Source organism: Coenobita brevimanus, chromosome 110 (genome assembly GCF_032717465.1).
Source record: "Coenobita brevimanus isolate Jiangsu-jjx chromosome 110, ASM3271746v2, whole genome shotgun sequence".
Classification (NCBI taxonomy): Eukaryota; Metazoa; Arthropoda; class Malacostraca; order Decapoda; family Coenobitidae; genus Coenobita; species Coenobita brevimanus.
This window is the reverse complement of record NC_137063.1, coordinates 51,360,512-51,432,600: the sequence shown is the minus strand read 5'-3', so window position 1 is coordinate 51,432,600 and position 72,089 is coordinate 51,360,512. Positions and strand designations below refer to the sequence as shown.

The window sequence follows — 72,089 nt, the reverse complement described above, 5'->3', positions numbered from 1 at the left end:
GATAGGGAGAGCTGGAGCTCCCCCTTGACATTTTACAGTGTCACTAACATAGAGGGTAGGCCAGCATACCCTGCCAAACAGTTTTATAACTACCTGCTCTTCACAACTATACATGCTCTTTATGCATCATACCCCATACCCTACAATGACACAGGTTGGTGCCAGTAAGGGCATGTGGCTGGAAAAGGACATCTAGGGGTTAGAACGCCCAGTCAGAATGACATCCATGCATGGCTTTGTCCCCGAGAAGCAATTGGATTTTTTTTTTTTTTAAACACCACCAAGGGATGTAGACAGGTCATCTACCCTTACATGTATTGGACTAGGTTAGCCTAGCCACAGGATCCTACACCGTGAAAGAAGTATGATGAGACTGTATTTTTTATGATAATGATAATAGATATGTAAACTATTGTATCCATCTAAGAAGAACAGTAGTAGTAGGTGTACAGTACAACCTTTCAGATCCAAAATGCCTAGGTCCAAAGGCTTTATGCAAAATGGAACATTTTGGAAAGTGGAATCATAATGGCAGCTGTGAGAAATGACTTGTGAAACAAATAATGTAGTCAAGGCAATTGAGAACAATAAGTAAACTGAAGCACTTGCATTAGTAACTTATCATCTGCTCTTAAACATGTCCACAAAAGAACTCAGTCTTCAGTTATGCCTTGAATGTGTGAGGACATGATATCAACACCCCTCTATATCATGAAAAAATATTTTGGAAATTGGATGTTCGGATTTGGCAGGTTGTACTGAACCAGCAGTAGTAACCGTAGGCTTATCTGAATGTGAATTTGGTGGACTGCTGGCGCCAAAACTGGTCTGGGGGAAAAAGAGGGTGGTGAGGGACATAATTTTGTATTACCTTGTACTGTAGTTAAGCCACATGATTATATCAGTCCCACCACACGAAGGAGTCCCTCTTAGCATCATGTGTACAGTACGAAAGACTCCTTAGGCAGACTTGTGTTAAAGCGAACAAGTAATGATCAGAATACACTTGCAGAGTTACTAAACAGTGGACACCAAACATAGCCCAAAGTCCTTTCATCCATCCATCTATCATCCAATCCTACATTGCCCAATAAGGAGCATAGGAGCCCGGGGCTAGGCAGTTGGTCCCGACATTTAAGATGAGAGTGACCAGCCTCACTCATCCCTGAGTGGCATTACATGAGCAATCAACCCCAACCACCCCTAGGATATAAACCTTAACTGGCTCAATCCGACTGGAGCACAATAATTACCCACTAAACCACCAGGCACCTGGTCCTTTCATATCATATATTAAGGCTACAACATGCTTGCATGCATTGTCCTTGGCCAATTAATGGTGGCTCTCCACACTTCTCAATGTCTGGAAGCCTCCCTATTCAGTCTCTTATCCCTGGAAGGATCACATTACTGGTATAAAATATCAATGCTGCAATTTATGATGTTAGAATATGTTATGATGAATATTTGTATGTGTAAATAAGCAGTTAGGCTGTTTGCACCATGTTCTTCAACTAACTAATTCAGTGCACTGGGGGACACTAGTGCATACGAGATTTCTTGGCACCTCTTCCTTACTCATTTACTTTACATATTGCTAGCAGCCATGGCTCAGTGCGTTAGAACGCTCCGCACTGACCGAAGGGTCGGAGGATCGAATCCACCCAAGGGTCATTGGTAGACATCAGGAAGGGCATCCGGTCATAAAATGCTACACGCTCCAGTCCAAAAGTCCTCTACCCAGGGGCAACGCCTTAGCCCTTCAGGGAATACCTGGCGTTAAACCAAATTATTATATTATTTTTTTTTATTATACCACAGTCTCTCTATCTGTCTATTGCCAGACACCATAATCCCTTAAGGGGTGGCCATTTGACTTTGAGTTATTTGTTTTAAGGGGAGGGGCACTAACCCTCCACCAACCCACTTGTTCACACGTAGGGAGCACGTATGGTTTGGTTATATGGTTACCACCCCATGTTGTAAATGGTTTCTTGGCTTACAAGAAACCATTAGGCTTGTCACTCAATATAAAGCCACCTGAAAAGGAAAGAAAAGCAATAAGAAGTGACAGAAAAGATAGGAGAAATAGGAAGAGAGGAGGGAGGCACAGAAAAAGAATGATAAAGGCTAAGGAAGAAGTAGGCAGCACTACATCAAGTGAGTGGTTGATGGTACAGTACATATAAACATTCTTATGTATATTTTATATTATTTTTTTTTCCACATAAAATTTATCAACTAATTTAAGAGGGTGTTAAGGTGTATAGAATAAATTGCTAAAGAAGAGGTGTTAGGAAATCTCCACAACCTTTATACTGTACTTGAAAGGTATATTCATTTGTAAAATTTACTATTTTATTTTTTTCTTACTGCTTCCAAACTATTTAATTCATCTTAGAAGAATAGCCTGATGGTGAAGGGGTTAGGTTGAGTTATAGGTTTTTGCATTGTATGGTGAAGTTAGGAGTTTGGATGCTTGAATGATTGTCCCATTGTACTGGGCATGATGTTGATAGTTAATAAGTGTTGTTCAGTTAGGTCTTAGTTATAGGTTTTTGTACTGTAAGGTGAAGCTAAGATTTTGAATGCTTGAATAATAGTTCCGTTCCACTAGACATCCACTTGGTAGTTCGTTAGGTGGTAGATGGTTGGGAACATTATCCCTGGTAGGTGCTACCATGTGAGTGGTGTGGGAACAGAATCCTGGTACCTGGCCTTGCACAACAATCCCAGATGGAGACCTCAGCCACAGTTACACAGTTGTCAGAGTACTTGATAAGACTGCTATACATGTATATCTCTTGTACAAAACTAAAATCTGTTCATTAGGGATAGGCTGGATTTGTTAATTGAACACGACACTCAGGCAGGAAACTCAACCAAATGTACGCAGTTGTCGTAGTTTAGGCAGAGACAACAGTTAGGCATCAACTGAGCTGAAAAGGTTGAGAGATCTTTGTTAGGCTAAACACACTATAGGAACTCAGCCAAATTTATGCAGTTGTCATAGTTTGGGGAGAGAGAACATTCAAGCATCAACTGAGCTGAAAAGGTTGAGAGATCTTTGTTAGGCTAGAGTCAACACACTATAGGAACTCAACCACATTTATGCAGTTGTCATAGTTTGGGGAGAGACAACATTCAAGCCTCAACTTAGCTGAAAAGGTTTAGGGATCTTTGTTAGGTTAAACACATTACAGTACATGTATACTGTAGATGCCATCAACAGGTTATTAAAGGCTTGCATGTGGAGGCATAGCCAAGGCCCTCAAAATGATAAAAGCAAATGTAATACTGTTGATAGTTCTAGTTTTGTACTTTTGTTATTATTTTTATTATTAATGCAGCCCACCTTATCTATTAGGTGGAAATTATAGTGAGGATGAATATGATGATGATGATGATGATGACAACAGCTTACATACTTGTGTGATAGTTTCAATTTCCTTGGTTCTGGATCCTACCTTGCTGCTGTGTGGGAATTAGGGTTGGGATGATGATCATAAATATTTTGTGCTGGTCTTTGGCCAAATCTTTTTTAATGCCATAGGGAAAATGGCCTAAGGTTCACATTAATCATCAGGAGTTAACTAGAAAGCATTATTCACTAATTGTTAACCCTATGTACATCTTCTACACAGATGTCAGATATTTACTGGGAACCATATATGCTGTGAGGGGTTGGGGGGTCAGGAAGAGTGAGCCTAGATGTGGTTTTATTAATATTTTACACCACATGACATATGTACTAATGTTTAAGTAATAACAAAGCAATGTTCATGCAGTCAGAGCCATATTATTAAAACTGAAAGTACAGAAGCATCAGAAAACCCAAAATTTGTATGAGTGATGGGGTATCTGCTGGAGAAAGGGCAGCCTGATGGCAGAGGACAGGGTGACATGAAGGCAGTTCATTTGTGGCCCCCCCTTCTGGGATTAAGGTATCTGGCCATAAATAGACATGTACAGTATAGAACACCTGTACTTGTTAGATTATTCAACTTGCAGCCCACATTACAGAGTGTAGTCAGCATTAGTACAGAAGGATCGGATATGTTATGTCACCAGGACATGGCTTGGAAATTATCATTTGATGATCCTTATCCATAACATTGCACTCTTAGTTGTAATAATATGGCCATAAATCCTCTTTATAAGTCTGGGATGCATGCAGGCAAATTTCTGCTTTAAGTGAAGTACCTTAGAGATGTGTTAGAGTCATGAGGAGGGCTAAAAAGCCAAAGGCAAATCTAAAACAACAGAACAAAGCAACTTTATGAAGAATGACAAGCAATGTTAACAGGAAAAAAGGTGTTATTTATCAGCAGTGTATTTTGAAAGTTTTCAAGGAAACAAAATTGATACATCAGTCTGTTTCATGACAGTAAAAAAAAAAAAAACTTATGCAGTCCTTTAGTACCCCTTGAGAAGCGTAGGAGTACGAGGCTAGTGTTTTCGGTCCATACATTTAATGGCAGAGTGACCATTGGTTCATGTATATCTGATCTGATCTTGTTTCTCCTGATTTACAGTATGAGTTGAATGGAAAAGTTTGTAATATTTTCAAACATTGCTGCCTGATATGGGAAAAGTTCTGATAATTTAGCGTGATCCCTGACTTATGAGAGGACTGGCTAAATGTATGATACAGTATAAAAAAATTGTACAGTATATACTTTCAGATGGATTTATGATCAGTTTTCTGCCATAGCTGTGATTTCTTTTTTTCAAGTTGGATGAGGAGAAGAGAGAACTGAATTTAACCCATGTCTCTTAGTTATGAGATGAAATTGGTCCTAAGTCTGTTGTGAATCCCTCATAAGATTAATAGCCCTTAACCCCATGTACCCCATAAGAATTAAAGTAAGTTGGAATTGGTTACTCTGTGGTAATATTGAGCTGGTTAAATTAAATGTTATATGTAGTAAGTTAAGTCTAGTAGGTTAAACTAAGTACAGTAAGTTGAGTGTTGTAGGTTAAAGCAATAGAATGAGTATATTAATTCTATTATGTTAAATCAAGTAGAGTTCATTAAGTCACTGTGATTCAGAAGATCAGATCTGCCAGGCATTGGCTTTGAGACTTGACCCATCAGAATGAGTGTCCCATCATACTGAAGGAGTTAAATAAATCTTGTACCCCGTTCCCTGTGGCCACAAGAGAATTTTCTCATAAGCCCTTCAGAATTACTGTATTATGTAGCTATATCAATTTTCAGAAGTTTTGACATTTCTGAGGCAATCATTCTACCTCCTGACTGTATTTCACTTACTGTTCAATTTTAAGGTCTTTTAGTAATGTCTTTTGTGTAACATTTCTTCATGCTGCTGTTTCCCTTTTATTGCCATTCTTGATTCCATTTCATTATATAATTCAGTGTCATGGCCTGTATTACTTGGCCATTGGAGTTTGTTATGTAGTTCATTTTTTTTGGGCCATGGCGTAATTTGATAATGGTAGATTAAATATAATATTGGCCATCATTTTCCTGAAAATCTTGCACCTCAAAATTTGCCAATGAACCTCTGCATAAAACTTCCAGCATTTAATCAGATAATCATAGTACTGTATGAGTTACTAATATTCATGAAATTCACCCTGTTTTACCTCAAAGCGTATGTGTGGTTGATATGACCCTTCTGGCTCAATAGTCGATATGGAGAGGAGAAGAGTTTTATTGTAGGAGGCGATTTGTTTGTGGCCACCCCAAACGGGATTGAGGCGTCTGGCAATAGATAGATAGATAGAATATAGCCAGCTCTATTGCCTGGTGATATTGGTGCCACCATGTCAAAGCATCCCTCTACAGTATCAACCAGAACCTAATTCTCAATGTAAAGAAGGTTGAGGTATGATTCAGCAACAGGTAAGAAAAAATAAATAGGTGAGTTGGGGGGAGGGGAGTCAAATGGTGGGTGACAGAGTGACTTGGAGGCGTTTTGTCTGCGGCCACCCTTTGCTGGATTAGGGCGTCGGGCTATAGATAGATAGATAGATAGAAAATTTATAAAGAACTATCAACAGTACATCATGGTTAGTGAAATAACCCACACATATACATTCAGACGGTTGTAATGACATAACTTGTTTTAATATGAGGGACCTGGGTCACTCATACAATTCAAATACCAGTTTGTGGTTGCTTAGAATGAGTCCTAGTTGTAAGGAAGGAATAAGTCTCCTGGGTTACCATTCATACTGAGTCCCAGTCTAACAACAATTGGCCATCAGCTCAATTACAAGAGATTAGGAATTTATGTTAGGATAGAATTAATGCTCTGTAGGCAATTTTGATCACCTTAGGAGTTCCCTTCACACAGTCTCTCTTCATATGACATCTCCTTGGTTACTAGTCTTATCATCTGTGCAGTCTTGCCACACTTGCCATCAACTAATCTGAAAGGGTTGGAGATCTCTCAGGCTAGAAAAAATAACTTGTAGACAGTTTTAATAATCTTCAGAGACCTCATTAGCCATTGTTTCCTCTGGTAGAACTAGGCCAGTAAGCAAGTTTAATCTCCTTTGGAAGAGTCTCCAAGTAATAAAGAAGTTGATCAAGGCTTTAGCCACTCCAGTTCATGTACTCTTTCCTAAGCTGAATGATATTACTTAGAATTAACAGGATTAAAATACAATACCAGATGCAAAGACCCATGGATTAAGTATTTTATTTCAGTTTTTTCCCCTTCGTTCTTTCCTCGTCTTTCTGCCTACGGGTGACTTTACACTCCCAATTCTGTCTTGCATTCCTTCATTCTTTCCTCTTCCTTCTGCCTGTGGGTGACTTTACACTGAGTGACTTTACACTGAGTGAAATAGATAGATGGTCTGGTGTTAGAAATAGATAGTAAAATGAGAATATAACTACATCTTTTGGATTACAGGGCACAAACTGCTCCAATGATTAGCCTTTATTCTTGCTAATTTAAGACTGTTATTCAGCTTGGGTAAGACTTTTCAAACTGGAAGGGTCACATTACAACCTTCAGGAACCTGTTCAGTAGGAAAGTAATTAAAGGTTGATAGAGCTTTTGGACTGAAGGTGTTAGGGACAGACTTCATTAAGCCATTCTTGTTACCTTTAAACTATGTTAATCAGCATAGGAGAGACTTTTCAAACGTCCCATATGACATTCTTTAACATGTGTAGGAGAGACACTGGATAAAGCCTGATTGGAGACATAGTATATTGAACTGGAAGGACTGCATACCTTACATCCTTCATTAACCATTGCTGCTACCTTTAAATAAGAATTATCATACTGAAGGTAATTACTAGCAGCCTTCATTAACATATTACTGTACTGTAATTAGGAGAGAGGTTTCATAAGTTGATTGGAAGTCAGGAGACAGCAGGAATATACCATTACTGTTGAGGGGGATGAATTTGTGTGTAGGCTATGATATAGGAAGCATATCTCAGAATATGGATGTACAAGGTTAATCATATCTTGTATAGTACTTACACTTTCAGATTTGATAGCTTTTCCTTTTGTAATCTTTACTGAATGATGCAATCAGTTCATGATTACACATTATATAATCTCAGACTTCCTCTGTGTCATTGTAGTTGGCTCACCTTGACAAATTTTAGTCCTTCTGCTGCTTAGTTCCTGTATCTAAGTGGCAGAATAAGACAGTATTATGGTTTTGCATCCTCCCCATAGATCTTCATTGTGATCTGCATGATAATCTAGTCTTTAGAAACAGCTCAGCATTCAAGGTGGAGAGATGCCAGGTTTTTGTCAGTTTAGGGTGGACATGTAGTCTATATAGTTTGTCTTTATTGTTTTATGTATTCATTATTATTATTATTTTTTACTGTGGATCAAATTTAGCGATTCATCTCTTCCGTTTATAAATCGGTACAACAGATAGGCTTTCATTCTCTGAGTTCGCACGGAAGTTTGACCAATGAGTACTGTACTGTCTTCCTGTGCAGTGTATATTTTGTCATTTGTACTCTCATTATAAGTTTCATTAAAGAATTTGTATCATATGTTTAGTTTCTGTGTCACTCAGTGTGTTAAGTTTATGTAATATATGGTTAATCGTTTAAGTCCTGCCGTTCGTAGCAGACTAAGTTGCAGTTTTTACTTTCTCCCTTTATATAAGTAGCAACTGCTCTATATTCTTTCCATTGCACTTGTTCATGATTAGCATTAAACTGCAGGCTTAGGTATTCCAAGTAGCTCAGGAAATTTCGAGATATCTCCTCCTAGAGCGACATTAATAGGTACATGAAAATTTAGTTAAGTCTATGCATGTTGTCCAATTTCCCATTTTTTGTAACATGTAAAGAAATAAAATACAGTAGAAGTTTTAGCCGCTATCCCTGTGGGGCCGCGGTAGCAGGGTCAGCATGGTGCTGGCTTGCTAATCAGGAAGACCCGGGTTCAAGTCCCGGTGTAATAGGGGTTTCTTTAAAATGTGGCTGAGGGAAGTTTGCGTAGCAGGCTTTCCTTAAAACCACAAGGCCCCATACAGTTCAGCTCGCATACACCAAGACACTTACACACACTACTACATACATACACACATCAAGACTACATACATACACACTACTACATACATACACACATCAAGACTACATACATACACACATCAAGACGCACACACACACTACTACATACATACACACATCGACACACACACACAAGACACGTACACAGCCACCTTCACACAGTAGACACACACACACAAGACACGTACACAGCCACCTTCACACAGTAGACACGTACACAGCCACCTTCACACAGGAGATACACCACACACACACACCATGGGCAGACAGAGAAGGGTATATACAAAACACAGGGAGTGAGAGAGGAGGGGGTTTTATTAAAAAGTCCAATTTTGGTATACCTCCTGTGGCAAAATTGATATAGCCCCCCCTTTAATATTTTTTGGATATTTTCATCTAGTGCCCCCCAGGCCCCAGACCCACTCGGCTGAAGCCAATTGTCTGGCGTCAGCTGGAACATGATGCTCTTAGAGTTATGTCGGTCGTGAGGGGGTTAATGGTGACATTGACACTGTCAGGCTCCTATGACTCACTCAGTCGAATAAAATCGTCTGAGTCCGCTGAAATGGGGTACTAGAGTTGTCCCAAGCACCAGAGGGGGGTTCTTAACCCCCCTCTGGTGCTTCCTCTGGTGCTTGGGACAACTCTAGTACCCCATTTCAGCGGACTCAGACGATTTTATTCGACTGAGTGAGTCATAGGAGCCTGACAGTGTCAATACTGTCACCATTAACCCCCTCACGACCGACATAACTCTAGCATCATGTTCCAGCTGACGCCAGACAATTTGGTTCAACCAAATTGTCTGGCATCAGCTGGAACATGATATACCAGAGTTATGCCGGTCATGCGGGGGTTATTGGTGAGTGTAGTAACTGTCAGGCTCCTATGACTCACTCAGCCGAAAAAAAACGTCTGTCAGCTGGAATGGAATACTAGAGTTGTCCCAAGCACTAGAGGGTTAGGATTTTAACCCCCTGAGTGATGCTCGGGACAACTCTAGTACCCCATTTCAGCTGACTCAGACGATTTTATTCAACTCAGTGAGTCATAGGAGCCTGACAGTGTCAATACCGTCACCATTAACCCCCTCACGACCGACATAACCCTAGCATCATGTTCCAGCTGACGCCATACAATTTGGTTCAGCCGAGACAGGATCCTAGGATCCTGAGAGACACTATAACAGCGGTTCCCAACCTGGGAGCCATGGGCCTTATTGGTAATATAAGATATTATAAGTTATTTGGTCTGGGTAAAACCTGACAAATCAAGTATGAAATATACCTTACTGTGCTAGTTTGCTTCTCATAATTTTCTCGGGGGGCCACAGGACCAAAAAGGTTGGGAACCACTGCACTATAACATCACAAACAAAATACAAAATGCCTTCCCTCCATCCTGAACGTACTATAATTCATTTACATTAAGTAAGCTCGTATTTTCGTATTTTTGCAGCTTATTTCATGTATCTTAGTTAAAAGAAAAAATACTACGAGCCGGTGAATAAAACCAACACATGTAGACGAAGAATATAATTACCAAACAGTTTCGGTGGACACTGCCACCATCTTCAGTGGTCAAGATAGTGAGAGGGAGTGACATACTGACCATACAAGGGTTCCTTTTTATGCCTGTGTGTGTGTGGAAGGGTGGGGTAAAGGTGAGGTGGGGTGGGGTAGATTGTAAGCGGGGATTAACCCAAAGGGGATTTTGGGGGGGACATTACCGGACAGGTCAGGTGTAATTCCTATCTGACCTTATCTGTGTCGTAGCAGGAAGGGTGGGGTAAAGGTGAGGTGGGGTGGGGTAGATTGTAAGCGGGGATTAACCCAAAGGGGATTTTGGGGGGGACATTACCGGACAGGTCAGGTGTAATTCCTATCTGACCTTATCTGTGTCCTAGCAGGAAGGGTGGGGTAAAGGTGAGGTGGGGTGGGGTAGATTGTAAGCGGGGATTAACCCAAGGGGGATTTTGGGGGGGACATTACCGGACAGGTCAGGTGTAATTCCTATCTGACCTTACCTGTGTCGTAGCAGGATGGGTGGGGTAAAGGTGAGGTGGGGTGGGGTAGATTGTAAGCGGGGATTAACCCAAAGGGGATTTTGGGGGGGACATTACCGGACAGGTCAGGTGTAATTCCTATCTGACCTTATCTGTGTCGTAGCAGGAAGGGACATGTCTCTTCCTGCTACGACACAGGTAAGGTCAGATAGGAATTACACCTGACCTGTCCGGTAATGTCTCCCCCAAAATCCCCCTTGGGTTAATCCCCTCTTACAATCTACCCCACCCCACCTCACCTTTACCCCACCCTTCCTGCTACGACACAGGTAAGGTCAGATAGGAATTACACCTGACCTGTCCGGTAATGTTCCCCCCCAAAATCCCCCTTGGGTTAATCCCCGCTTACAATCTACCCCATCCCACCTCACCTTTACCCCACCCTTCCTGCTACGACACAGGTAAGGTCAGATAAGAATTACACCTGACCTGTCCGGTAATGTCCCCCCCAAAATCCCCCTTGGGTTAATCCCCGCTTACAATCTACCCCACCCCACCTCACCTTTACCCCACCCTTCCTGCTACGACACAGGTAAGGTCAGATAGGAATTACACCTGACCTGTCCGGTAATGTCCCCCCCAAAATCCCCCTTGGATTAATCCCCGCTTACAATCTACCCCACCCCACCTCACCTTCACCCCACCCTTTCACACACACACAGGCATAAAAAGGAACCCTTGTATGGTCAGTATGTCACTCCCTCTCACTATCTTGACCACTGAAGATGGTGGCAGTGTCCACCGAAACTGTTTGGTAATTATATTCTTCGTCTACAAGTGTGGGTTTTATTCACCGTCTTTGATTATCACGCAAGAGTGATTCATCCAGCCAATACTACGAGCTCTGTATCTTTTCATAGCCCTTCTTCGTGACTAGCATCGTATTCTAGTTATCTATAGTTACAACTGAGCATTCAAGTTGGAGGGATCACAACTTTAAGCAATTACAGTAAACAAACAAACAAAAAGCAAGTGTCGTCCTCTTGACCTCTCGTCTTCGCAGGAATGCAGCGGTGGCGCCATCTTGTGCGTGGAATGCGTGAAGTGCAGGCTCTTGAGTGGAAGGAGCACGGAGCCACGGGAGACTTAATAATATTCGCTAGTCAGCCGGTCTAGAAGCCTGGGACATTTGCCTGAAATAATAATAATAATAATAATAATAGTAATAACAACAAAACCACTCATATACATAATTCAATATCTTAGTCACTCGATCTGTCCATTCCGCCTCTTCTGTACGAGACGCATTTCTGTAAGCTATTTTTTCTAACATGGGAGGTTCGATACGTTTGATTAAGCCTATCCATAAGACTCCTAAAGCTGAGTAAATGCCTCTGAAAGTTACAAAATATAAAATATAAAACGTCTATATGATATAAAAACCTTTGTTCACCTCCGGGATTCGATCTGTGGCGCCTAGACCAAGTGCTGACGTCATGTTTAGGCTACACTTTGCTACCTTTAGACGATTTCCTGGAGCTTAAAGAAACCCTCTCGGGATGATGGGACAGACACAATAACCCCTTCAGACAGAGAATGACTTAGTTACTTTGTTCTAGGTAACCGGACGATTTTATTCAGCTTAGGAGATCCCCTCGTAGTGAAGGGGTTGATGGTGACACTATCTAACCCCTCCAGTACGAAATTTCTCTCCAGAGTTGAAGAAAATCGTCTGGAGGAAGAAAGATGAAAATCGAAAAAAGTGTTAATGTGGCGCGGTGTTGCTCCCGTAGTAGGGAAAAGCTACACGTACGATAGCAGGGGCTCTTTTCCCTGGTACGTACTCTGGCCGTAGCCGGGAGCTGATCTTTCCGACCAGAAGCAACTGAAGGGCGTACAAGGCCGCTCCTTCCTCGCCACATATAGAGACTGTCGGCGCGGTGTTGCTCCTGTAGGGGAGAACAGCAGGAGAGGGATGCACTGGGGCAACTCTCTCTCTGGGGTGTACTAAGGCCGGAGCCTTGGGTCGCCTTACCCTCGTACACTTTATTAGGCCGTAGTCTTGGGCCTCCTGCCCTAGAGGGTGTAACAATTGCCGTCAATACGGTGTTACCTGGGACTGAAGCTAGTTCAGTCCCACCCCTTTTCTGACGATGGTTGTCCCTCCTGCAAGGTAGTTGCCTTCCCCTGGTCACCTGGTGTTGGGGCAGTTGCGGGGAACAGGGGCTCAGGACTGTATGGTGACCCTCTTGATCGGGGTCACTAACCCCAATGTTGTATCCTCCTGGGGTGGTGGTGCGTTGGCGGCCCGGTGGTGGGGTGGGGGGTGGTGAGGTGGGAGGTCCGGCGGCGGGCACGGCGGGCATTTTACCACCCTCCGCTTTGTAAAAGTCACGACCCTGTGACTGGAGGTGGTAGGTGGTGGAGGTGGAGGTCTGGTGGGCCGGGGTGAGGTGTTGGAGGAGGCTGACCCAGTGGGTGGTGAAGGTGTTAGGCTCCTGATGGGGGTTGAGAGTGAGCCGGAGGGAGGATGGGTGGTCAGTCCGGGGTAGGAGGCGGAGAAGGTGGGGGGTCCCTCGGATTCTGACAGGTGGGCGGTCGTGGTGGCGCTATAGCACCCTCTCAATTTTCGTCTCTGGTTGTGGTGGTACGGTGGTGGTGGTTGTTTCCGCGGTGGTGAAGGTGGGAGTTGGTGATGGGTGGTGTGGTGCAGCGTTGGTGATGGGCGTAGCGCGCGGTGATTGAGAGTGGTGGGTTGGAGGAGGTGGGGTAGCCGGAGGAGATGCAGGCGGAGGTGAGGTTGGTGAAGGATCAGAATCGGAGAAAGGTGGCGGTGGGTCAGGTAAGGGTGAAGTGGGGGAAGGGGTTTGTGGGTATGGTGAGGCTGAGGGTGGGGTGGGGGAGGTGAGCGAGGAAAGAGAGGCAGGTGAGAGTGAGGAGGAGGATGGTGTGATAGGGAAGGCGAATGAGTTGGCTGTGTTGGCGGGAAAAATGAGTGGCGGGGAAGTGATGGTGGCGGGTGGTGTGGGGTGGTAGGTGGGAGGGAGTAGACAGGAGGAGTCGGTTTTGGGAAGTAGGTTAGGGGAAGAGGAGGTAAGGGTTCTAGGAGGTCTGTGAAGGGGGAGGCAGGCTTTGTGTTGGGGAGGAATAGGAAGGGGGGAGGCGGTAGTAGTGGAGAAGGTGGTGTGTGAGGTGGGAAGGTTAGGAATAGGGGTAGGAATAGGGGAGGGCAAAATAGAAGAGATAGTGAGAGGAAAGGAAAAGGAAAGATGACGTTTCCCCCTGTCGTGGACTGGGGGAGATGTGAGGTGGCCCTCGTCATTACGGTGGGATGCGGGGGCAGTCGGGGGGCGCCTTCTGTGCCTTCCTCGTCTTGCATTCCTGCTTTGAGGCTTGCGGCAATCTGCGTATGGTGGGGAGGCTTGTAAGCGCTCTTGTGTTGTTTTGCTGCGCCGGGCAACTTTTAGCTGTTCACGAATGTCGTGGATTGGGCACTCAGGGCAGCAAGGAGAAAATTCCCACGGATTTACAGGGATGAGATCCGTGGGGAATTGCTTGATGTTGCCGATGCGTTTGGGGGAGGAGTGGACGGCTAGAAGGCGCCTTATTAGGTTGATTTCTTTATCCAGGTCTCCCGTCGGTTCATGTATTATGAAGTGGTTTTTAATGAAACCGGGGAGGGTCCTGAGGAGTTTGTGGAATATGAGTTGTTCCCGGGTTTTTGCGTCTGTGCCCGGGTACGCAGCGGTGACGAGCCGCCTAGCCTGGATGAAGGTGTCATCGAGGCTTCCGTGGTATGTGAGGGCGTCTAGTTGCAATAAGGCTACAACTGTGTCCAGAGATGGCGTCGCTACCTGTTTCACAATTTGTTTGAATTAATTGATCCCATTTTAGTCTCGGGACGATTTTCGGAGTGACAGTGGCGATTATTTTACCCAGGTTAGGTATGTGACTGCAATCTTTTCTTTGTCTGAGTCGAACCCTATGTCTAAGAGGAGTTTAACCATATCCAAGTACTCATCAATGTTACATTGGTCCGGGTTGAATTTCGGCAATTGAATGTGATGTTTGGCTGCCATTGTACAAGTTTCCTTTTATCGTTCCTCCGTGCTTTTACTCGGATCCAGAACCACCGCTTGCCGCCAGTGTTATGCTGGTGTTTTTAAGGCGACTTCTCGTCTTAAAAACACTAGCGACTGAAGCGGGGTCCTCTTTCTAGACCGGAAGTAAAGCACCAACAAAGGAACAGGACATAAAAACCAGGCAGTACACCTTAACACATCTATAACCTTAATTCTAACCGTTACAATACAACACAGAGTGATATTTGAGATACAGGGGAACAGAGACACAGAGTTAACATTCAGCATCACAAAATATAGTTACACTCAGTGAACACTACAATGCTCATACAGGGATATCTTGAATTATATATGGTATTGTCTATGTGTCACTTTTAGGCAGGATATACACTGAACTGATCACAAAGGGGATAAACAAGATTGAGAGTTTGTAGGGGAAATATTACTATAAATAAGACAGGGTGCGGATAGCGACACTTGACACAGTCACCTGGTCACGGCGACACTCACACTCAAGCGACTTTGATGAATGGTCATGGAGAAGGAAGACGTGTTTCTGAGCTCTCCTCTAGCTGCAGGGTTGCCTCACCGGCGTTAGCTTTTTCCTTTTACTCGCCACTAGGGCGTTTTTCAATAAAGTTGGGTTAGCTAGACCTCATTTTCCTCCCTGGCCTTAGTAGATATAGTAGGTGTCTATATCTAATTACTGAGATTGCCTTTGCTTACTCACCTCTGGAGTGTACCCCCCACTGATCGCTCTGGGGTTAGTGACACACAGGCGCGTCCTCCCGACAGTGGTTTGAGAGGGTAATCTCAGACTAGGTGTGTTTTCCCCGGGCAATTTCTCCCTTGGTTGTTTTTCTCTTTCTTCCCACTTCCCCCTCACGGGGGAAGTGGTAACTATGGCTGACGCCACTACTGCCTCCCCCCCCCCTTCAGGGGGGGAGGTAGTCCTGACCGACCCCCGACTGCTGCACGGACGGACTGCCCCCAGACTGAACGGCCCCAGACACGTACCCGTCTTGACATTAACATACACAACGCCGAGTTTGTCATAATTCATGCGGTTAGTTCCACTCCCCTGTCCAGCCTCAATCCCTTCATCATCAAGAAGGTGATTGATGGGTGTGCAGGAGAGGTGGAACAAGTGAAAAAACTTGCGAGTGGAGACCTTCTCGTAAAAACTAAGAATTCAGCTCAGGTCAAGGATTTGCTTAAACTGAGGAAGTTCCACTGTCACGATGTCCAAAAAACGATCCCGCACGCCATGAATTCCTGCAAGGGTGTTATCACCTGTAGGGATCTTGTGCTTATGGAGGAGGAAGAAATCGTACTGGAACTTGCTTAGCAAGATGTAATAGAGGCCAGATTCATCACAAGATTTTCGGGAGGCATAAGGACGAAGACCGCAACAGTTGTTTTGACTTTTGGAAAGGTATCTCTCCCAACCAATGTGAAAGTTGGATATGAAATAGTAAATGTCAGACCATACATCCCGAACCCCCTTCGTTGTGCAAAGTGTCAACTCTATGGACACCACGAAAAGGCTTGTCGGGCTTCCAACATTGTGTGTGGCAAGTGCGCGACTGTAGGTCACTCTGCTGACAACTGTACATCCGAGACTGAGTGCTGCTTTCACTGTAAGGATGCTCACTCCACTTCCTCGAGGGTTTGTCCCAAGTGGAAGGAGGAGAAAGAGGTCTGCACAGTGAAGGCAACTGAGGGCATTTCCTTTTACGATGTAAGAAAGAAGGTGAAGGAGTTGCATGCAACTCCCAAGCCTAATATCTCCTATGCATCGGCGGTTGTGTCCCGTCCCGTGATGTGCACCGTTGAGACACAAACTGACCTAACATTCGCTCCTTATGCCCCACGCCCTACCTCTCAGTCTAAGCCTCCTGTACGTTCCAACTCTCTGACAGACATCCCTGTTGCCACTTCATACTCTTAGGCTGCCGCTGCTCCTTCGCAGTCAGTGCGGCCAAAACAGAAGCCTGACAAGTCAGATAAAATTAACTTGACCACCCTCACCAAACAGTCACGTCCTCATGTCCTTCCTGCTCCTAGTCCAGCGAGCGAGAGAAAGAATAGCTCTTCCTCGATGGATTCTGGGAGCCTTGTTATTGACGAGAATATGGAGATCTCCACGAGCAAGCACCGGGAAAGGTCCCCCGGTAGCCACTCGCCTGGTGGCGGGCGGCATAAAAAAACTAAGAGCACTGGCCACCCTCGTAAATCTTAAACCGTCGATTTCACTGTATTACAGTGGAATTGTAGAGGTGTCGGGAATAAGTTAGCAAATATAGCAATCTTGCTGTCAATATACAGGCCAGACGTTTTTTGTTTACAGGAGACGCGCCTGGAGGATCACCCTGATCCTCCACAGTTAAAACACTACCACTCGTATAGAAGATAAAAGGTCACGGAGTCGCCATATACACCCACAAATCACACCCACAAAGGGAAGTGATTCTAAATTCTACTCTGGAAGCGGTCGCGTGCAGAGTAAAATTTAATAACACGTATCTGTCTATTTGCTCTCTGTACTGTACTCCACATGGCCCCATTGATAGTGATGCTTTAAATTCACTACTATTCATTTCATGGACAGTGTATCATGGTTTTTCTCAAATATCTTTCAAACTAATCAATTGATCGGTATGATACTTTGACACAGGGTACATGACACCTCCCGCTAATTTTTGGTAATATACGGCATTGCCAAGTGGTGTTAGTGGAGGCGTTTACTCTTGACGTTTAAAGGCAAAGTCGCGTGAGCCCTGCAGGGCTAATCTACACAAACGAACGTCCGCTACCCCCCATCTCCTTCCTCTCCCTCCCTCTCTCCCTCCCTCCCTCTGTCTCACTGTTTCACTCTCTCTCTTTCTCTCAGCATTCCCCCCAATACCTGTATGTAACATACAATATGCAATAAAATACCGTTTACCATTATATTATTCAGTAGTAGCAGATAACTGGAAAGTTCTTAATGAAAAGGATATAGCGTGGTCTGACCTAACGACCATAATAGGCTATTGGTTAAGTTTTCCCAACGAGGGTGTCAGGTGCGGGGTTGTCTGTCGGATGCAGCACTTGTAGTATACCTACTGACTGCATCAGGCTAGTGAAGGACACGGATGCCTCATCGCTGTCATGGCCGCCATGTTACTGTGTCCGCGTCGTTGCAGAAATGCAAATGCACTCCGACTCCTAACCATATACAGAATGGAGAAAGCTGACAATAGATTAAGGATTAATCTCAATAGGTAAGTGAATCTTCAAGTGTATAAATACATAACAACACTCACACGCAAAAAGCACACACATATTGGTCACTCAATCAATCAATGCATCTATCTCCCTATCAAATTATCTATTACTTTGTCTCTATCTCACCCGTAGTATACAAAACGGTGGCTCACCATTATCTATTCAATAATTGCTACACTCGTTGTAGTAAATAGATTGTTATCTATTGAAAGTATATATTTCTGAAAACACAACAACAGTATTGTGACATTCTTTAATATTTTACGAATGCTTTACAGACTATGTTATTGTTTTTAACTGCATGCTTCTGTATGTATTCTACAATTGTAGTTTTTCCTGCACAGGCCTTATGATCGCGTAGCAGATGTCATGGGAATGACGGTGGGAGCAGTGCGTGCACTTGTACACCGCAACCCGGGTTCTCGCAGTGGTACACGAACACCACCACCTGGGACAGACACTCCCCCTGCAACACCACCAGGCACACCGACACCCACCTTCACACCACGTCTCTTTGACAGTTTTGCCATTGGTGCCATACGCCGCCATGTACATGGTGAATTTGCTAAGAAACATACTTTCACCATTAGCACGTTGACAGACGACTTACGGAAAAAGGACATCATCCCTAGTGAAACCTCAGACACAGCGGTGTGGCGATTACTACACAGCATGGGGTTGCGCTATAAGACCTCACAAAGGAAAATGTACGTACGCAAGGAGTCACTTGATATTGTGTGCTGGCGCATTGGCACTCTCCGATCACTCAGGGAATATCGGAAGGAGGGGAGACGAGTGGTATACGTTGATGAGACATGGTTCACCACGAGGATGCATCCCAGCAAGGAGTGGGTGGACACCTCACAGCCTGCGACCAGTGCCGCCTACAGTCGTCAGGTCCCGCCTGGAGAGGGTGAGCGCTTTGTGGTTGTTGCTGCGGGCACAGCTGACGGTTTTGTTGACGATGCATTCTTGTGCTTCCCAGCAAAAAACAAAAGTGGTGACTATCACGGCGAAATGAACAGTAATCTCTTCCTCCGCTGGCTGACGTCGCAGCTCCTTCCAGCCTTGCCTGAACCATCAGTGCTGGTGCTTGACAATGCGCCATACCACAACCAGCTGAGTGAGGAAAGTCGCTGCCCTACCACTTCCACCATCAAAGCAGGCATCGTGGAATGGTTGACGTGCCGCCAGATACCATTCCCACCACACGCCACACGCCCTGAGTTGCTGCAGTTCTGTAAGCAGAACCGGCCACAACCGCTGTACCAGATTGATGACGTCATCCGTGCATGGGGTCATGAAGTCGTCCGACTGCCACCAGCTCATCCTGAGCTCAACGCCATTGAGCAGGTCTGGGGTTCAATGAAAAAACATGTGCGTTCCTCACTGCAGCGGTTCACTCAGACAGATCTGCAGGCCAGGATAGAGGAAGCCAAGCTTAGCGCAACAAGGGAGGTGTGGGAAGGTGCAGTGAGACGGTCCAGAGCCTTCGAGGATGAGTACTGGTGCACGGATAACATCCATAAGCGTGTAGATCCCGTAATTATCAACATCGAGAGTAATTCCGAGGATGATTTGTTCCTTGATAGTGACGAAGACTGTGAATAAACTTTCTGTAATATGCTCAGTTGTTTGCGTCACTTTTCTACCTATTATGATATTTATTATGAGAGAGAGAGAGAGAGAGAGAGAGAGAGAGAGAGAGAGAGAGAGAGAGAGAGAGAGAATTTCATAAATCCATTACGGCCCTATTATGTTGTGTTGATTATATACCGTACCGTACTGGTTTGTAAGTTAAACTGTGTGATTTAATTTTGGATACCTTATCTTACCTGCTCGTAGTAAACACATCGATATGGGGGGTAAAGGAATTAAGAGATCGTGATAGTAGGCACATTATATTGGGTGAATAAGGTGACGGTCATACGCTCTTTAGTCAACTCCCGTTTATATAACTTCAGGACATACAATAACAATGATTAAATGAACACAGACTCTACAAACAACAACATACTGTATTTATGATACCCGATACAATCATTATAACATGATAGAGTGGACAGGGGGGCGGGGGGCACGGGAAGGCCAGCAGGAATGAGGGTTGAGGGGGGAAGTGAGGAGGGGGAGGGGGGAAATGAGGAGGGGGAAGGGAGAGGGGGGAGAGGGAGGGAGGTAGGGAAGGAGAGGAAGGGGATGGGGGGTAGCGGACGTTCGATTGTGTTGATTAGTCTGGCGACTCACGCGACTTTGCCTTTAAACGTCAAGAGTAAACGCCTTCAGTAACACCACTTGGCAATGCCGTATATTACCAAAAATTAGCGGGAGGTGTCATGTACACTGTGTCAAAGTATCATACCGATCAATGGATTAGTTTGAAAGATATTTGAGAAAAACCATGATACACGGTCCATGAAATGGATAGTAGGTTCTTACACTCGTGTATGGAATTCAGTAGCGACTCTAGTTCTTACAGTGGTGCAGACGAAATTTTCTTTGCTCATTACTTTGATTTAGACACAGACTCAGATGAAGTACTGTTCGAAATGGCTGATGCTGCAGCTGCAGCAGGGATCGCTACCCTGTCCGACCAACTATCGCAGGCTATTGCCGATAATGCTAAGGATGCTGTCTACCGCGTTAAAGGGTTAAAGAGCTTTGCTGCAAGTAGAACTGCCACATTACCTGAATATCCTGGTGTCATCTTAGAAACAGACCTTAGCAAATGGCTTCAGGACATAGAGAGTAAGACTACGGGACCTAGGTGGACTATTGCCGGTCGCTTTGATGTGGTCCGGGAGTACACTCTAGGTGGGGTACATGACAGCATTGAGGACCTTATTATCAGGGCCAATGATGATTGGGACCGGTTTAAATCTATTCTCACAACGCTGTTGTCCCCAGAACAAACTCTCCAACCTACATTTCATGCGTTAAAACATGCGCGTCGTAATCCTGGCGAACGGTTGGTTGAATACTGGCTGCGATTGACTAGTATAGCTAAACGCATTGGAACTCTGCAGCCTCGGTACCATGACTGTTCCTTGTACCATGCTTTGGACAACTTTCTCGACGTATTCCCTGCCCAGTATAGAGCAACACTTGACCAGCAAGAGTTTACAGGCCCTGTCGATGCCCTTGATAAAGTTGTGAGTAAAGCCATTGAGTGGGCACAACGAAGTCACTCGTCGTTGGCAGATGTAAATGTAGCAAAAGAAAAGAGAAGGGATGTAGTTGCACATGTAAGTGTAGAGTCAAAAGAGGCCAAGGTTCCAAAAGAAAAAACAGGCACTGGAAAATCCACGGGGGATGCCCCAGCCAACTGTAATAGGTGCGGTGAGGCGGGTCATCGAGCACGTACATGTCGCGCTCCTAACCCACTCTCGAGAGGCCAGTACCATACGTTAACACCAGAAGAACGAAAGAAGTTCCGTTGCTTCCGTTGTGGCAGACAAGGGCACTTGGCGAAACACTGTTTTGCTAAAGTAGAAAACCCAGGTCAAAGAACATGGTGTGATCACTGTAAAAATAGAACTTATTGTACTGACCAATGTTCGACACGTCCTAAGGAAAAAAAAAAAAAAAGATCGACTAAAAATCATGATCTTGGGGAACGGGACGGATCTGGTGATGATTATGGGAGCGTGTGGTGAAATGAGGGATTGCCCCATGCTCTTGGATACCGGAGCATGTCGATCGCTCATTAACCAAGGAACCTATGAGAATTTGGGTGAGACCAAGCCTGAGCTCAGACCGTATCAAGGACGAAGGTTAGTATCCGCAAGTGGTAATGAGCTTGAGGTGGTAGGAGTGGTTAGCCTGCCTATAGGGTTGGCTGGTCACACCTACGAGAGTGAATTAGTAGTGGTGAGGAACTTACCGTGTACTATTTCAGTGATTCTAGGTTCCGATTTTATTTTCGCTCGGAATATATGTATTACACCAGGTCCGTTGTGCATAGAGATCGATGGGGAGAAGGTAGAATTACAGTCGGGAGAGGAGAATCTTCGCATAGATGGTGCTTCCTCCTTGCATGTAGTTGAAACCGGCTTATCAGATGACCAGGAGTATATCTCTGGGCGTTGTATGACGAGTGAGACAGTCGTGATTGATCCGTTCACAAGTGGAATGATCTCGTTAGAGACTGAAATTTCAGGATGGTCCTTTGGGTTATTCTCACCTAATCCTGGTAGTACTTTCGCTGCTATGCTGTGGCCAGGGATTGTACAGATGGTCCCGGGCGAGGCGGGAGTAAAGTCCAGGGTTTATGTTGCCTACACTAACGCCACCCCTGACCGGGTCAGTATATCTGGCAGGTACAGGGTGGGGACAATAGAACCGTTTGAGGAGATAATGTGGGACGAGGATCAGGAGGATGAGCAAGGGCAAATAACTGGTGTGACACAGGGAGAAGGGAGATTAACTAAGCTCTTTCTAAAAGTAGATGAGTTATGTCCACCGGAGACTAAGGAGAATGATGCTCTCAAACGTCTAGTGCGAAAGCATCCTCAAGTGTTTGCCTTGCCTGATGAACCACTGAATATTGCACCTTATTTCCTCCATCACATCTGTGCTACAGGACCGGTTGTAAATCGTCGTCCTTATAAGGTACCGGTTAAGTATCACGAAACTCTTAGGCAACAGCTAAATGAACTAAGGGAGCAAAATATAATACGTCCTTCTAGATCACCATATTGTTCACTCTTGGTCCCGGTGGCCAAGAAGGATGGTGGACTAAGAATTTGTCTCGATTTTCGCCATTTGAATAAGCAGATAACATCAGACCCCTTCCCATTGCCAACCATTGCACAAATTCTTTCCCAGTTAGGAGAAAATACTGTATTCAGTAGCTTGGATTTGAGGCAAGGATACCATCAGATCCCTCTGGATGAGGCGTCACGACCGCTGACCGCATTTTCCTCACCAGACGGTCATTGGGAATATAATAGTCTACCGTTTGGCTTAAAAGATGCCCCTGCTGCGTTCCAAAGGATCGTTAACGAAGTCCTGATAGGACTGACAGGGCGTATCAGTCATACTTACCTGGATGACATAATTGTCTATGGTGAGGATTTTGATTCACATGTACAGAACCTAGATGAGGTCCTTGCCAGACTTAAGGAAGCTCAACTTACTCTTAAGTTAGAGAAGTGCAGTTTTTTCAAAGATGAAGTGTCTTACCTCGGACATATAATTTCTGCAGAAGGCTTGCGGCCCCAACCGGATAAAGTCCGAGCCATAAGGGAAATTGCTGTTCCTAAGACACTGAAGGAACTCCAATCTTTCTTAGGGTTAGTTAATTATTACCGTAGATTCATAAGTGACTACGCTAAGATTGCTCTGCCTCTCACAAAATTGACTCGTGGAAAGAAGGAAGTGAAAAACAGTAAACAAAAAATCGAGTGGAACGATGAGGCTGATCAAGCTTTTTAGAAGTCTGAAAAGTAAGCTTACTGACGACATCGTACTCAAGTTTCCCTCCTTTGATAAACCATTCTATCTGACAACTGACGCGAGTGGTACTGCGATAGGTGGGGTGTTACAACAGGAAGATGAGGATGGACACCTTAGACCGTTGACATATTTTAGAAGAGCATTAAATAAAGCTGAGCTTAATTATGCCACTATCGAGCAAGAAGCCTTAAGTATTGTGTACGGATTGCGGATAAATCGGCCTCTTGTCTTGGGATACAAAGTGATTGTGCAGACGGATCACCGACCCCTCACGTGGCTCTTTAATGTGAAGGAGCCTTCTGGCAGAATAGCTAGATGGCAGATACAGGTTGCCGAATACGACTTAGAGGTATCCTACCTGCCAGGACACCAGAACCGAGTGGCTGACGCCTTGTCACGTCTTCGCAGAGAGCAAGACGAAGATATAGAACTTATAGCTGTTACGAGGGGCGTGACCGATACAGACACTGTTTGCCGGAATCTTGACGAACTGCGGAAGCAGCAAGATGCGCATCCGGTTTGGGGATCATTGAAGCGGTATCTTCGCGGCATTGCGGAAATATTGAAATTGAAGCACGTCACTACGACTCCGTATCACCCTTCTGCGAATGGATTAGTAGAAAGAGTGAACGGAACTGTCATTCAAATCTTACGGACGATGATCGACATAATGCAGACCATCGGCACCGAATGATACATTTGGCATGCATGGCTTATAATTCAGGGTATAATAGGTCGATCAGGGACTCGCCCTATTTCCTGTTGTACCTGAGAGACCCACAAGTACCCTATGAAACGATACATGAGACTCAACCTCATTACAATGTAGATGATGCGAAACATATGCTAGCAGCCATGGCCACTAAAGTATTTCAAAGATGTCAATTGTACTTGGACCGGGCTAGTACCGAGAATGAGAATTACAGGGCTAAAAAGGCTGTAGTAAAACCGATCAAGGCAGGAGACAGAGTGTACGTACGCACGATTCCTAAACGGGGAGTTGCTAAGAAGTTACAGCCTCTCTATGCAGGACCATACAGAGTCACGGAGCGTGTTAGTGATGTTGTAATTAAAGTACGACGTGTGAAGGATGGAGCTGTCTCCACCCTTCATGTTGATCGTGTGCGAGTAATCCCCGAATCTTGCCTCACCACTAAGGATAATAAGAATGTACGTAGGGCATACCCAGTATATGAAACAGATGATGATGATGATGATGGTGATGGCGAGGACGGCTCAGATGATTTTACAGCCATTCCGGTATCTACCCGCGGTGCGACACAGTCATCCAACACGCCAGTAAATCAAAGCTCTATGGGTGCTACCAACCCAGTTCAGCAGAGTGGGAATGAAAGTGATAATGAAAGTAGAAGCGAAAATGAGAGCGAGGATGGAGGCGAGATAGAAAACGGAGCGAGCAGTCACGAGGCGAGTGGAGAAGGGGAGTCCCCGAGTAAAGTGGTCGGCCCGGCGCCAGATCGTTTCTCCCCGGCTAGCAGCCTCAGCCCTGCGTCGGCCCCTAGATACAGCCTAAGATCACGCACAACAGTAGACGATTTACCTCTAGTTATGGATAGGCCGACAGAACACACTGACAGGAAGACAAGTAAAGAATAAGTTACTAGTCATGCTATTTTATTTTTGTTCCAGATTATGCTGCTTGCAGTCGTAGTATCAGGAAAGACTAGGCACATTGACCCCCACGTTGAGAAACCTGCTCCAACAGGCCTCATCTATTCTCCAGTCTCCAAACTTATATCAACTGGAAATCATTATGTTGTCCCTGTCTTGTTAATACAGGATGAGTTATACCGACCACTTACTGAGGCACAGGATCTGGTTGACTCTGTCCAGTGGAATATAGATCACATGGACAACTCATCCACCCTTGTGTCGTCATTAAGAGAGACTTTGAAATCATTTCAACATGAGTTTAGAATTAGATTTGATGACTTAAAGAACTCTGTTAATTATTTGTTGTCGGATAAACCACTGTCAGGTCGTAGAACTAGAGGCGCAATTGATCTTGTTGGCAATATTGCTAATGCTTTATTTGGGACTGCTACCCAGAATCAGGTGGACGAAATTCACACTAGATTGGGTCAAATTGAACAGATGTCCGAGAATGAGCGTCGAGTGTTAAATGTTCACTCCCAAATACTAAATACGACCATAAGAGACATGTCACATATGCATGCTGCAATTACTAAATTGCAGCGGGCAGCTAATATTTCACATGCTGTAATTCGGCTCTTCTCCATAAAACTCTAGCGTTAGAAGGCGAAGCTCGCATATTTGAGGCTTTTCTTAATCTCCAGTTAGCTTTGTCGGATATCATTGCCGATCATGTGAGGATTACGTTAGGCCTACAGAATATGATGCAAGCTCGTCTGAGTGTGGACATCGTGCCAAATACCTTATTACTGGAACTTTTAAATAATATTTCTTTAATGAGACCAGGACTGCTTTTCCCTGCTCGACCCGAATACCTTGCGTTATATAGGGATCTCGTTAAGGTAGTGCCTCGCAAGAGTCCTAAGCCCATTACTTTTCAATCTTTTAATGAACAAAGTGGCGCGTGAAAACCTGGGTTTCGAGGTCAGTGCAGTAATCTATGCCGACGACATCATGATACAGTCCAAAACTTTTGATGTTATGCAAACTGCACTGAACATGTTCGGCAACCTGATCAAAAGTCTGGGTCTTGTAATTAACGAGAGTAAGACAAAGTTCCAGTGCCGTGCGTTAGGGGAAAAACATTTAGTAATTAATGGCAAAAACATCGAGAGGGTGAGAATTTACAAGTACCTAGGTATGTATGTCGGCTACACAGCAGACTGTAAAGATGCCGAGATGACCCACATAATAACGCAATGCAAGGTACGATTGCAGCCCTTGAGATCAATGGCCTATAGTGGTGCAGGGGTGGGTGTACCAGTACTAAAAATGATGTACCTCACTACTGTCAGATCGGTATTAGAGTACGCAAGCCCAGTCCTCTCTTGCCTTGGTGAAGGAAGGCTGGAAAAACTTGAAAAAATCCAGAATGCCGCAATGAGAATCATACTTAGCTGCCCAAGGAACACCATGATAGATGTCATGAGACTTGAGCTAAATTTGCAGAGTGTAAAAAATAGAATTCAGGAAGACAATGTGGCGGCGCAATAAGACACATGCGGTCAGAAAGCGGACTGGGACTCCGTAACAGCATCAAAGATGTTGTTAACGGAACCAGAACCTTCTGGAGGCAAGGCAAGAATGGCTATGTGAAAGACCTTGCGAGGAACGTACTCAAATACGAGGTACAAAACTTCTGTGAGGAGATACCGCAGGCACCTAGGCCTCCACCCTGGGAAGAGGAAGAGGTAAAGGTGAGCATATCTCCACTACAGAAAAAGAAAGAATGTTATGCTGTAGGTGTGTTAAGGACACATGCACAAAACCAAATAAATAAACTCTACAATGAAAACACTGCTCACGTCTACTGCGATGGTTCGGTCAGAGAGGATGGCAGAGCAGGGTGTGGGATCGTAATATTAGATAAAGCAGACAGTGCATGTGTACAGAGCGAAATAAATTTTAGAATAAGCAACAACGTGTCTTCCACTCAGGCAGAGCTATATGCAATATTATACGGCCTCAGGGAGATCACAGGAGGTGAAGGAGACGTGTGCTTCTTCGTAGACAGCCGAGGAGCACTGGAGTCCCTTCAGAGCACAGCACCTGCACTGGCAGACGTAGTCTTCCAGTGTAGAGCTGACCTGCATCAGCTCAAGCAATCGGGTAGATTCATATCATTCACATGGATACCATCCCATGTTGTAATACCAGGTAACGAAAGAACTGATGAACTAGCCAAGAGTGCAGCAGAAAAAGAAGACATAGATGTAGTATGCCAACTAACCTTGAAACAGATTAAAACTATAATAAGAACAAAACAAGGTCAAGAGGAAAATCAGAGAATGGAGCAGCAACATTCTAGTAGTGAAACTATGCATCACTATACTAACGTTGCTCTGAGAACCCACTTCACATATGGAAAATATAGAAATAAGTGGAAAGATTCTGTATGCACTAGACTGACGTTAGGCCATAAATATCTGTGGCAGCTTGGAGTGGATACGCCAGATCATAAAACGTGCTGCAGACTGTGTAATGAACCCAGAGCCCACACCCTGCAACACTATGTACTTTACTGCTCAAAATTAGCGCAGTTTAGAAATCCTGCTGTAGACTCAGTGACCGAACAAGTCGTTTGGATGTTTAATAACGATAAAATAGGAAGTATACTGAATTGTAAAAACATCAAACACATACTTAAGTAGACATTGCTATATTGTGATGTAAGAGTAACTGAACAAAATATCTGAGTAGGGTGAAGAGTACATTATGCTCTTATGTAATATCTCAGAGCAGGGTGAAAAGTACATTATGTTCCTATGTTAGTATGTAATATCTCGGAGTAGGGTGAAGAGTAGCTCAGCGTCCTCATCCTTTTGAGGTGATAATGTAATATATAGATATACCTGTATATGTATATGTATGTATAACTGTTTGTCTCAATAAACTGTCTAAATTCTAAAAATACACCCTCTTAGTCAGTCTTTCATTCTCCATTCTCTCCACATGTCCAAACCACCTCAGTGTATTTCTCCTAATTTTCTCTACCACATCCACATCCACCCCACAACGTTCCTCCACTTCTTCATTCGTCAACCTGTCCCTCCATGTCACTCCACATGCTCCTCTCAAGTAACTCATTTCCACTGCTCTCACTCTTGACTTGTTCCCCTCTTGCAAGGTCCACGCCTCGCTTCCATACGTCAGGGTAGGGATCACAATACTATCATGCAGTGACTTCTTAACTTCCATACTCACCTCCCTATTTCTCATCACTGCTTTCAGTGAACCAACAACCTTCCTTCCCTGCTGTACCCTTTCACGCACTTCATCCCCCAAAGTTCCATCCTTACTCATCACACTACCCAAGTACTTGAATGCACTCACATTCTCCATATCCTCACCATCCAACCTCACTGTACATATTGTGACTTCATTCCTCTCAAACACCATAACTTTACTTTTGTTTACATTAACTTTCAGCGTCCTCCTCCTACACTCTGTCCCAAATTCATTCACCAAACCTTGCAACTCCCATTCATCTTCACTCAACAATACTGTATCATCAGCAAACAGCAACACCGGAATCTTCCTAATCTCACCCTCATTCATTAGAGCCACCCCTACATCCACTGCCCTACGTGGACCTCCTTTACAACCCCATCCATGTATATATTAAACAGCCATGGAGACATCACACAACCCTGTTTCAGTCCCACATTGAGATAAGAAAATTCACTCAGCTCACCATCCACTCGCACCGTAGCCCTACCTCCTTCGTACAAACTCTTCACAGCATTCAACAATTTTGCATCCACTCCATATATTCTTAATACCTTCCACATACCTTGCCTATCTATTCTGTCATTAGCTATCTCCAAGTCCATGAAGGCAGCATACACTTTCTTTCCCTTCTCTAGATACTTCTCCACTAAACATCTTAGAACAATTATCTGATCTACACATCCTTTTCCCTTCCTAAATCCCCCTTGTTCTTCTCCAACTAGCTCCTCTGTCATATGCCTAACCCTATCAGTGAGTATTCTACCATATATTTTACCAGTCACACTAAGAAGGCAAATACCCCTATGGTTACCACATACTTCTCTCTCCCCTTTTCCTTTGTATAAAGGAACAATTATACCTGATTTCCAGTCTTCTGGAACCCTTCCCTCTTCCCAAGCCAATCTACACAACTTCCATATCCATTCCACAACAATCTCACCCCCATACCTCAGCATTTCACCACACACTTCATCAATCCCTGGGGCCTTTCCCATCTTGATCTTCATTGCTTCCACTACTTCCGCCCTACTGATCTCTTCCTCCCTCCTCTCATCTCTCCTTCTCCCAGCCATTCCCCAACCACTTATACTCGCACTGTTGTCACCCTCTACATTCAACAAATCCTCAAAGTGCTCCTTTCATCTCCTCACTGTAGTGGAAGGGTTAATGTAATGTGTGTGTGTGTGTGTGTGTGTGTGGGAGAGAGAGAGAGAGAGAGAGAGAGAGAGAGAGAGAGAGAGAGAGAGAGAGAGAGAGAGAGGTGGGGGAGTTGATGAAATGATGTGGAAAATACTACGTGTCTTGTAATCACTCACCTGCATTGCCAAAATTCTATCTCTTGAGCATTCTTACTTGGTGTGCATCTCCCCCTGCCTTCGACCTCCATTTTTCTTACGCTGTGTGTCCAGGTACAGCATGTTCTTGACGTTGGCTTGCTTGTTTGACTATCTTGCGTTGGTGATCAGCCTTTGGTTCCTTCTCTCTGAAAAATGAAATAGTGTTAGTATATTGTATTGCTAGCACTTACTGTTAGGAATTTGGCGAAGAGGAACACGCAGAGAACATCAGGAAAAAGGTAATGAAAATAAACAAAAATAAGAAAACTGAATAAATAAATGAGGGAAACCTGTCATAGAGGTATCCAGGAAAAATGGCCTTGGGTTCATTCTTCCTTGCATGAAAAAAAAAAAAATGCACAGAAATAATACAGACTCCTTCAATACTTCGTCTTAATTTAGTCCTTAATCTTAAAACTATGAGACCAAAGGAGAATTAAAGACCTCAGTTTTTGACGGTCACTAATGTAAGACTAGCAGGGATCAGATTTATTAGCCTGCATGCCACATTTTGAGTTCCTAATTAAGATATCATACAGGTAAAATCAACACATCAGTACAGGTGCATAATATCAGTGATGGTTTTATGTGAAAATTCTTTATTTATTCAACATCATGACACCTTCTTCTTCTTCTTCTTCTTATTATTATTATTATTATTATTATTTAACTGGTACAACCTGATGATTATAATTGGCTCAGGTGTGAACTATGCAGGTAACTGAGTTGTCAACAGTCTCCTCTACTCCTGCCAGCGTCTAGAGATTTCTCCTGAGATGGATGAAGCTCTACTGAAGGGAAGAGGCTGTGTGTGTGTGTGTGTGTGTGTGTGTGTGTGTGTGTGTGTGTGTGTGTGTGTGTGTGTGTATGTGGAGGTGTGGCTGTGTATGAAGGTGTGCCTGTGTATGGAGGTGTGGCTGTGTGTCTCTGTAGGATATTACACAAACCATCTCCATAGCGTGGTGTCTAAATATGTATATCAACATTTCGTAAAGCCTCTTATTTCCTAAGTACAGAATCACCCACTGTCTATCAATAAAGATAATATATACTTACATATATTCACACCATATTACTTCTACCAATGACATACACACACTCTGACACATAAACATAACCAATACTTTACAATATTTCCACTTTCACAAACATCACACTCCCTACACACCCATCCCATTCCCAGATGTACTTTGCCAGCATGTGGTAGTTAATTCTGCCTTTCACTCTCCCTCATATTTCTCCACTTTCATATGCATCATCCCTCCTACGGACACCCATCTCCCACTGGCACCTCGTCAGCATGGGAGTTAATTCTGGCTATCACTCTCCCTCCGACTGTAAGGTCCGACCCTACACTGAACGTAGCATAGATTAATAAAGATATATATATTCAAGCAAAAACTCCAGGATTATATTAAGCTGAGAGAAGACCTTCCAGGGCAACAGAAAAGAAAAATCAATTGACTCGCTACTATGGATGTATTTATATCTCGGTGCTCTTTCTTATATCTAAAACTAATCTCTGGAGGGGTGACCACAAACAAACCGCCTCCATGTTACCCTTTCATGCATCATCAGGCTGCCTCTCCCTCAACTCACACCAGCATCGTTCATATACCTCTCCACCGCATCCCTCCACCTCATTATTTTCGGTCTCCCACTACTCGTCTCTCCACCTAACTCACATACACTCTCTTATACTCCTTTCACTCTAGCTTGTCCTAATATTACTGTTTCTGTCTTCAGTTCTGAGCTGTAGCAATACGAATACCAGAATATGACGCGTAAAATAAATAAATAACAAGCATCATGGTAGGAACGTACGTAGAACCGTAGTACTGTATTATATTTTCCTGCCACTGAGCTACATGAAATAAGCTACAAAGGGACGAAAACCTGGGCCAAGTTAAGGTGGAAGAACTATAGGTAATCTCTCAGTCTTCATTCCACATGGCCAAACCATCTCAAGGCACCTCTCCCAACACCCTCCAGCGCATCCACATCAACACCACAGCGCATCTTTACTTTTTCATATTAATACAGACGATTTGGCGCAGCGGAGAGAACTCGTAGCTATCAAAGAACGAATGAACAGTATCCTCGCTTACCCTTCTGTACCTCAAGAAGACGGGGAAGCTGTTTACACACTATAATTCTATCACCGAGTTAATATACACACAGCACCAGCATCCTCCCCCTTTCTCGGTTAGAGGGTGACTGATGGGATTCGGAGCTTCAAGAGTTCACAGAGTTCCAGTTCGAGATAGAAGACTCATTTCAATCATGCTCGGTAACATTTGCTTCACTGTATGTTTCATTTTAACTAAACTCTTTTCACTTATGTGTTATATACTTAAACATTATCATTATCTATACATTAACCACTTCACTTTGAGAACGTCTCTTTGCCTCTGTTCATATTACTGTCAGACGATTTTAATTATCTAGAGTAAAACCTGTCGAAAATGATCGCTTATAGCATCATCATTCATTAACCTCTACGTAAGATGCGCCTTTTTAATTATATCTGCCACCGAGTCTCAAGATATTAATATATATATATTTTTTTATTATGACATGCATATTAACATCTGACTGCCAGAATATATCTCAGCTGAATGAAATAAACTTAGTAAGTATTTAGGTGCGTTTACACTACCCATAAGATCCTCTCAGTATCCCACGCATCATCTTGGCTCATCATCATCATCATAATCATCATCTTATCACCGTTATTATAAGATTACCCATCATATGACTACAACATGTGTGCCCATGCGTGTTTTACTGCATGTGTATGCAGATATAAGATGTGTGAGTCAGAACAGAGGAATTAGTTAGAGAAAAACGAGGAGGCTTTAGGAAGGGAAGAGATTGTGTAGATCAGGGCCGGTATTAATAAAAACTTCTAGGAGTACTCCTAAAATTATTACTAAATGTGGTTGTAGATGAGAGTTGCATCTAAAAGTTCCTCCTAGGAGGACTCGTAGTAGTAATTTCGCTCCTACCATGAAGTGTTACCAACACAAAGAATCTATCTATCTATCTATTGCCAGACGCCTCAATCCCGTTTGGGGTGGCCACAAACAAATCGCTTCCAAGTCGCCCTGTCCCCCGCCATTTCACTGCCCTGCTCCCAGCTCACACCCCCCTCTCTCATATACCTCTCCATCCCATCCCTCCATCTCATCCTCGGCCTCCCCCTCCCTCTTCCCCCATCCATCCCACTCACATACACTCTCTTCGTCAGTCTTTCACCCTCCATCCTCTCCACATGGCCAAACCACCTCAGTGTGTTCCTCATAACGCTTCCTATCACATCCACATCCACACCACAACGCTCCTTTATATCCTCATTCGTCAGCCTGTCTCTCCACGTGACTCCACAGGCTCCTCTAAAATAACTCATTTCCACTGCTCTCACTCTTGACTTGTGTCCTTCCAACAACGTCAAAGCTTCACTTCCATACGTTAGAGTTGGTATCACAATACTGTCATGTAGTAAATTTTTCACTTCCATGCTCACTTCCCTGTTTCTTATCACTGCTTGCAAAGAACCAGGAACCTTTCTTCCCTGCTGTACCCTTTCAAGCACTTCACCCTCCAAACCTCCATCCTTACTCATCACACTACCCAAGTACTTAAACGTACACACATTTTCCAATTCCTCACCATCCAACCTCGCTGTACATTCACTGACTTCACCTCTCTCAAAGAATCTGCTTAATATCTTTATGAAATTCAAATCCTTAAACTGTTCCCTGCCACAGCGGGGATTTGAGCCTAGGCCCCGTAGGACTGCAGGCCACCTCTCTACTGACTGAGCCACCGATTGCTTGTATTTCAATAAGTTTTTATATTATGAATGTTTTTCATGTCTTTCTGTATGGTCTGAGGTGTTTGTTGGTGTCAGGAGGGAGGCCATAATACAATCTAACCATTTCTTAAGAATCTTATGGGGAAAACTGTTTTGACATAGGATCATTTATATATGTCTCTTGTTGGGGTGCATTTTCAATGGATATAGGGATATTCCTGTGGTGTGCTTCCAGGGTCCTATCTTGTACATATCTCTTGAGGATAACACACACAACTGACAGGATTTTCTGAAAGGTGTTTGGCAGGTGGGTGAGTAGGTGGGTAGTGACGTGATGTGAACCAGGTGGACTTCAGGAAACCAGCTACTTCAGCCAGGGGCTCCCAAAGGTCTTGCATGAAACCACACAAATGCAGAAATCATGCTAATTCAGTTGGGCACTTCATGGGATCTGCTGAGGTTATGATGAAGGACTGTTTATAATGTGAAAGTGAGTTGCCCGAGGTGAATATATTGTAGTGTGGGAGTATTAACGTAAGGACACAGTGGATTGCTTATGAGTTGCATTGTGTTGTGAGAGTTTGGCACCCCTTTTTAACTTGACAGACATTGGACTGGCTGTCAAACTGGTGAATGTAATACTGTACTATGGGTAGATTTTATTTTTCCCATCCCATCAGGTAGAGCCAAGATTTCAGGGGGGTTAAATGGGGTGAATGTGCGCGTGACTCGTGCAACTGGGCAAACTTTGGTTAGTGTCTCAGTTTACCAAGTTTTTTTCTGGTTCTCTGGTCCATACCTCATCCCATCCTGCAGTGGGAGAGGAGGTCTAGATGATGATAATGACAGGTACACAAGATAAGTGTAGTACAACACATGTGTTGTGATGTGAGAGGATGTATTACAGTGGGAGTATAGTGGACTGTTTGTGAGCTGTATTATGCATTGGTACTCAAGCAGAGAAGAGTGATGTTAAAAATGCTCTGTTGACAGCTCACCGGGAGTGGTAGCTCGCTCCTGTAACCCTAGCGGGGCTATATAGTCCAATACAGGGCTTAGCTCGGGGGAACTCCACTTCTCCCATTTTCTGTTGACAGCTCAGATGATACAGGTACTTCCCAGCTATGATATGTCCACCTGTGAAAGAAAGAAAATTAAAGAAATTATATATATATATATATATATATATATATATATATATATATATATATATATATATATATATATATATATATATATATATATATATATATATATACAGTACAGATACACACACACACACACACACACACACACACTGCATCTACATAATCTGTAAAACTGTACACTGCAACTCATTTTACCTATTTCTCACTACTGATTTTTTTTTTAACAAACTGTCCACTTTCAAATCTTTTACTGTCAGAATTGTAGGAGTTTGGGTCCAGTCATTTAAGGTGAGTGACCAGAAGCTTTTCCACTGAGCGACATCAAATGAGTGATAAACTTCAATCAATCTTCAGATTCAAACCATTTTGGTCTACATAAAGTTTAAATGCAAAAAGAAGGAACCAAAGGACTGAAGCCTATCACTTGTCCCTTCCAAAGAAAGACAATATATGAGTAGGGTGGACAGGATCTATAAACAGGAAAAGTGAGCACTAAAATATGAGCAAGATCTCAATACACGAAAAGCAAGCACTACTTTATGAGAACTACCGGTATCAACACAGTACCTTGTGAACTGAACCACACATCCACAATATAAACATGAGTATCATTAACTCTTTTAATTGATGCAGATTTTTATTATATACAAGAACATCACCATATTCACAACACAGATTACCGAAGGTAAGTAGCTCACACCTAAGCCAACACTAACCAACATTACCAACCATACCTTTACCCACAGCAATGATTGTATTAAAAATGTACAGTATTTTCAGAGCCCAATGATGGATGAAGATGCTCTGTTGAAAATTAAGGTGATGCAAGTGCTGTAGTTTCCATGGCCCATAACATCTCTCTCCACCTGCAAATGAAAAGACAGATGTAGAAAAATGTACCGATATGCTACACTAATGCAAACTCTAATTCTCATAACATCTCTCTCCACCTGCAAATGAAAGGCAGATGTAGAATAATGTATGCTTAACTAATGCAAACCCTAATTCTCACGAATAATGATGTTTTCATTAGTAAACCATTTCCTCACTTTCACATAATTTATATGTTTTTTGGACCTTAGGTAACTTCATTATACCGGGTAAACCTGACTCAATCCTACAGTAACATAATTAGGCAAGAACACCACTCATTCACTCCATATTTTCCTACCTTCTTTCCTCCTCACCAGTGGAGGGCCACAAGGTATCCCGGCAGCACAAGGCAGGGCATCTGAGGCAGAACATGGCTGGGCATCTGAGGCAGCACATGGTAGGGTATCTGTGGCAGTATATGGCAATGTGTCTGAGGCAGCACATGGCTGGTCATCCGAGGCAGCACGGCAGAGCATCCGAAGCAAAACATGGCAGAGTGTTCGAAGCAGCACATGGAAGTGTGTCTGAGGCAGCACATGGCTGGGCATCTGAGTTAACATATGGCAGGATGTCCAAGGCAGGACATGGCAGGGAATGTGAGGCAGCACCTAGCAGGGTGTCCAAGACAGCACATGGGAGGGTGTTAGGGAGCAGCACACCACTGGGCATTCGAGGCAGCAAACTGCAAGGTGTCCAGGGTAGCAAGAGGCAGGGTGTCCTTCATGGTAACTGGTGGCAGGGTGTCCTTCAGGGTAGCTGGTGGCAGGATGTCCTTCATGGTAACTGGTGGCAGGGTGTCGTCCAGGATAGCTGGTGGCAGGGTGTCCTCCAGGGTAGCTGGTGGCAGGGTGTCCTCCAGGGTAGCAGGTGGCAGGGTGTCCTTCATGGTAGCTGGTGGCAGGGTGTCCTTCATGGTAGCTGGTGGCAGGATGTCCTTCATGGTAGCTGGTGGCAGGGTGTCCTTCATGGTAGCTGGTGGCAGGGTGTCCTTCATGGTAGCTGGTGGCAGGGTGTCCTTCATGGTAGCTGGTGGCAGGGTGTCCTTCATGGTAGCTGGTGGCAGGGTGTCCTCTAGGACTGCAGGTAGCAGGGTATTTAGGGCAGCAGGTGGCAGGGTGTCTAGACCGGCAGGTGACATGGGAACCATGGCAGTAGATGGCAGGACATCACACAATGCTGAAAAATAACATGACAGATTTCTTCCAATGTCAGTCCATCATCATCATCATCATTATGATAACTATTGGCTGTATTATGATAACTATAAGGACCATGGAGGAAGCTCCAGTTTTTATAGGGCATATAAGGGATCTTTTTCTGGAAAAGATCACAAGAAAGTGAGATACCAATCACATGAATGGCAATGAAGGAATAAGCTGTGTTTTGCTGAAGGTAATAAAATACTCATGTGGAATACTATGCAGTCTTGAGAGACAGAGGACCTAATTTTTTGACGGAAAAAATCAAGGTTTCTTTTGTTCCAGCCATAAACTAGAAGTAAAGTGATATCAGAAGCTAGATATGCCAAAAATATACTGTATTTACTTGCTCGATTATTTTCATTGTTTCGTGTTTGAAGGCTCCAACATGCTTGCATGTGTCAGCCTTGGTCACCTCATGGCAGCTCTCCTCGCTGCTCGATCTCTGGCAGCCTCCCTGTTCAGTCCCTTAACCCTGAAGTCACACTTAATGACCTCCTCCCATGTCTTTTTCAGTCTACCCCTCGCAATCCCACTCCCAATATTAACGCGTCTCACTTTCTGCACCCAATAATCATCCCCCATCCTCTCCACATGCCCAAACCACCTAAATCTACCTCTCCTCATCACAACACCAATACATTCCAATCCCATCCTACAGTATATTTCTCACTTTTTTTATGTGATGACTTTTCTATGCATACTGCCTTCCTGATAAATTTCCAGCCACTATGTGTTCTGGTGGAAGGTGTTCTTTTGATTGAACTCTTCTATAACCCAACTAGGAGCCTAAGGGTTAGGTTAGGTTAGGTTACGTCGGATCAGATTATGACAAGGTGGGCTAGTTTCCAGTATAGCTAATCTTATTTCTATACTAATCATACAGATTGGAGGACAAAATTTTAAATGAGTACCAGTATTTATGGTGGTGAGCTAAACTTTCAATAAGATAAGAGATCGCATTTTCTTATTGTGCTTCATGTATTTTACGAATGGATAAGGACAGTAGTTTTTGAATGTTAATGTTCCCAAAATAATAATCCATTTGGGAAGTAATGCTGGGAAGAGATTTATAGTAGGCTATGGAGGAGTTAATTGGCCATTTGTCTGCAATATCATTATGGACTTTAACACACATGATCATCAAAAATTACAACATATAACAAGGACTTTTCATAAAGCCCCAAGTCCAGGTCAGCAGACAAAGCATTTCACAGTGCCAGCCATTACTTTTAAAATACAGAACTGATACCGTACTGCATAATCAAAGGAAATCAAGCATCCTAATATTTCCCTTGAATATCATCTTTTTGGTACACAACGGTTACATGGGGCATATGCCATAACAGTAAGGCTTCCTTATTTGCATATGCTGCAATTACATGGAACCCTCTTAAAAAAAATAAATGGGCAAACTGCAGCCATACCATGTACATTATGCTATTACCCTTCCTAGCAAGGCTCCACTCACTTGGAACTCTAATACTGTACCTGCCTGCCAACCCTGTTTAGCATTGATTTTTCAACGTTGAAACAAAGCATAGGTTATATCACCTGCAAGTCTGCTGGGTTACTTTAATAAGCATGCATAAAACTGATCGCAAGACGAAGTGGAGATCAACAATGACAACACAAGAGCCATAAAAAATGATAAAACCCAGTTGACTCCCTCACCTTTCAGGGGGGCGCGGTAGCACAGTGGTAGCGCGCTGGACTCGTAATCGGGGGATTGCGAGTTCGAGCCTCGCCCAGGCTGCCGTGCCGGGAGTGGTAGCTCGCTCCTGTAACCCTAGCGGGGCTATATAGTCCAATACAGGGCTTAGCTCGGGGGAACTCCATTTCTCCCATTTTTCGCGCTAGACTCGTAATCGGGGGATTGCGAGTTCGAGCCTCGCCCGGGCTGCCGTGCCGGGAGTGGTAGCTCGCTCCTGTAACCCTAGCGGGGCTATATAGTCCAATACAGGGCTTAGCTCGGGGGAACTCCATTTCTCCCATTTTTTCCCTCACCTTTCATCGTCGGACTTGGTCGAGGAGAAAGAACGTTCGAGTGCAATGAGCAGCAGCAACTAAGTTTATAAACTTACATCAGTATAATCATTTTTAGAAAATAAAGATAAATTCAAAATACATTTAGACAAAAATAAAGTCATCATTCCGGAAAGTCGAAATAAAAAAGCAAGAAATTCGAAAACCACTGAAGAAAGGAAAAATGATAAAAAATTTATGCTGCAAAGTCATTAACTATGTGCAGTTGATAAATCATTTGATAATGGCAATGGAAGCCACAAATTCACAATGCCTTATCGAAATTAAATGCATACTGTTATATGGGTAACCATTTTATGCTTCTGATACTGATGCTGTTTACGAAAATATTTTATTTCCGATAACTTGCATACTTTACCATATTATAATTTAGTTTGCTGACCCTAGTTCGGCATAGGTAAGGGTGAGGGCCAACGTCATGAGGCTCTTAGCCGCGGTGCTCATCTCCAAAAATGTAGAGTATACACTGGTGAGTCAGAGCATAATAAGATCTTTTAGCAAGCATGGATGTTGAGTAGTTTATGTTTCTTGCTTTCAACCCCGTAGTCCAATGGGTAACTACTGATAAGCGACGTCTTGCACACCTATTACAGGTGTTTCCGGTAAGCAGCTGCTGCAAACGGCATATTTGCATGTCATATGTTTTTCATGATTAATGTAAAGTAATAAAAATTGCATTTAAGATGACTAAGCACTATTCGTAGTGACTTAAAGAAATGTATAATAACATTTGATGGATATGCCATGGAGCAAATTTTGCTAAATTTAACTGTGAAGCAGCTGGTGACAAGTGAGCACAACACAACGTAAACATTGCGGCGTCGTGGCAATAGGAAAGGTGATGTATGTTTTATAATCACATCACCAACGACGAATTACTGTTCCTTCTGAGAGAACTGGTTAATCAGTGTGCAAGGAACATCCTTCTGTGCTTGAAACAGTTTCGATATTGTAGAGTCGCCCTCACAGGAAGCTGTAGACAAGCATTTATATTATCACTGATAATCGGTAGCAAAGAACCCAGCAGCGACATACCGGGAAACATACCTAAAGGTAAGAAGTGAATGATACCTACTGCTTTATGTATGAAGGTCAATATAAGCATTTATTTGGTCAAGAGGAAGCATAAAGGAGCACTGACTGAATTTTAAGTTAGTGATGATAATTTTTCTTCTGATATCAGGCTGTGAGTTGAGTTTAAATATTGGCCTTTAAAACTGTTGTCTCTTATGGCTTGTTGGTTAGTGCTAGTAAAACAGTTGTCTCCACAAAATCATTATTTTCTAGCTCTTCACCCTCTTATCAGTTACAGTGTTAGGCACTGTGCTGTACTTTGAGCTGAATAGCAGGAGTATATCTGTGTTCATCATCCCAGTGGAAATGCTTAGAACCATGTACTGTAATGCTTACTTGGTATTTAGGTGTTTTTGCAGTTTCAGTCATACCTCATGGTTATGTTAGGGTAGGACTGATTATTTAGTAGATCAGTGTGTTTAGTTTAGGTAGTATTAGGTTAGCTAGAAAAAGCCATCAGAATAACCTTGACTCTCCAGAACTTCAAAGTCCACCTTTATCCAAAAGTTTGTCAGCCATTCTCCGTATGTTAGTAATGTGTACTGATTTGTTCTTTTAATCTTTTCATTGTGTTTGCCATTTATTTCATGGTATTATTTACAACCAGATATATGTGAAGGGTATTGGAACATATGTCTACTTATGTATAACCAGTTGCTTTAATCTTGGAGGGGGTGGCTCTGAGCAGTCACCTCTGTCACCCTTTCCTTTGTCATCAGGCTGCCTTTTCTCCAGCTCACACCACCCTTATCCATATGTCTTTCCATCCCACTGTTCCACCTCATCTTCAGTTTCACCTTCCTCCTCCTCTGCCTTACTCATATGTACTCTTCTAGTCATTCCCTCATCCTGCTACTGTATTTCCATCATGAAAGCTCTTGTTATGTTTGTACTATATATTGACAAGTGCCTTTGATAATAGGCAATGATATTGTTCATATGTAGAATATTAAGTTATCGTATACGGTACCGTATAGTTGTATTTAATGAGAATTTGTTTTATTTATAGGCCTACACCTTTCATTGTTATAGACACTGTGCTGGGAACTGGCCACAAATGCTGCGACACAGAAAAAAGGCACTGCAGGTTGTGAAGGAACTAGATGCTTTTCCTAAAACTTCAGAAGAATGCATAAAGACCACCACAACTGGAGGCACCTGTAAGTCACTGCATTGTATATTATGTAGCATTTAATATTATATTACATTTGCATTGAGAGACCATTGACCAAGCTCGCACACATAGGTTATTTCCAGTGTGATGACAGCTGTCCATGTGTCACAGTCTTCCCTCCTCATTCCTCAGTACTGGAGGTCCCTGTCCCTGTTTTGAAGTGATGATATGTGTACATAAGCTAAAAGAAACACTCCACCAATAACGTGTGAAAGTCATTTAATTTGCTAGCTACATGCAATATAGCATTCTGCAGACATACTTCCAAGACATCAAGTGAGCAGCACCAATACATCTTTTGTAAGTTTGACAGTTTTATTCTCATTTTCATGGCAGTCGTCTCAAGATTTGTAGCTATGTTGTTTTCCCAGTGCCATGAATTGTTGGTTTGTTGAGAAGATGCAACCTTTTCAGTCTAACTTGGACTCTCTCCAGGTATGAAGGGGTCGAGGTTCAGTACAAACTGCTATCCTTCTTCTTAGTATGTTATTTCCTTATATGTGAAGAGGATTCAAGTCAAGCCAGACTTGTATGCTATCTTCTCGGTAAACATTTCCATTTGCAGTGTATTACCCAAAGAGGACCCAAGGTGGACTAGAATTGTTGTCTTTTCAACAACATTTCCATTTACCTGAAGAGGGTCCAGGTCAGGTCAGAGCTTTTATATCTTCTCAGTAAGCATTTCCATATACTGGACAGTTCATTACAAGAAGAGAGCCAGAATCAGACCAAAAATGTTGTCTTCTCAATAAACAAAATTTCATGTCTGAAGAGAGTCCAGGTCAGGCCAAAACTGTTCTATCGTATTAATAAACATTTTCATATACAAGGATAATTCTTATATCCTCCATTTCTCTTCAGTTTCTGTAATAAGCTTGGTGCTGGTGGTGTGGTTAGTGGTGATTGAGCTGCTGTACTTCATGGAGACAACCTTCACCTTCTCTTTCACCCCTGACACAGACTTCACACAGAAGCTCAAGATCAATGTTGATGTCACTGTTGCCATGCCCTGCAGATGTATGTATATTATATTGTTTTTGCTCTAGCTTGGCCCAGATTTTTTTCCTTTTGCAGCATATTTTGCACAGCTTAGTGACAAAAAGAGACAGCGCTACTGCTCTACATACGGTACTTTCCATAGCACTGCTTTGTAACTAGCATCATAATATAGTGTCAGTCTGACTTACAGTTCATCATTCAAGATGAAAAAATAGCAATTTCAGACCAAATTAAAGTAAAAAGAGCATAGTACTGTAGTGATTTCATTATAGGGTTGGTTTCTTTGTATGTTTCTTATTCTCCGATATTATTGTTACAGTATAGCTAATCTTTGTGGAACCAGTCTGATTGTTTTTAATACTTTACTTGAGCATAATTTATCTTTCTTGATATCCTCTGCCCTCTGCATTTTGAATATTGTTACCATGGCAAAAATATTGATCATAAAGAAGTTCTACAACAGTCATATTTATACTGTGCTGGTAATTTGTTAACTTTGACTATCATTTATATGAGTATCTGGAGTCATTTTTTTACCTCACCTGTTGACATAGATGTATTAATCCATTCCATGACCCAACAGTCTTTCTGCATGTCAAACACATTTACATGTTACCTCTTCAGCATTATTGACCAACGCCAGCACTGAATACATGCTGAGGTTGTTTCACTCAGGACTGGTGTGATGACATGTCTGTGGGTCTTGTGGAGATCAGTAAAATTTACTTTTGATAAATTCAAAACATCAGACTGTTCTTTGTCCTAACTTAGGATTGAGCTTACATATAGTAGGTCACTTCTTTAACCAATTGACCACCATACCCAGTTGTAGGAGCAGATGTGCTTGACATGACTGGGCAGCAGGTGATGACGTTTGGGTCCCTGGACATGGAGGACACATGGTGGGTGTTGGACCCTAACCAGAGGGTTCACTTTGAGGGCATCCAGCGGGTGAGTTGTCAGCTGGCTGAGTGGTGGCTTATGTGAATGGATGGTTTAAATTTTGAATAGGGTATTAGTAGTAGCACAGTAGCTGCAATCCCTGGCTTATCTGAAACATGAACCCAGTGGACCAAATTTGTCCTCATCTTTCTGCAGTCCATCCTCGCTTCAGGAGACAGGTAAGTAGTTGAGGGACATTTGTATAACCAGGCAGATCTTGTGTCCAGTCATGTGAAGACTTCCCTCTCAAGCAACTTGAGTGGGGCAGTGAAAGTTAATTGGATGGATACATAATGGACAGAAGAGCATATGACAATATTTTGGCGTCCTTTTATTAATTTGATAGTAAGCAATTGATTTTTATCTTGCAAGTAGTGTGAAGTGCATTTGTAGGGGAAAAAAAAACAAGTGCACAAATGGTCAGATCTTTGAGGTAGAGCCAGGATTCTGGGGGCTTAAATGATGAGTTAGTGAGTGAGTGACCAGATTCAGTGGACATGCTGCTAATAATTCTCCCTGTATCAAACTTTGTCTTACCTTGTTTTCTGAACCCTACCTCATCCCTTCCGTAGGTGAGAAAAAGAAGTCAGGATGATGATGTGTCATTTTCTGTGATGTGGACTTTATGTCGTTATGCTATTTAACTTTCTAACGCTTTCTTTGTGTAAGCCTGTTAACTGCATGTTTTATCTTACATTTTAAAAATCTGTGCAATGCTTATTTTTTAGCTGAGTGTAGTACATACATACATCATCTAATCCTGTGTTGCCCCAGGAGGAGTGTAGGAGCCTGAGGCTAGGCAACTTGGTCCTGACATTTAAGATGAGAGTGACCAGCCTCACACATCCCTGAGTGGCATTACATGAGCAATAAAACCCAGCCACCCCTTGGATATAAGCTGACACAGGCTCAATCCGGTTTGAGCGCCTTAATTACCCACTAAACCACCAGGCGTCATAGTTTGGCTATATCAGCGTTTTTTAACCTAGGGTGCTAGCACCCCAGGGGGTGCTGAAATCAATTTTAAGGGGTGCTGGAAAATGCAGCATATATTGGTTTTGCCTAGTGCTGGCAACATTGATATTTCATTTTTGGAGAATTTGTAAAATAAATTGTCAAGGAGTACTTCACTTTACTTTACTTTACCCCTGTAGTAGTGTAGCAACTGTAGCTGTGTAACAACTGTAGTCCCAGCAATCAGGTGTAAGGGGGTGCTGGACTGTGTGGCCTTACTGCAGGGGGTGCTGAGGTTGGAAAAAGTTAAGAAACGCTGGGTTATATGGTTACCACCCAGCGTAGTAAATGGTTTCCTGTTATACAGGAAACCATTTGGCATGTCACTCAGTGTAGAGTCACCCATAGACAGAAGGAAGAGGAAAGAAAGAAGGAAAGAAAGGCAGAAGAGGAAGGAAGGAAGGAGGGAAGAGAGAAAAGGGCAGTCACTTAAGAGCAGCACTTGTCGAGTGAGTGGATGGTGAGCGCCCCCACCTGTTTACAGTAGTTGGACTGTTTATCATATAAGTTGTAATTTGTAATTTTGTGTCAGTAAATTATCTGTCTATATATGCCATGATTCATTAACACTGTCTTGTTCATTGCAGGTCAACAGTTATCTGCGAGATCAGTTTCACTCCATACATGAGATCCTTTGGAGAAGTGGATACACCAATATTTTTGGTGATATGCCCAAAAGGTATGTAATGAATCATGTGATATATCTATTTACATGCTGATGCCAGTAATGTATTGTTCATGCATCCATTATACAGTCCTTCGTGAGTATGTGTTGTACCCTCCCTTTTTCAGGTATGTCATCCCAGATAAAGAAAAAGATGCCTGTCGAGTACATGGAGTTTTAGAAATCAACAAGGTTGCTGGCAATTTCCACATCACTGCAGGTAAGACAAATTCATCACTGTACTCCTTTTTCAACCTCTTTCAATCACATGACTAACTCGTTCAACCCAAGCATGTGCTTATTCTTGCCAGCATGGCCAGTATTGGTCAATTTATGGGGTATTTCTTGTTAAGAATAGAAAATATTAATCCTCAGCATAAATATTCATTTGCAGGTAAAACGATTCCTCTGCCCCGTGGCCACGCTCATTTGGCAGTGTTTATGGAGGACTCTGACTATAATTTCACACACCGCATCAACAAGCTGTCCTTTGGAGACCCGGCACCCGGCATCGTGCATCCTCTGGAGGGTGATGAGCAAGTGGCAGAAAAAAGTAAAGAATGGCTTTGTTTGCAAATAAAGCTTTCCTTTGATGAAGTGTCTTCTACGTGATGACATATTTGGCCTCATTCTTGTTATCTCTCAATGCTTGTATTTATCTTGGGAGAAACTTTCTGAACTGGAGGGATGAGGTGCAGTCTGCAATTACCTCTTCACATGTTGGAGGCTCTTCTAATCTCATGGTAACAAGAGTTGAGTGCAAAAGACATCATTGGATTGTAGGGGTTACTTTTGTTCAGCCTGTGGGAGACCTCTTGTAGGATAGGGGTTACTGAAGACAGTATCTAACCACTGCAGTTGTGAATGTCCCTCCTAAGCTAAAAGTAATTGTCTAGTGGTAGCAAGAATAAAACAGGAATTGTGTTCTCCAGCTGTAGGTATTAAGATGAGTGAGGAGAAATGCAAGAAAGAGGTTAAGTTCTTTATTTTTAATTAATGTTTCAGACTGGTGCTGGTGAGGAAAACCTTCAAGTGGTGGCACAGATAACACGGGGTGATGGAACTGCCCAATTATGTATACATTCCTCAATTCCCTCCCTATTGCCTGAACAGGAGGGTGGTGGACTGCAGAAAAGGCGGCGGCTTTGGCCTGCAGTCATCTGGTTCATGTTCAGATGACCCTCGGGTTGCAGCTGCTACCACTGCTACTACTACTACTGCATCAGACTACATTGAGCTCATCTTCAAAGCAAATTTGTGTCTGTGATCAGTCACAATTTTGTTTATTCAGCAGCCTGAATGATATGTGGCCCATCTCACTTGGCATGCCATTGATAGTTCTCTCGCTTTCATACTTGCTCTTTCCATGTTTCTGGAGTGTACGGTGCTTTACGTATTAGTATTCTGCCAGAGTATTAAGTTCAGGTATATCAAGTTTACATGCAGTGTTAAAATAATTGTTTTCCCAGTTCATTCACTCCAAGTACACTGTATGCTGTTATTTACTGATTATGTCATTTTTAGGTGAGATAAAAAGATCAGATTATTGTTTTCCAAAACCATTTTGGTGAATGTAATCCAAGTGTCATGCCACAGCCTAAACTAACTCATAGCGATTTTGCTTATACAAAATTACTTTTCCACAGATCTCATGTCATACCAGTACTTCATAACAATAGTACCAACTTATGTGAACACCTACAGTCACCGTGGACCGTCATTCCAATACTCAGTCACAGAGCTGGCTAGAGAGATAGCTCATGAAAAGGTACAGTATGTAATATTTATGCATCATAAACTTTGCAGACTAACAGTTCTCTGGCCCATAGCTGGGCACTTCCACAATCACTTCTGCAAATTCCGCAATTGCAGGAGTATTATTTCAGTTACGGATTTACATTTGCAACAAATTCTACTCAAATTCGTGGTTTTGCACTTGCGGAAGCACTTCCGCAAACGCAGATCTGCCTGTGAACATCTACAGTACATGGCATAGCCCGGCAGGCGGTGTGTGGGTGAGTTGCTGGCTCACTGGAGGCGCCAGCCACTCCCACATTGTTGCCTTATGTATAATAAATATTGTATATATATGATAAATTCACCTTCAGTACCATGTACACCCTCCCAAAAAGTATCGGCACTCTTACAGCACGTATCATTCTGAAACATGGATGAAGCATTGTGATGCGTGGGGTATCCTGTAATTATAAGTGCAAATATTATCGTTGGTAATTATTAGAACTCAAAACTGCTAAAAGAGGCACCACATTTATAGACTCGTGTGTGGGGAGGTTGCTCATTTTCACAACCATCGTACCCAAAGGTTCCGATACTTTTTTGAGAGAGTGTACAGTTCAATAGCATTTTTCATTATCGTATATTTTGTACGATAATAATTTTACCATTCCTTCAAAAAGAAATATGAAGAGAGAAAGAGAGAAAAAGAGAGAGAAAGGGTTAAGATCATATTCATCTGCTTTTGATATTCTCTGGCTTCATGCCAAGCTGTCAGGAAAGGAATGAAAATGGGTATAAGCCAAGAGGAGGCAATGTTCGTACTCGTATGATGCTAAAATCATCATAGCAAGCCATATTCTGCTTTACATTGGAGTGTTCCTCACTATGTTATCTTAATGATTAACTGTATGTGCTTTCTGGGGGGAGGGTAAGAAATAAGAATCTAAGGATAATAGCCAGCAAAGATATTTTTCCCCCCAATTAACAAAGAAAAATATTAAGCCAAATTTAAGATCAGTTTATTTTCCAGATTCTTTGATGTTATAATGTATGCTATTGATGTAAATTACATCCATGCTAGAAAGACTTGTTTAGCATACAAGCCAATAACAAGATGAAAAGTGCAAAGATGTGCAACGAAGCCTCCCAGTCCACATGGAATATGACTTTAGTCTGAATTTCAAATTTGTCAGACTTATAGCATTGCCAGTGTCAGTATATCAGTCTCAACAAAAATCATTAGGTAGATAAATGACAGAATAAACAAGAAACATACGAAATGAAACTGACACAGTTTTACCATTTTCCTTACCAGACAACCACCTTTCCCCCATGCAGTATCAGTATGGTTAGATATACTGTATATTGGAGTTGTCTCAGTTGTTGGAGGAGTCTGACTGTGACTAAGGAGTGAGTACTAAGGAGGTTAGAGCCAAGGAATAGAGGTGGACTGGTGTCAACTTGTCAAGTGTGAGCAGTGAAGTGTAATAATTTAATTCATTTATATACGGTAGTGAAGGATTTACCCTTTTTTGTAGTAAAAACAGTCTACTATACTAATAATAATAATTAAAATATATATTATAGTTTTACTATAATTTTATGTATCATTTGTTACTTTAGACCATTTCCAATCTTCATAGTCACCTATTGTTAGTCAGAATAGAGTAAATAAAGATATAACTGTAGTAGATGAGTAGCTAGAAATTATTTTTTACCCCTTGATTATGAGAAATATCATTCTAAACTTAATATAATCCTCTAATGATATCTAGAATAAAATGAAGCTGATGCTGTGGTACTGAAAGGGATAAAAATGGTTTGCGTTTGAGTTTTTGCATTTGTGGAACTGTAAATTTCAAGAATTTTGCAAATTTGCAGTTGCAGAAGGCAATTTTTTGAGTTTGCTTATTTGCGTTGTGGAATTTAATTATCATTTTTGGTGCACACCTCTGGACCCTACCCTACCCCATCTTTAGTGGGTAAAAGGTTGACATCTGAATTGGTTGGGGTTTATTGCTCATATAATAATGCTAAAAGACAAGGGACTGATCATCCTCACTTTAGAGTCTCAAAGCTGAATAGCCGTACCTGGGGTCACTACACTCCTGATAGGACAAAATATGGTTGGATGATAGATAGTTAGGTAGGTGGTATATGTAATTGCAGTATCTAGGTAGAGAAATAGTACTGTACATAAATTATAATCACAAGTTCAGGAGAAGCAGATAGTAGCTACATATAACCTCAATTTCCACAGAACTCCCATGGCACCCCAGGGATCTATTTCAAGTATGATGTGTCAGCGTTGAAAGTGGAGGTCACCGAGCGTCACGAGCCATTTCTTTCCTTCCTCACACGCCTCTGTGGCATTGTGGGCGGCGTGTTTGCATGTTCAGGTTTGTCACTGAGTTTATTTGTGCATACAGTTTTTATAGTACCATGGGCAGAGAATGAGAGAAAGAAAGATTGTGTGTGTGTGTGTGTGTGTGTGTGTGTGTGTGTGTGATGAATTTCAAATAAAGCACTTTACAGAAGAGTATCCAGTAGACTGAGGAGAACTGGGATGAGGTGATGAGCACTGACCTGAGATCTAGAGGTGTCACTAGTGTTGCTGCAGAAGTGCAAGATGGAGGAGTGTTATCTGGTGAACCCATCTTACCCATACTACATGGAAAACAAATGTAAAGCTGATAAAGTAAATAAAAATAATAATTGAAAACTTCATCATCATCCGGACCTCCTTTCCCACCCTAGGGCAGGGTGAGGAGTAGCAACGTCCAGACAGCCTACTTTTGCCCAGTCAAATGGGTCATGCTTCCATTCACTTATCATTCGAGCCCATGGAATCCTGGCTCTATCTGATATGCCAAAAAACTTTCACCACGGTCTGTACTTCACATAAACATATCTAATAGAGTCAGCCTGAATTCTGTCATGTTAAGAAAGGGTGCCAAATCCCTGATCATGCACTTCTCACAACATTCATCCAGTCACCTTGATCTCTTGTCAGTTCCCTAGCCTCACCGACTTCCATGCCTCTCTTCCTCATACACTCATCCACCATATCCTTCCATCTTCACCTTGGCTTACCTCAGCTCCATCCTCTTTCAAAGTCGCTCAGATATACCTTTTTCATCACTGTTGTTATCCATTCTCTCCACATGACCATACCATTACAGTATACTCTCTTCGATTCTGGTGTCCACAGACTTCCTCACTCCATATCTCACAAATCACATTATTTCATATCTTATCCATTCTCTGTACTCCACATACATTCCTCAGCAGTCCCATCCCCATTGCTGTCACTCTTGGCTTCATTTTCATGCCACACCATAGTCTCACACCCATATGTTAAAACTGCACTAACAATCCTTCATGTAAACCTCACACAGCTGGAACACTCAAGCCTCTGTTTCTTATCAAGGCCGTCATAGCACCAGCTACTTTCTTTCCTTGTGTCACTCTACTTTCCGCTTCTTTTGCACTTTTTCCTTCCTTCTCTGTCACTGTACCTAGGTATTTGAACTCTCTCTCCAATTCTAGTCTCTCTCCATTCACTGTAACATCACACTGGGAGTCACCTTTTCTTACGATTAGCATCAGTTTACTCTTTTCTACGTTTACTCTCAAGGCACGACGCTCATAGACATCAGCAAAACTCTGCACTAATCTACTAAGTTCTTGTCCTGTGTTTGCAAGTATCACTGCATCATCAGCACACAACAAATTTGAGATATTCCATCCATTACCATTCATTACGAACATCATCCCTCTCTCCATTACTCGTGTTTTTACTTCTCTCATCACCTCATCCATGTTTATATTGAACAACCATGGGGACATCCCACAACCTTGTCGCACGCCCGCATTGATCATGAACCATTCACTTAGATGTCTTTTTACCCTTACACATGCCTCACTACCATCATAAAAACTCGACGGCACCTATCAGCTTACCATGTACACCATACATGCGCAAAATTTTCCACAGTCCTTCTCTTTCTACTGTGTTGTATGCTTTTTCCAGATCAGTAAATGCCATGAACACCAAAAAGTCCTCCTCACAAGCCTTCTTCACTATCTGTCTCACTGCAAAAATTTGATTCACACATCCTCTGCCACTCCTAAAGCCACCCTGTTCATCACTCACTAAGACTTCTGATATCTCTCTTAGTTTCTGTATAATAATTCGTCCATATACCTTTCCTACAACACTCAATAATCTTATGCCATGACAATTCTTGCGCTCACTTCGCTCACCTTTATTTTTGTACAGGGGTACAATCACAGCCTCTTTCCACTCTGCTGGCACAGTTTCACATATCCATGCCATCTTACATATCTCCAACAAGCACTTCATTCTGCTTTGTCCACTATACTTAATCATCTCTGCATACATTATTCTCATCAACCCCATCTGCTTTCCCATTTTTCAGCCACTTCACAGTGTTCTTCACCTGTGCGAGTGTCACGTTTCCTGGCACTGCATTTTTTCTCTGCACACCCCCAAAACAAATCATGTTTACAGCAGCCCTGCCCTCTTTTTTCCCATTCATCAGGCTTTCAAAATATTCTTTCCATCTAGTCCTTACATCATCCCCGTGGGTTACCACGTACATCTTTGACAGTTTCACGTTTCTTTCTGTTGTCACTTCTTCATTACTGCACCTCTTTCCAGAATAACTTCCTATTTTCAGAGTAACTTGCATTCATTTTTCTTCATAGATCATCATTTACCTCCTTATTCCCCTTGACAAGTCTCTACTTGCTTCTTGCTTTCAACATAATTATTCAGTTCTTACTTCAATTGAACCCCTGTCCTTTAACCACTCTAGCCACTTCTTCCTGTTTTCCTCCACTGCTCTCTTAATCTAATGTCAATTACTGTATGTATTTTTGTCTAAGGGGGGAAGAGGGCAACCTTTGCATGTTTTTGTGTATGATATGCTTTAAATACAGTTTTCCTTCACTCCAGGCTTGATCAGCACATTCATTGGATTGATGGTCGACTGTTTCACATGTCGTTTCTTCCGATCTGATCCCAGCAAATCTAGCGAAGGTGACATCCAGCAGTACTCCCAAGTCTCCGCCACAATCCTTGTGAAGGCTGATCTCATTCAAGCTTCCCCTCAGATACAGGTCACTGATCTTCCAGTGACACTCACAGCTGCGTCATCTACTCCTCCCCCTCCCTCTACCTCAACTCCAACCTCCTCGTCATCATCGTCATCACCAGCATCTCACCCGACTTCCAGGATGTCCACATTATGACAGTGCTTCACCTTTCTCTAAGTTGTCATATGTTGTCGCTTTGTTTTCACAATATTGCATTTTTGTACATAACGAACTAGATTTTTGTGATTTTTATTTTCTTTGAGATGTATTTTATGTATTTTACATACTTTATATACTTTACAGAAATGTTAAATACTTCATTTGACTGAATTCTTGTACTGTATTGTACTGTACTTGATGTTTTCTGTACAATACTGGTGATTGTTGTTATTTGCAGTGACTGCTGCACTGTACTGTGAATCCTTAGTAGCTTTTGCAAGTTGCAGGTATGTGTTTCTGAAGCAGTCATTTTCACTGACAGAAAAGTTGTCTTCCCAGCACCTAATTTAGTGTTGTCTTCCTAATGTTAATTGTCTCACAGATGTGTAGTAAGTCAGGTATGAAAGTTTTATTTATTATTAGTAGCTGGTCTGACATATTCTTGTCGTGTTTAAATTTTATAGAAATGTTTATGAAAAAATTGATTTTGTTTAGCCAAATCCCCAATTTTCTTTTGTTGGGAGGTATTAGGGGCACATTTGGTAAAGGAGTTACATTCTGGAACACAAGTTTTTTTTTATATTCCACTGATGTCTGCTTGTTTGTAAATGGGGCGTGTCACTTACTTTCTTCCTTGTCGTATCTCATCAAAGACAATCATTTATGGGCAAAGAAACATACCAAGCCTCTCTCAGGCTAGGAACACTATTAGCCAGCAAAGGAAAGTGAGAAGCAGAGAGAATGAAACATTCAAAGTTTGTTTCTGACTATATGTCGTCGGGTGCGGAGGCATGCCCCTTTTTCCTAAACTGTTCCAACAGCAGCCTTCGAGTGGAGGAAAAAAAAAAAGTGCTGGAGATCAGTATGTATTTGGAATTGTACATAAATACTGCATCAGATCTCACAAGCATAGGCATTATGCTGGACTATCATAGGGATATTAAGTAGTGTTTTGAAATGGAAGATAAGATACTGATTAATTTTTCATAAGAGATGTGTCTTCAGTAGGAAACAAGGTTATATTTTGCTTGCTGTTATTACATTTAGAATCTTTCAAAATCATATCCATTAAGCATTATCGTATGTCTAATTTCGATACATGATACGTTGTAGAGGGTTATTTATGTAAACTCCATGAACATACAAAAACAATCAGCAACAACAGATTGTACATGTAGCATTATTGTTTATTTCTGCCATTTGCTAGCAAGGCAGCAACTACAGAAACACTTAACCTGATGTTTCATAATATATAAATAAACTAAAATCATGTACTATAAAGTAAAAAAAAAAAAAAAAGTTGTAATTTATACTTCATGCCACTGCATTTTGCAATTTACTGCTGTCTACTTTAGTATCGTTTTTCTTGCTTTTCTGTTGGCAAAATTTTCCATAACCTCCAAGTAGTTTAATGTTCTGGCCAGCCTGCCCTCAATGGACAGCAGACACACAGCTGAAAGATGCTCCAGGGACATTGTGCTTCGAAGACAATTCTTTACCCTGGTCAACGTACTGAACAAGCATTCACCCTGTGCAGATGTTACTGGCAGAGTGCAGAACAGACAAAGAACAATGCAGCAATTTGGGAACATGCATGAGAGACTTAGGGCACACATCTTGTTCAGTAATTTGATCGGCTCTAATTTGATGTCTCCAAAGTTGGTCACGTGGATTTTCTTAAGGAAGAAAACTTCATCAATCAGCTCTGCTGATATATGCTCGCTGTATAAGAGGTTAAAACAAAAGAAGATAGCGGGCCAGAGGTTCTTTATGTCCCTTAGCTCCTTCAGTATGGCATAAAAATTCAGTAATGCACAGCTCTGTACTGTAAAAGTTATACCGTACATAGCCTTGTTTTAATGTGTTTGGATATAACTATTCCTACTTCCATTTATATCTTTTCTTTAGAAATCCAGTGTGGCATTATATTGTAAACTATGCTGCTCTATTTTTCTCCCTCATAACTCTTGAGCTCAGGCTCCCACCCTTGGGCCTGGACCCTGGGGATTGTCCCCAGCTCCCTTCTGTCTCCTCAGTCCTGCATCTTAAGCCTGGAAAAAATAGAAAATGTGGCGCAGTTATTTTTCACCATGATGGAGAGGTATATGAGAGAGGGGGGGGTGAGTTGGGAGCAGGGCAGTGAAATGGCGAGGGACAGGGCGACTTGGAGGCGATTAGTTTGTGGCCACCCCAAACGGGATTGAGGTGTCTGGCAATAGATAGATAGATAGATTCCAGACTTTTGGAACAACCATTTCTGTCCAACTCTCTAATGCAAGAGTTAACCATTACTCCCAGTCCATCATTTGTGCAACAGGTCAACTCTGGAACTGTCTCCCTCTGTCTATATTTCCTACCTCCTATGATCTCCAGTCTTTCAAGGACAGTGTGTCCAGGCATCTCGAAATGGACGGATCTTGAATTTGGCTCTCTGTTGTATTGCTTTTGTTTTTTTCTTGGAAGGAATGGTTTGTGGGCTTCTGGCCTTTGGTTCCTTCTTCCTTGCATTGAAAAAAAAGAAAAATGCAGTATATGTCTTAATTAATAAGCATCCATGAAAGTGCTGGGTAACTAAAAAGATTCAGCTAATCCTTCAAGCATTCCAACGTAATGGCACCCTTATTGTTTTGTTTACAGATTATACCTCTCCAGTGTGATGGTGTATTTTGTTTATACTTTATATTCTTGTTACATTCATTCACTCATCTAATCCAGCATTGTCCCATGAAGAACATAGGAGCCTGGGGCTAGATAAGTTGGTCCTGACATTTAAGATGAGAGTGACCAGCCTCACTAATCCCTGAGTGGCACAATGTGAGCCATAAACCCCAACCACCCCTTGGATGTAAACCTGCATTGGCTTAATCTGATTGGAACACCTTGTTTGCCCACTAAACCACCAGGCACCATATTCTTATTACCTTAAGATAGGACAGACTTTAAGTTGGAGAGTGTAGGCAACAGCTGCCATTAATCCATTCACCACTGGGAATCCTGTAAGTTGATTAAAAGCATCTGATGTTAACAAGAATAAAATTTAAGTTATGTCATCTGACTGCAGGGGTTAAACTTTTCTGATGTTGCTCTAACATTCTGAAGGTTAATGTGTGATGACTGTTATTAAATTTATTGTACAGTGCCACTGCATTGGCTACTTATTGTATGCTAGAGAGGAACAGTGGCACTAACAAAACCTGGCAGCTTCACAGCCTGGTTAATGTCCCTCATATCCCTCCCTATCCCCAGAAAGGAGGATGGTCCACTGCAGGAGGAGGACAGCTTCAGTCTTTAGTTCACTTGGTGTACAGTACATTCAGTTGAGCCTGGAGTTGCAACTACTATTTCTATTGCTTGTTGCTACACACTGATGGTAAAGGATACAGTCAGTCCTTATTATAAGTACAGTAGCCTTTTTTAACATCTTCTTTTTTGCTGTTAAAGAAAATTTGACTTAAATTTCCATTGCAGCATGTGAAGTTGATTTGCCAGTTTAACCCCATTTCATATTCATAGTTGTATGTGATATTGTACTTTGACGTGTAATCCATAATCCATCCTTAAAACAAGGACTGCATATTTATAGAGTTCCACTGTAATGTTGTTCATGAAACAGATTAGTTAATCACTGTTGATGTTTAGAAAGATTATCCTGAATGCTTTCCAAAGTGCTCTTGATTACTTTCTATGCAAACCACAGTAGTTATGTGTATCTAAAACTTATGAATGGTGCACTTTGTAAGCATTACATCAAGTACATTTCACACTAAGACTGATTTGCACGAAGCAAGTATAACAGATCTTATGTAAATACCTCTGCTAAGGAAGCTGGTTTTGGCTTGGTTTGTTTGTTTATCTATTTGTTGACATTATGAAAAAGCTATTTCAATGGAATTGTGCCGAATTTGGGTTAATGATTAAGAACTATAAGACGAATAAGTGATTAAAATTTGGGCAAAAAAAGGTCAAAGATTAAGATTAATTGGGAGGGCGGGATGGTTCTGCCACAGTAGAAGTATGTACTCTCTGACTGCCCTTGTTGCTTTATACATTACCTAATTACATCGGACACCACCACGACTGAGTTTCTAGGCTCTTTGCTGTTTATTGGTTCCCTGCACTGGTAATTATGTGAGGGGATGAATACAGTAATCTGTAATGCCAGTGCCTCCTTCAAGTTGTCATGAGTTGTTACAGCAAGGCTCAACTCTCCTTAATGTAGAAGCTGATTATTAAAAAAAAAAAAAAAAAAAAAAAAAAGGCCAATCTTATAGACAGTAAAAGTCCTTCAATCCGACCACCAATAATCCAAATATCACAATACCCTGAATTTCTCGAGGCAGCGCTGAAATCCCCCTAGCAGTGTGGAGTGGAAGCAAGCTGGGAGGACGGCACTCTCCCGCCATATTTAGCTTATACCTGTGACCAGTCGGACATTCTTCTGATAATTCCACTTGATTTTCAGAGCAGTAAGTGGCTACAAGAAAGTAGCAATGGCTCCCACACCTAGTCGTGGTGGAAAGAAAACTGCTAAACGAAAGCATGTTACACTAACGAGAAGTGACAAACTCAAAGTGATATCACGAGCCAAGCACGGTGAACCATGTTGGAGGATAATGGAATACAATACTTTAACACTGGGGTCTCAGTCAAGTGCATTTTTTTCTCTAGGCTTTATCTGGGTTTTATGTTGGGCTTTATCTATGGATTTATCTGGCTCGGACTTGGACATACAGTTCCTGCCCACAACTGTTCTGCTACACTTCTGTGCATTTCCAGTGAATAAAACAATAACCCAAATCATTTTAAGTGTTTATTTAATGGTCATGTACAGTCCATATTTCTAATGTTTTCAAAGATTCCTCCCAGTAGTCAGAAAAAAACAATAGTTCAAAAGACTTTCAGTCCCCTGCCATTCAGATTACAGGATGTATATTGTACATAGGGGTCCCAGTCTAGGCTACTGTAATATAGTACATTTTAGGCAAGATGACCAGCCTGCTTCCACTAATGGCAAAACCTCCAATCACATTGTGGGAAGTGAACTTATGCAGGGCCATCACTGTGACTGGGGAACTATAACCTGTAAGCCACCAGTAGAGGAAGAAAGATTACATGGAACAGACATGATAGGCAACAAATGCACTGGCACCAGTCTGGATTTGCTCTCCTCATTTTATTTGTAGTCATTATTAGTTATCCATTAAGTAAAAATGATATGAGTTTGATCACTGAATAAAGCTCCATTATAGACTGCGTATGGTATTTTTTTGTGCATTCTCCATAGAAGCCAGAAACTTGTGTAAGTTTATTCAGAATGATCATGACAGTACAGTAAATCCTTGCTAAATATGACCTAATTATTTTTTCTCTTTCTCTGTTCCTTTGTAAATTGTGTAATTATTGCCACTTGAGCTTTCATTCCCCCGTAAAACTAATTTGCCAACTCCTCCATATTCCAGCATCAAATTAATGGAAATTATTTATGAAACTTTGGAACACAGCCCTGACATTCAGTGAGGACCACCTGTATTGTCCTGAAGCCTTCTTATCACCATTTATCACAGCTGTATCATGTTACGAACCATTGTCCTGTGTTCTGTAGAGTCATATTATCACATTGTTCTTTGTCATACTCCTTAGTTTTCCATCAGCTTTTCATGTATATGTATAACCCCCCCCCCTTTTTTTTTAGTAGTAATTCTCCTTGTGCTTAGTGTCCAAACTACCTCAGTCATATTTTTTAACTCCCTAGTATGTCTGATTTCTCATTTTCTCTGGATGCAAGGATGGAAATTTATGCATTACTTATATGTCTTGAATTCTTAATCATTCTGTAATAAATAGAGTGTTCTTAGTTGGAGCACTGATTGAAATACAATATTTTGTATGTAAACTTGATAGTGATAGAGGAGATAATGTATTAGACAGTAGTTTAATTGATTCTGATGCCCAGCCACTGCCAGCTCATATTTGCACTATTGTTTAAAGGATAGACTGCTGAAGACACAGGTAAGACGAGTGAAGAGTGCCCCGATGGTTTTGAAATGAGGATGGGAGGACATGGAGAACAAAAGTCAGTAGTACAGGGAACAAGACCACACCCACCACACATATTGGAGTCAGGGTGATACTTGTCAGCCGTACTTATTATTTTTGCATTATAATCATATTTACGTACTGTATTAATTTGTTCATTATTTTTTGCCTAGTATTTATTTTTTTGCTGCATAGTCCTTGGCACCAAGTGGCAGTATTTAAAAGTCAAGGGAAGTCACTGACAGCCGAACTAAAAGATTTTAAGGAGTAGCAGAGTTGAGAGGAGCATGTGGAATTACGTGGAGAGACAGGGAATCAAATGAGGAAGTAAAGGAACACTGGACCTGTGAAGAAGATGGAGAATGAGATTCTGACTAGAAGTTAAGGAGGAGACCAAGGGTCAGATGAAGTGCAGAGGTATACGACAAAAGGGGGTGTGAGTTGAAGAAAGAGCAGCCAAATGGCAGAGGACTGGACGACATGGAGGCGATTTGTTTGTGGCCACCCCTTACGAAGACGTCTGGCAATAGATAGATACTAGACGGCAGCTAGGGTGGGAATGAGCGAGGAGCTTGGTGAAATTTTCATGTCTACTGAGGGGCTTTAAAGCCACTTTGGTTATCGGTCATGCACTCGTGAAGAACTGGGCCAGATAAGGAAGCTTAACCGATTTATTGTGCTTGTTACACTTATTTTCCATTACATGTAAGTCCTAATATCGTCATACATTGTGTTATTAATGTACAAAATAATATTAACCAGCCATATTAAAAAATAAATAGCTAAAGGAGAGGCTCATTTTTCTTAATTAAGGTTTACCTACAATACAGTATGAGGCTATTTGATTTTTCTGTCTGCGTTTCAGCAGTTCAGTTGTAGGTACATAATCAGACATTTTTTTTTCTTTAATTCGTTTTAGCCGAACATTCCCCTTTAATGCGCCGAAACTTCCAAGCGAGGGAATACAACTGGTGAAGTGGGCAGACAAGTGATGTTACCAACTCATCATATGACGCTGTAACCATTTATCTGTGTGTGCATGGAAGGAATATCACAGTGCAAGTATATCTAGAGTTGATTACCTTTATTGTCATAGGTTTGGTATGTATAATACTCGTATATGGACAACTGTATTGATGATATAAAGTCGTTGTTTAAGTCGTTTTGGAAAGTTCTGTGCACTTGTAAATCGTCTATTGTGATGTTTATTTGCAGCAAGTTCAAAGTAGATTGCAAACGAATTACCTATTAAATTTCTACCACTACCTGTAAAGGAGGTTGGCCAGTTTCCCATGTTTACAGTGCCACTGTAAGGGAAAATTTGGTATTTTCTCGCATTTTTCTTATATTTTGGAACATCGCTTACTAGTAATGAGAATGGCCTGTATAAACATTATATGTATATACTGTAAGTACAGTAAAATAAGAACATTTTCCATAATGTTGCTTTTTTTTCCAGAATGAAATCCATAAGTTATTACCATAGGTAGTTTTTTAGTCCTTGAGAGAGGTGAAGTCAGTGAATGTACAGCAAGGTTGGATGGTGAGGAATTGGAAAATGTGAGTATGTTTAAGTACTTGGGTAGTGTGATGAGTAAGGATGGAGGTTTGGAGGGTGAAGTGCTTGAAAGGGTACAGCAGGGAAGAAAGGTTGCTGGTTCTTTGAAAGCAGTGATAAGAAACAGGGAAGTGAGCATGGAAGTGAAAAAGTTACTACATGACAGTATTGTGATACCAACTCTAACGTATGCAAGTGAAGCTTGGACGTTGTTGGAAGGACACAAGTCAAGAGTGAGAGCAGTGGAAATGAGTTATTTAAGAGGAGCCTGTGGAGTCACATGGAGAGACAGGCTGACGAATGAGGATATAAAGGAGCGTTGTGGTGTGGATGTGGATGTGATAGGAAGCGTTAGGAGAAACACACTGAGGTGGTTTGGCCATGTGGAGAGGATGGAGGGTGAGAGGATGACGAAGAGAGTGTATGTGAGTGAGGTGGACGGGAAAAGAGGGAGGGGGAGGCCAAGGATGAGATGGAGGGATGGAGTGGAGAGGTATATGAGAGAGGGGGGTGTGAGTTGGGAGCAGGGCAGTGAAATGGTGGGGGACAGGGCAACGTGGAGGCGATTTGTTTGTGGCCACCCCAAACGGGATTGAGGCATCTGGCAGTAGATAGATAGATAGATAGTTTTTTTAGGAGTATATGGAGTGCTGTGGTTCACAAATTTGTTTTTTTTTTTTTTTTTTTTTTTTTTTTTTTTTTTTTTTCACAATGAATTTGGGGACATTCTTTATGACTTCCATTGCAAATGCATAATTTTGTAGCTACTTATAAAGTGGTCATATGAATGATAACGGTAGTGTGGCCTTGCAGGGAGGATGAAGAATGAGAGACTAACTTGGAGAGCATGAGAGAGGTGGAGGAGGAGGGGGAGACCAAGGATGAGATGGAGGGATGGAGTAGAGATATATGAGAGAGGGAGGTGTATGTTGGAGGGAGGGCAGCCAAATGACAGAGGACAGGACAGTGTGAAGGTGAATTGTGTGATGGTCACCCCTTTCAGGATTAAGGCATCTGGTTTGTTAGATTCACAGGTACTGTATATATATATAACTACTGTATTTCATAAGAATACAAGGATTTTGGTCAAAATTGTATTCATTCATTCATTGCCAGACGCCATGTATCCCAAACGGGGTGGCCAAGGGCTTGGAGTTAATTGTTTTACAGGAAGGGGCACTAATCCTCCACCAACCCCACTTAAATTGTATTCAGTTTATTGAATTGTTTTCTATTCACCACAGAAATACATATTCCATTATTTAAGGTCTTCAGTGAAAAATGTTCATTATATGGTGTGATATCTAGTATGGTATCATTGTCAGGAATTATAACTGGCTGTCCCATATTATTGTAGCTGCTTCAAGGTGCAGAGGCCATTTTACAGTATTTTGCATTAAATCATTTTCAGGCATACCGGTAACTTATTTGTGTTCTCACTCTTAAATTTCTTGGAATCTGTCTACCTGTCTGTCTGTCTATCTGTCTGTCTGTGCCTAGATACCTTAATTGCAGAGGGGGGTGGCTGATAACATATTCCCTCCATATCAGTGACAAAAACATGCCTTTTATTCTGTTTACATTAATTCCACTTAAGACAGGTCCATTATTCCTCCCTGGTGTATCATATCAGACAAACATGTATAGGCAGAGAAACACCAAGCCTTTCTCAGTTTAGGAATTGTGAAAAGGAAGAGAGTAAGTAGATACTGGTAGGGTAGAACACTAGGAAGATTTATGTCCCTGACTGTATAGCATAGGTAAACACTGCTGTAGGAGCCGGGTGTGTATTATTCAGCCGTGTTATGAATATTAGTCAGCATAACAACTAACAGTACTGGTATATTTATATAGTATTAAGAGGCCTAATCAAGGCTTATTACAATCTTATCTTACTGTGAATGGTTGTATGTGAAGTATCTGATAAGAGAAGATAATTCTGAAATGTTTGGTTGGGAAGCTATGCATAATGCGTACCAGTAATGGGTTAAAGGTATTTGAAGGATGGAGAAGTTGCGTGTGTATGCTTGAGTTTATTTTATTCACCTTAACCCCTTCCGTTAGATCACATACGGTATATTTCCACTTTATTTTTGTGTAGCCTGTTGTAGATTATTATATTTTGCCCATGAGAGTACCATAATAGTTAAGGGATTCATGCAGGATCTGTGTAATCCCTCCAGTTTGAAAATTAGTCCTAATACGGAAAGAATTAGCTGGAGAAAACAAGAATTAAAATTAAGAAAGTAATTGGAGTGATAGACCTTCCTGTTCAAAAGTCAGTCCTAATATGTATACTGTATAATAATCTGGGAAAAAACAAGACTCAGACAAAAAAGACATTATGAGACTGAAGGATTACCAGTAAGATACTTTTGCAAACAGAAGGGGTTTATGTGGCTTGTATTTATCTGTGCCTTACAAGACGTTCTCCACCAGCTGATATGAAGTGGCAGTAATAAAGCAGTACAGTACCATACTTCACCAGATTCAAAGAGTGGATCAGTTTTTCTTAGGTGTCTTTACAACCTCCAAGTTGAGGTTCCCTGTGCTGTATATATGTATTTTACTATGCTGTACACATACTGTGTATACCTGCAATGTAGTATAGAGGTATTGTGTTTTATATATATATTATTTTGTATTTTGTGTATACTGTACTAAATTATTTCTTATTTTGCATTTCAGAGTATGATGCACATGTCCTTCTATGTCTCTTCCACCTTTTATGACTTTCTTTTCCCGGGAGTTAATATTGTAACAACATGGGGTAAGTAACTACTGTAGTTAAGGCTCTTCTTCCATCCATTCATCCATCCTCATCCATCCATCCATCCATCCATCCCTTTAATGACCCTTCTGTGGCAAAGAAGTGGCATTATGTGATGAAACATAATGCCCTTCTGTAGCATTTAGGAGTCAACAACCAGTGTCCCACCTGCAGCTGGTCTGTGTTCAAGTCAGGTTTGTCAGTGAGTACTAGAGGCCACTAATAAAAATACTAAATTCAGCTATCACAAGAACCAAGAGCCAACTCCTTCCCTACAAGAGTAACTGAAGCTTGGAATGATCTCTATTTCCATCTGTTGCTAGACACCTTAGTTCTGTAATGGGTGGCCACAGACAAATCACCTCCATGTCACTCTGTAGTCTGTCCTCTACCATTTGGCTGTGTTCTCTCCCCCACCCTCATATTTCTTCACTCATCACTTCATCTCAGTCTTGGTCTCCCCCATGCCTGCAAAGGCTGTCATTGGCTTCAAGCAGTGCTTAGCCTGTGATTTGTGTAACCATCCTGACCTGTACGACTGTTGTTGTCTTGATACTGAGCCCAGGAAGACCCAAATTTATCACCTTGGTCCAGTCTCATATTATAGGTATCGACTGATTGACCAGTGCTTAACCCATTAGATCTGAGTAACATCCATTTTTAGATTATTCCTGTTGCCACCAGATGATTTTCTTCAACTTAGAAAAAGACTTGTATTCTTAGGGGTTTATTAAGACCATATAAAATGCTTCCTGTTAGAAGAATCTGTGGTAGCTACCCAAAGTTGAGTAAAGTTGTCAGGAAATGGCAAGAAATAAATTTTAAAAATATCCACGGTCTGAGTTGGTGAAAGTGGATACACCCTAATCATCAGTTATATTTAAGCCATTACTGGCCACACATGGTTGGAGTGCCTTAACCCACTAAACCACTTGGTGTCTCATTTGTTGGTTGCCTGTATAAGGATACTATCCAAGGGTAGTAAATTTTTTGTGGAGTAAATATTGCAGTCAGGGTTCACATAGTGTTTATTTTAGTGCAGCAGAGTGTTCAGATGTTTCAGCACAATAGCTATAGTATTACCTTAGTGTTAGACTGCAGTACAATTTTGGTCAGTGCGATGAATTATTGAAATGAAAACAATTATTCTCACATGAGGACATTTTAATTTAGAACATTCAGGACTTGTAGCCCAACTTGGACTAGCTGCTTCCCTCTCTTTCTACCTCCTCACCCTTTCCCAAACTAAACATGTTTATTTTCCTCTTCTGTTCATACCTGAAAAGGGTCCAGATTGGGCTGAAACGGTTTCATCTTACCCAATACATAACATTTCCTTATGTGAGTATAATTCTCCCATTGTTGTTGTAGCCCTTGGCTTATCTAAATGTAAGCCCAGAGGATTGGAGGCTAAAATTGCCCTCCTCGTGTACTTCATCAGTTGCCTACTGGGGGAGCATTGAGAAGCAGAGGGACATTGTATAATTAGGCAGCAGAGCTGGTGCCACCACAAGAAGGCATCTCTCTCCAGCACCATTGTATGTCATGAAGAAAATATAATTGCTTGCTTCAGTGTTGAAGAAAGCAATCATATTTTCTTCATGACAATAGACAGCTTTTTTCTCTCTTTCAGCCATGATATCCCTGTGCCTGGGGCTGGTGTCCCTCTCAGTGCTGGCAGAGGGGTTCAAGGTGGCCCGATCACAGCTGTTCAAGATTGCCACAGCACAAGAATATGGCATCAGCAGGTTCACCAGATCTGAAAGGTCACCTCTCCTCTCGTCTGGTTCTAGCCTTGTTCATGGGAATGATGCAGTATTGTATAAATGCAGGTAGCTTGTTGTGGCTTGTAGTATTGATCAGGGCATAGTGATGGGTAACTCAGACTCATGAAGAGTAATGATCCATATTTTTTGACATCATAAAACTTTACTGGAAATCAGTACACAAGTCTTTACATAGCCCATAACCCAGTTGTCTCATTAGTAAGTTCCTCAAGTAAAAAACAGCTATTGATGCTCCCCCCCCCCCACACAAACGCATGGACACGCACAGACAAGCATGATGGTAGTAAGGGAACCATATCAACACAGGTTGAGGAGAGAGAAATGTGTATGTGTGTGTGTGGGTATATATAAATATAAATACAGCGTATATATATATATATATATATATATATATATATAAATATATATATACATTATGCAGTAGGCTCGCACAGTGCGCGACATCACAGTGCGCGAATCACATTGTGCACGAGTGACCAAAAATCGTAACCAAAAACCTTGAATGCGCAAGTTTACCTCACTAAATACGAGGAAGAGGCAAGGAGTGGCTTAAAAATGCCATTTTCCATCTGTACGCGACCCTAACCCCCATACAACGTGCCAATAGTGACCTAGAGGCTCGTGGAGAAGGTACTCAAGAGGAGTCTACAGTAAGATCTCGCCAATAACAACATCAACAATAACATTTTCGGCAATAACAGTAAGTTAGAATAGATAACCAGTTTCTATAATAATGATGTTTATTTCGCGAATGCCAAGTTGTTATACTGCCAATACGTCCATAACAAGATGAGGAACGAAACAGACAAGCAAGAAGAGATGAAGGAAATTGCGGAAAACGTGAGCAGTAGCGAGGAGAAGAGGGAGGATCCTCCCCTCACCACCTCCCCTGACTCACCTGCCACCGTCCCCTCCTCCTCCACTGCCCCACCTGACTCACCAGCCGCCTCCCCCTCCACTTCCACAGCCTCACCTGACTCACCTGGCATACCTGCAACCCCCACCATAATGACTGTTGCTGCTTTCTGGAAGATGTGTAACATTTGACAGGCCGTAAATTTCTTTGTCAAAGCCTGGAATAATACAACATTGGGAACCGTTAAACAAGCGTGGTGTGGCCGAGATGGTGGCGGGGGCACTGTAAGTGCACTGCCGCGCCTCAGAATCCCTGTTGTTTAAGTCCATCAGGCCTGTTGTCCACTGCTGTTAAGGTGACTGCTGATATTTTCGTTATTGTAGCAATGTCTTTTTTTTTTTTTTTTTTTTACGCGAGGAAGAAGGAACCAAAGGCCATGAGCCCGCAGTAACAGTTCCCTCCAAGAGAAAAACAAAATACAATAGAGAGCCAAATTCAAGATCCGATCATTTTGAGATGCCTGGACACACTACGTTTGAAAGACTGGAGATCATAGGCAGCAGGAAATACAGACAGAGGGAGACAGTTCCAGAGCTGACCTGTTGCATAAATGAAAGACTGGGAGTAACGGTTAACTCTTGCATTAGAGAGCTGGACAGAAAAGGGATGAGAGTTTGCTGTAGTACAATGTCTGAAAAATCTGACCTTTGTTATGTCTCTAAGGGCCAAAAAATGTCCAGGTGTTAGGGCGTACCGCCCATATGTAATTTTTCCCATAAGATTATGTATTCTCAGTGAGCGAATTCATACTGCGTGAGGTCGTGGACCACTCAATCTCTCGTGCACTGTGCGAGCCTGCTTATATACATATATATATATATATATATATATATATTTTCATCCATCCATCATCCAATCCTACGTTGCCCCACGAGGAGCGTAGGAGCGTAGGGCTGGGCAAGTTGGTCCTGACATAAGATGAGAGTGACCAGCCTCACTCATCCCTGAGTGGCATTACGTGAGCAATAAACCCCAACCACCCCTTGGATATAAACCTTCATCGGCTCAATCCGATTGGAGCATCGTAATTACCCACTAAACCACCAGGCACCATAATTTGGTTATATGGTTACCACTCAGCATAGAAAATGGTTTCTTGGTGTACAGGAAACCATTTGGGATGTCACTCAGTGTAGAGTCACCCATAGACAGAAGGAAGAGGAAAGAATGAAGGAAAGAAAGACAGAAGAGGGAGTATAAAGTCACCTGTAGGCAGAAGGATGAGGAAAGAATAATGTAAAGAAAGAGAGAAGAGGAAGCAAGGAAAGAAGGATGGAGGAGAGGAAGGTCAGACACCTGAGAACAGCACTACATTGAGTTAGTGGATAGTGAACACCTGTATATATACAGTACATACATTGTAGAAACCCTTGAAGTCTCGTAAAGTTTACATCTTACTATGCCCGCAGGGCAGTTAAATTACTTCTGACGGTAATTGTTGTAATACACCCTCATACCAAGCACCAGTTTACCATTTTTAATCCCAGTATACAGTACTCATGCTTGCAAGGCTGATACCATAGGGTTCAGCAGTTAATTTAGAGTGTTAGTATGTCATAAGTGACAGATATAATTTTTTTATGCACAGACATACTGTAACACGAATTCTTGTACAGTTTTGTTTCTGTATGGTAAAAAGATCCACTTTTATCAGTTCAGTCTGAGTTACCCTCATTATGACGATGGTTTATTGTACTTGTAGCTTCTTTTATTTTGTGGTAATTCTGAGTTTAAAATGCTCTAACTGTTATTATGGCATATTTTGTTTTTTATTGTAGTCTGTAGTGTGTGTTCTGGGTTGTGGTATTGGTTTAATGGATGGTGGTTTGCTTTTATTACAGTTTGCAGGCAGAATTACACATAAAGTAAATACAGTAGTGGACAGTAGCACCGCCTTGCAGTCCAGCAGCTCTTTTCCAGAAAACTGAGTGTACTATACAGTACTGTTCTTTTGCTTTAATGTTATAGTTGATATAAGCAGTAGTTTTGTTTGACATAATGTTTAGTACATAGTGCCCTTGTAAATGCATGAAATGTGTTCCCTAGCACATTGTTTGGTGGGTATTATGCTGTCCCAGGTTAGACATAATGTAACAATGGACTTTTTGTCCCTAAAGTTTTACATACTACATATAATTGTGCATATAAATACTGACTCAGTTAACAGCGCAGTAACTTTTCAGAATATTACATACAAGTTGTATATTTATTCAGGTAAAAGTGGGTCAGTATTATTGTGTGCAGTTGTACATATTTTGTATGTTTACAGGTTACATTACATTGCTACATATTTGAATTGAGCCGGTGAAGGTTTATATCCAAGGGATGGTTGGGGTTTATTGCTCACGTAATGCCACCTGGGGATGAGTGAGGTTGGTCACTCTCATTTTAAATGTCAGGACCAACTGCCTAGCCCCGGGCTCCTACGCTCCTCATGGGGCAACGTAGGATTGGATGATGGATGGATTTACACGTGTCTTGTGCATTATCCAGGAATTGCATAGACCATGGATGTCATGCAAGTAAGTGAAATGACATCATCAGTACAACGTCTTTCAGTATTGGGGTTGGTCATGGTAGTCAGAGATATAAGTTTGCCAAGTATATCACAAATTTTAGTTCTCACTGCCCTCTGTTAGCTAACTTTCCCAAGCTGAGAGAAGCTTGGTATGTTTTTCTACCCATAGATGTTTCTCTTTTATATGATATGCCAGGGAGTAAAGTGACAGACATACTGGACCATGTTTCTTACTTTCTAACTTACCTCCTCCTCTGTTCCACTTCTACATTCTTCCCCTCTTAGAAAATAATAATAATGATAATAATAATAATAATAATAATAATAATGAGAATAAGAATAGATGATGATGATGATGATGATGATTATGATGATGATAATAATAATAATAATAATAATAATAATAATAATAATGAGTAGATGATGATGGTGATGATAATAATGATAATAATTCCTTCTTTCTTTCCTTGTTCCTCTGCCTACGGGTGCCTTTACACTCCCTCTTTTGTCTTTATTTCCTTCATTCTTTCCTTTTCTTTCTGCCTCTGGGTGACTCTACATTGAGTAACAAGCCAAATGGTTTCTTGTACACCAGGAAACCATTTACTATGCTGGGTGGTAACCATATAGCCAGATTTTGGCACCTGGTGGTTTAGTGGGTATGTATTGCACTCCAGTCGGATTCAGCCAGTGAAGGTTTATATCCAAGGGATGGTTGCGGTTGATTGCTCATGTAATGCCACTCAGAGATGAGTGAGGCTGGTCACTCTCATCTTAAATGTCGAGACCAACTGCTTAGCCCCGGGCTCCTACGCTCCTCATTGGGCAATGTAAGATTGGTTGATAGATGGATGGATGGATGGATAATAATAATAATAATAATAATAATAATAATAATAAATTGTGGTAGGTGGGGGCACTCACCATCCACTCACTCAATGTAGTGGTACTCTTGGGTGTCTGCCCTGTCCTCTCCTCCATCCTTCTTTCCTTCCATCTTCTTCTGCTTTTCTTTCCTTCATTCTTTCCCCATCTTTCTGCCTGCAGGTGACTTTACTCTCCCTCTTCTGTCTTTCATTCTTCATTCTTTCCTCTTCCTTCTGCCCCTGGGTGACTCTACACTGAGTGACAAGCCAAATGGTTTCCTGTACACCAGGAAACCATTTACTACACTGAGTGGTAACCATATAACCAAATTTTGGCGCCTGGTGGTTTAGCGGGTAATTATCGTGCTTGAATCGGATTGAGCCAGTGAAGGTTTATATCCTAGGGGTGGTTGAGATGAGAGTGACCAGCCTCACTCATTCCTGAGTGGCATTTCATGAGCAATGAACCCAGACCATCCTTTGGGTATAAACCAACACAAGCATAATCCAGTTGGAGCACCATAATTACCCACTAAACCACCTGGTGCCATAGTTTGTTTATATGGTTAACACCCAGTGTAGTAAATGGTTTCCTTGTGCACAGGAAACCATTTGGCTTGTCTCTCAGTGTAGAGTCACCCATAGACAGAAAGGAAGAGGAAAGAGAGAAGGAAAGAAGAACGTACAAGGAAGGATGGAAAAAAGGAAGGAGGAGAGGAAAGGGCAGCCACCTGAGAGCAGCACTACATCAAGTGAGTGGATGGTGAGCGCCTCCACCTACAATGAGTAACTTACAAAAAGAAAAAAATATTAAGTCAGAGTGGACTTCGTATTCCATATCAAAGACTTTATGGCTTTGTGCCTCTACTCATTCTACTATATCATTTTTTTTTTTTTTTTTTTTTTTTTCCCCAGACTTTCTGGACCCTACCTCACCCCACCTTGGGATGGGAAAGAAGGTCTGGATGATGATGATGATGTGTCTGTAGTCTTCAACCATTGTCTTGAATTCTGAGCTGTAACAAGAGATTAACATTAGAAAACAGCACTAGCTATGGAAAGGATATACAGTAGACCTTTACTGCAGTATTGCCTTTTTCTGCCATGTTGCTGTGGGAAATAAGCTACAAAAGATGGATGAATCACAGTATACAGTAGTTAACAAGTTTGTAGGTGCACAACTTGTGTAGTATCACCTAAGGTTGAATATAGCTAGCCACCTACTACCTCAAATGCAGATAAGTCTGGAACATTAACTTTTAGAGATAATTCTAGTTCTTAAGTTTCCTGGAAAGCGAGGCTGCATATGAATGATGTCGCTTGTGAGATGGAGTTGAGAATTTGAAAGCTTGTGTTGTTGTTGTTATGGCCTGTGGCTCATATGGCTTTAGCTGAGTGCTGTAAATGCACTTATTGCCCATTTTACCAGGCACTGTTCATGGCTCTCTTTCTTGTCTGTCTCATGGTTTAGATGTTAAATAGCAATAAGAAAAGAGGCATAGGGTAAGCTTTCATTCAGACAGTAGGATAGGATGAGCAGTTCCTTGTCCCTGAATGGTAAGTGTCATGTAAATAATCAGTCCTAACTACTGCTTTGAATTGAATCCTGATGGGCCACATTCAGTTGGAGCCCCGTAACCTGTTCTGTGCTGGAGTCTTTGTCGCCTTGTTGCCTCGAATGCCAAGAGTTTGGGAGGCTGACTGACCCTCAGTGCCAGCCATTTTCTACCCTTTTCTTTTTTCTTCAAGCTTAATAAGCCTAGTGACAATAAAAGTGCTCACCTTGGCTGTTTTCCCCTCAAAACAGGACGCCCAGATTTGCGTCAGATGACTACCTTCAGATTCCATCAGTAGCTGATGTGGATAGATACTCTATTTTGGTGTGGAGTGGGTGGATGTATGGAGTACTTGTAATATGGAATCCCAACCTGGTTTGTGTAATGCAGCTGCAGTCGGAACTGTGATGATGTGAAGTTGGGGTTCTGTGCTAATTTTACATATTTTCACATTCACTTTTTTTTATACAGTATTATATTATCATAAGGTACTATACACACTCACATGAGGCACTATAAACACACATGCAGCACACAGTCGCATTAGTTATGGTAAATCTTACATTTGTTACATTATTTTCCATACATTACTGGAGTTCATGATTTACTTTATGTACTTACAGTATCTTATATTAATTTTCATTATATATATATACTGTACATTATGTACACTCACACTCACACTTTCCCAATTCTTTTGTTCAATAATTTTTTTAATGTATGGTGTTCTATGAATAGGGTTCTATTTACAGGCCGACATTGCAGTCATTGCTTTTAAACCTTGTGTTCGTTTTCCTGTTCTGAAGCTGTCTTGCAGTGGTGGCGCACACTTTACATTTCCGCTGACGTTTTTACTAGGGCAGACTCAAATCCTTTTGTGCCAATATGTGCAAAACTGTGTCCATATGCATACTGACTTGGCTTTCTATGTCAGCACAGGTTTGTCCACAGATATATATGGACACGGTATTCTATGTCAGTATAAGTTTTTCCGTATACAGTATATATATAGACACGGGACGGGACGGGTTAATATTGAGATCACTAGGTCATATTGTATAGTACTGTATATGGTTGCTTCATAACATAGTCACTGGTGTCTTGAAGTACATGCAACCATTTATCTGGGCACTCAGTGTAGAGTTTAGTACAACCTATGAAAGCCTCCATCCAATTCTGTTCTTTATATCAGTTTAATTCTGAACTCTGTGACTGCTCAAGTTTTCCCTCAACAGAAGAAAATTATGAGGCATTAGTTAGAATAGAACGTTGAACTTGAGCTCATCTATAATAACAAAAGGATTAACAACTATTTTAGTAATAATCAGAACCTTTGCTCCAGCGTTTCATCACTAAAATTGTTACCCCTTTTCCAGAATAAAGTTTCATGTACTGCAGTCATTCCTACATGTGTTACACCTCACACTGGGCTACGTACTTATGTTGGTGGTCATGACATACAACGCGTACTTCCTGATAGCCATCGTGGGGGGTGCAGGTCTTGGATACTTTTTCTTCGCGTTGTTTGACCTCCCGGGTAAGATCCTGGGTGCCGGCATCTTTCCACGGGGCAGAAGAAAGGGGAAGTGCGGCAACAGCCCCCAGGGATCCGAAGGTAACCCCTTGTGTTTGCGTAGCTCATATGGGACCGCTGGGGCTGTAGTGGCGTCTCCTGTGGGGCCTCAACTCTCTGTGGGTCCTCGTGTCTCGTCTGAGCTTGAGCAGTTCTCTCGTAATGTTGGCAGTTTGGATGTGGCTTTTGAGAACACTGGAGGCAGCTTCCACAGGCAGTGTTTGGAAACATCCAGAACTAACGCTGCTAACATAGGTAAGGAAACTAGAGTAGGGGATTATATTGATACTGGAAATGTGGTGGGAAGGACTGCGCCATGTGAAGAGGAGGACCGCTGTGAAAGGGGTGATGAGCATGGGGTAGTGGGTGTGAGTGACAGGATCAGGCTCTTGTCACAGGAGACCATCAAAGTGGAGGTGCAAGTTCATGCCTACCCAGAGTGATACCCAGAACTTTGCCCAGGACAACCATATTTTAAAAATATATGAATAACAATAATAAACTGCCAGTCCCTTATTGCCCCTTTGGAACATAGGGGCTTGAGACTGTGCTGCATTAGTCCAAGTGACAATGTAAAAATGTAGTTCTTCTTAATTTTCCCAAACGTTAATTAGTTATTGCTCCTTGATGCATATGTTTAAAACCAGTAGTGTGGATCAAAACATATATTGGTAGATAGCTCTGTTTTATGTTAATTGCAGCAGTGGCATGTCATAATCTTGGAAGCAGCTACCCACAATAAACTAACCTGTATTTTTTACATCGTTGATGTAAAAATATAGGAGTGGCAGTAATCAAACTACCTAACTCTCAGTGCTTTAATGAATACTGCACAGTTCTAAGCAATAAAAGGGCTATATTTACAGTATATGAACCATACTTTATATGTCTTTAATATGTAACTGACCAAGTTATGCAAGTCCCTTTTTATCATAAAACATCTCTCTTGAGAAGTTCTTCAC

At 42.0% G+C, this 72,089-nt stretch overlaps 2 protein-coding genes across 2 annotated transcripts; both read left to right on the top strand.

Moving 5' to 3' along the window:
- Positions 1-40,794: 40,794 nt before the first annotated feature.
- LOC145417598 (endoplasmic reticulum-Golgi intermediate compartment protein 2) lies at positions 40,795-56,054 on the top strand. The gene is made up of 10 exons (XM_080286303.1): positions 40,795-40,897; positions 41,773-41,928; positions 42,737-42,861; positions 44,454-44,545; positions 44,659-44,750; positions 44,925-45,083; positions 46,177-46,298; positions 48,528-48,666; positions 51,249-51,412; positions 56,010-56,054. The coding sequence occupies exons 1-10, from the start codon at positions 40,795-40,797 to the stop codon at positions 56,052-56,054; spliced, it is 1,197 nt and encodes a 398-aa protein (XP_080142429.1).
- Positions 56,055-61,835: 5,781 nt separating this feature from the next.
- On the top strand, positions 61,836-71,570 carry LOC145417366 (uncharacterized). Its single transcript, XM_080286041.1, has 3 exons — positions 61,836-61,911; positions 63,545-63,743; positions 70,931-71,570. Exons 1-3 carry the CDS (start codon positions 61,836-61,838, stop codon positions 71,568-71,570), a joined length of 915 nt encoding a protein of 304 aa, XP_080142167.1.
- The last annotated feature ends 519 nt before the right edge of the window (positions 71,571-72,089 follow it).

Bases quoted from the DNA above. Each gene is read 5' to 3' on its own strand.
- LOC145417366 (XM_080286041.1), top strand. From the start codon at position 61,836: ATGCACATGTCCTTCTATGTCTCTTCCACCTTTTATGACTTTCTTTTC. The intron at 61,912-63,544 runs GTAAGTAACTAC...TCTCTCTTTCAG, and splicing joins TAATATTGTAACAACATGGG to CCATGATATCCCTGTGCCTG. The intron at 63,744-70,930 runs GTAGCTTGTTGT...CCCCTTTTCCAG, and splicing joins GCAGTATTGTATAAATGCAG to AATAAAGTTTCATGTACTGC.
- LOC145417598 (XM_080286303.1), top strand. From the start codon at position 40,795: ATGCTGCGACACAGAAAAAAGGCACTGCAGGTTGTGAAGGAACTAGAT. The intron at 41,929-42,736 runs GTATGTATATTA...CACCATACCCAG, and splicing joins TGTTGCCATGCCCTGCAGAT to TTGTAGGAGCAGATGTGCTT. The intron at 44,546-44,658 runs GTATGTAATGAA...TCCCTTTTTCAG, and splicing joins TTTGGTGATATGCCCAAAAG to GTATGTCATCCCAGATAAAG.